At 33.0% G+C, this 72,089-nt stretch overlaps 2 protein-coding genes across 2 annotated transcripts; one reads left to right on the plus strand and one right to left on the minus strand.

Moving 5' to 3' along the window:
* Nucleotides 1–15,623: 15,623 nt before the first annotated feature.
* Nucleotides 15,624–41,530, plus strand: LOC140435826 (uncharacterized). Its single transcript, XM_072524543.1, has 3 exons — nucleotides 15,624–15,886; nucleotides 36,787–37,169; nucleotides 40,563–41,530. The coding sequence occupies exons 2-3, from the start codon at nucleotides 36,833–36,835 to the stop codon at nucleotides 40,808–40,810; spliced, it is 585 nt and encodes a 194-aa protein (XP_072380644.1). The 5' UTR covers nucleotides 15,624–15,886; nucleotides 36,787–36,832; the 3' UTR covers nucleotides 40,811–41,530.
* Nucleotides 41,531–46,800: 5,270 nt separating this feature from the next.
* Nucleotides 46,801–47,409, minus strand: LOC140435969 (uncharacterized). The gene has a single exon (XM_072524681.1). It carries the CDS (start codon nucleotides 47,407–47,409, stop codon nucleotides 46,801–46,803), a length of 609 nt encoding a protein of 202 aa, XP_072380782.1.
* Between the last annotated feature and the right edge of the window lie 24,680 nt (nucleotides 47,410–72,089).

Raw genomic sequence — 72,089 nt, forward strand, 5'->3', positions numbered from 1 at the left:
TTATTTTATAGCGAGGACAATAGTGGGGAAACACAAAAATCAAGGATTTTGAGTTAAGTCTATCAACCAACATCTAAATGTGCCCTCTTTCATGTATCGGCGAACAATTATTTCTTTTCCCTATTACTAGAGGGCACCTACATATCTTTGGAGTATAGTAAATTTATCAAATATTTTGGTGCATGCATAAATTTTCATATTTGCAACGAAACACTGCCGGATCTGTAATTACGTCGTGATTTCACGTGTTTGAACTTTTATCTTTAAAAATAGTGGTGCAATAGTGGCGAAAATGTGCACTTTTGTCTTCATGTTCTGAATTCTCTAAAGAAATCATGAAAGTTGTTCGTCATGAAAAAAATTCGAGTATTAAATCTGATTTAAATTAATAAAAGAACGACGAACCTGTAATTTCGCCAATTACGTTCTAGGTAAGTCAAACTTTTATTTATGTGTGGGTGGTTTATTTTGATTTTAGTCTTTATTGCATTACATATTTGTTTCATATTAAAATATTATTACGTCTTTCACTGGTGTTGCATAACAGAGACCGTTAACAATAATTTAAATCAGTATTACGCCTCTGTAGTATGAAATAAATACATCTGCGCTAAAGAATTTATTTTTCACCTATATATCTAAAAATATAATACGAATAAAATAAATCTAGATACACTCATTTAAAAGATAGTGCCGCAATGCCGAATAAAACTATTTTAAACTTAAATTTAAATTATGTTTATAATACATATTATTATTTTTAGGTCTTAAAGATCCAGAATCATGAGCGGACGTTCAGAAAAAATGCTGCTCTTGGAATACAGTAAGTTACACTGTAATTTAGATTTAAATTTTTGTATATTGTGCCCTTTTGCTTTTAGTGTAAACCGCGAAAAGCCAAATGCCAGTCAAGAATCTTTTAACCAAAATTTAATTAAAAGCAGTAACGACGAAGAAGGTAATTTAGAAGTATTAAAGCAAGCAGATAAAAAATCCAGGCTGTTCTGGAAGTAAAGTTGTTTATTGTATAAATATTGTGTAATGAAGTAGTTAACTTTTAAATTTATTTACATAAAACAGTTTTTTAATCTTTATTTTGTTTTGTTTTTATTATAAATTTGCCTAAAATCCGGCTAATTCACTAGTTCGAACAGAAACGTTGGAAGGACGCGAAAGAGGAAACGAAATCCAGAAGGCTGGAAAAGAACTATTGTAAAGGAAGTAAGAAACTGTGAAAAAGAATATCAATATCTTCATAATGGCCAGTTAATTTCAGCAAGGAAAATGCTTTTATCGTACAAAAATAATTGCAAGCTAAAATGTAGTGTTAAATTTACCCAGGAAAATAGGGAAATACTTTGTTATAGTTTTTGGAATTTGGAAACCTTGAGAAACAGAGAATGTTTGTTGTAAACCATATGCAATCTATTCAACCAAAATATAGACACGTTCTAATCAAAAGACAGAAAGAGCGAGGAATAAACAAAGCTTATTACTTTAAAAAACATAATCAATGCAAGCAAGTTTGCTTTTTATTTGTTAAAACTAAAATTAGAGGGTTAATTATAAACCGATTTGCGTGGAAAAGTTAGCACACAAATGTTTCGGAACAAATTAAAAATGATATGGGACACCGTCTTTCATCAATATCAACTGTGGAAAGCCATTATACCAGGGCTAAGACACAAAAAATATATCGACGGTGCAATGACAGTCAGTGGTTTATACAATGACTATGTAGAGTTATGTAAGGCACAAAACAAGAACTATGGCAAAATATCTATGTATCGATATCTGTTTAACTACAAATTCAACATGTCTTTCCAGATTCCAAAAACGTGCCTTACATGTAACACATACAAGAATTCAAATCCTGACGAAGAGCTTCAAATAGGAAAAAGCTATAAAACACGCATAACAGAAAAAGAATTATTGAGGGATGAAAAGAGTAAAAACAAGTTAAAGTTAGCCATTTATTTCAACTTGCCTGCTTTGATTTTCAGGCTGGTCTAGCTATTCCAAAAGGAATTGTATCATCTTGTTATTATAAGTCGTGGTTAAACTCCTACAACTTTACAATTTGTCAGCTGCAGCAAGAAGACTTGGGACAGGTTGACTGCTTTTTTTGGCATGGGGAAGAGGCCAAACGGGGAGTATCCGAAATTGGGACATGCCTTTTAGAATTAAAAAAAAAACAATCAGATCTTGCTAATTCAGTTGACTTAGAACTTGTTTTGTATTCGGACAATAGTGGAGGCCAGGACAAAAATAAATTCCTTAGCAGCATATTTATTTGCAAAATATAAAACTAAGAGTATTACTCAAAAATTGTTTGTGATAGGACATGATGAAAATGAGAGCGATGTTAGCCATTCGGTTATTGAAATAGCAGTTAAGAAATTTCTTAAAAGTGGACCAATTTACTTACCAGCATATTACTCAGCAATCATTAGTTCTCCAAAAAAGAAAGGAAGTAGATTTCAAGTGCCTGAAATGGCACACAAAGATTGTTATGACATTAATCATCTGACCCAAACCTTCAAACAAATTGTAATTGGTGTTACAGTATTGGTAACAATATGTTAATGGTTAAAGTTGAAAGGCTGCATTTAGATAGGTTTTTTTATATAAAGCTTACTTTAGATCAATATTCTTTGATACCACTCTATCGAGAACCAATTTCTTCTTATTATATTAAAAAAATATATATATTATGATAAATAATATGTTATATTAAAAAATGCTGGATTGATTATTTAAAATAAATGATTTTTTAATCTTCATTTTTTGTCCAAACTAAGCACTGGTTGTACATGTTGGTGATTTTGACCCGTCTGTATAGATCACAATATGGTCTGAATAGCCACTTATGATTTCTTTGTGGGTAGTGTAACAAAATTCGTTTTGGTATTTAGGAATAATATTATTTGTAGCTAGAACACTAGTTAGATGTGGTATATCCAACGATTCCCAGAGAAGATTACAAGGGGAATTTATTAACTTGAGTGCGTTGCAAGTTATAATTGCTCTTGCAAGTGGTGGAGAGTTTTTTTTAATGAGGTAGGTGGATGTTAAATCAGCTGTATTTAATTAATTAATTATTTTTGCATTATAAGTGCCACGATAATGTTGGTTTAGAAAATATTTGCTTGCCAGATATTCTCTGCGCAATGAGAGTGGGTTTTCAGATGCTAGAACTAGGGTGGCTTCATTTGGAGTACTTTTCATTAATCCTAACACAATTCATAGAGCTTTAAATTTAATTCTATTAAGTTTACGTAAATTGGTTATGCTAGCTGACCCATATACCAAACAGCAGTAATCTATAATAGATCTTATATAGGCTCGATAAAAATTCAATGCAATGTTTTGATCTGCACCCCACGATCTCTTACACACCATTTTAAGAAAATTAATACATTTTTCGCAGCGACCAATTGTATAATTAATATCTTGAGTCCAAAGCAATTTTCTGTCAAGTACGACACCAAGATAATATCTAAATTCCGAAACAATTTTAATATCATTGCCATGTAAGGTTACATATGAATCTTGAACAGGGTGTTTTCTTGAAAAAAATACTACGGCACATTTTTGGTACGAAATATTGAATCCATTTAAACAAGTCCAATTATCCAAGTTGTACATAATATGTTTGAGTTCAGTAGTGCTTTAACTGTACGTTTTCTTTTGTGTGTAGATGACAATATGATCAGCATATTGTAAGCAAACAATATTGCGAGACCATAATTTGTGCAAATCGTATGTGTACAAATTAAAAAGAAGTGGACTTAAAACAGCTCCCTGTGGAATACCTTTTGATGTAATCTTGGGTCCAATAATATTGTGACTTACATACTCTTATCGATACACTTCTGTCTTTGTATAGATTTGATAATAAATGTGATATCGATTTTGGAATGCCAAGAAACACAAGTTTATCACAGAGTATATTTAAATCAATATTGTCATAATATGCACTTTTTATGTCGATAAACAATGCACCTGTTGTCATGGAATTAGAAAAACCAATTTGAACATCTGTAGTCAGACGAACTACTGCATCCGTGGTTCCATAGCCATGTTTATATCCATATTGTGTTGCTGGTAGAATATTATGCCGCCTTAACCAAATTTCCATTCTCAATTTTAGAATTCTTTCAAATGTTTTAGAAATGCATGACAAGAATGTTATTGGTCTATATGATTCCGGATTATCTTTATCTTTTCCCGGTTTTAGAATTAATATAACAAAGCAATGAATAAATCTGTGAGTAGGTATTCCAGTTTGCAAAATACAGTTATAAATATGTAGTAGTAGCCACTACTACACTAGTCTTTTTGCCATTGGACCCATTTTTTGTAACATAATATAAGAAATCTGATCTATACCTGGAGCTGTGTTTTTGGATATCTTGATAGCATATTCCAGTTTGGATGATGTTATTTCTTTTAATAAATAATGTTCTTCTGAATATAAACCCATGTTAGGTATATGTTTGTCAACAAATGGTGGACATAGCTTCTGAAGAATATCTTCTGCAACTGCAAAAGGAGCATGTTTGATGTTTGCGTTTTTGTTGTTTAATTTGTTAGCCATCTCCCATATTTGAGTTGATGGGCAATTAGAGTTAAGAGTGGAGCAAAATTTAATCCATGTTGTTTTGGCTTTGTGTTTGAACATTTTTTAGTTGTAGCTTCTATCTTTTTATATACAAGAAACTTATTCAGTCTAAATGCGGTTTTGTATTTTTTAAGAGCATTCTTCTTAAGCTGTACCTGTGTAATACATTCATCATTCCACCAAATTGATTTTTGTCTATGTTTAGGACTGAAGAGTACGTTTTTGGGGATAGAAGCTTCGCTGCTCGTATTAATTGCTCTATTCAGATTAAATACCGGTTCATTACAGTTTTCAGAGTATAAAACATTCTTCAGTTTCATTTTAAGAGTGCTCTGAAACAATTCACAGTTAGCCTTCTCTAATTTCCATTTCCTTGTTAGATAGACAACAGAAGAGAGCAGATCAATATTCAACTTAATGGAAATAATATAATGATCAGATCCAAGAGTTCTATCCACTGTTTGCCAATAAGCTAGTGCAATTAGTCCAGGAGTTATTAGCATTAAGTCTACAGCTGATTTTGTAGAGCTTGGAGGGGTAATTCTAGTCGCCGAAGCATCAGTTAGAAATATTAAATCCATATCAGTTAATGCATCAATTATTCTATTGCCATCAATATCATTCTTTGGAGAACCCCATACCGCATGATGGGCGTTGAAGTCACCTCCTAGTACCATCTCTCCCCCTTCGAGTTAGAAACACCAATTAAAAAGCCGTTACCATTCTCGGGTGCTTATATTCTTGTCAGGTTTATATATTGAGATTATGTTAATTATTCTGCCATTAAAATCAATTTTTACACCACACATTTCCAATGTTCCAACATTTATACTATCCAATATCTTATACTTATTTATCCATAGACCTAAAATATAGCTACACCTCCAAATCTACGACCTTGGCGATCTTTTCTAATAATTTGGTATCCCTTATAAACAATGTTGTGTTTTGTTTTATAACATGTTTCAGGTAAAATTGCAATATCAATAGCATTCGAATATAGAAATTGTTTAAAAGATTGCGCATTAGATACAGTAGAACGACTATTCAACTTTTTCTAATTATTTAAAGAAAATCTAAACTGTTATAGCGTAGTAAAAGTAAAGTATAGATACGAAAAATAAAATTAAACTTCTTCGATAATGCAATAATGGCGTAACGCAGAAAAAAAATCAAGAATAAATACAATGTCCATATTACCTTCAAATAAAATTACTTCTACTAATTGGTTTAAATAATTAGAAGCAGATTATTGGAAAAATTCTGCAAAATGGTTATCTATTACTCAGTTATACTATTTCAATTCAGCAGTTCATGTATATTTTTTATAAATTAAAACAGCAAAATCTCTTATTTGTAAAAAGTGGATCACTAAGCCAGATTTTGTTTCTAAAATCGTTACTTATTATTTTCATTACGTCGGTAGTCAAGCTGCAGATGAATAAAAATGTAACCCCCTTTGTGAATCATTGGCACCTAGTTATTAAAATAGTCTGTCCAGGTAATATACAGGTGTAGCGGAAGAACTACTGTTTTCAGATTAAAATAAATATACATAATAGCCATTAAACATATTAATTTGATGGCAAGGTGTGCTTTTAGACATAATTTCCTTACATTATTTGCAAAATTATTAAGAATCGTTATTGTTATAACAAAAATTAGCTATCCTTAATTATTTATTATGTTAAATAGTTACGTAAGGAATATTAAACAAATTCTTATAATGACTTAAACTTTAAATACTTTTAATAAAGAAATATCGACAAATCTACAATAAAAAAATGTCCAAATCTCATTTTATAGATTTGAAATTCGAATTTGGTCCCAATGTACCAATTGGGTCATAGTAACTAGTAGGATTAGTCTAAAATATTAAAATAATAAGTAACTAACATGAAAATAGCAACAAATTAGTATATGAAAATACTAAACATACTGGGGATGCTTTATTTGTGTATAAATAATTCGTACATTGACTAGGTTAGTGTAAAGAGGTTTTTTCCTTATTATGACTTACAATTTAAAAACCTTAACCGAATTACTAATTTTATTGGAAATAAGCCACAATTTTCTTTAAAATAAGCTTATTTTGACGTTTCAAACGTTTTTTGACCTTTTTCTCTCTCATTTTCTTCTAGATATTAGTTTCCCCTTATTTTGGTTCCTCCACGTTTCCTCCTCTCAGCTAGTTTCCAATACCACGCTGCTTTCGGCACTCATGACTCCGATAATAATTGATGCTAATATCTTTTTAAGTACACAAAACCAAACTTATATCGAATCATATTTCGATATTTCTTATTATTTCAAGCGAATTTAAAAAAAAAAAACAACATACGAAGTCAATTAATATTTATTTTAAAGCAATTTAATCACCAATACATAAAAATTAAAGAAAATGTCAAACGAATAAAGTTTGAATTGCTTTTATTTATTTATGTTTTTTGTCAACAAATTGTCAACATTTTATTATGGTAGATGGTTCCATTCTTTAAGAATTTGTACTAGCTGTGCTGTATTTTGTGGATTATCTCGGTGAACTCTAATTCTTCTTTTAAGCATATCCCACCAATGCTCTATAGGGTTAAGGTCGGATGAGCAAGCAGGCCACTCCAAAATAGTGATACCTTCTGCCTCAAGGATGTCTGTAGTCACTCCGTAGGTATATAAAGGTGCTTTCTCATGCAGAAAATAAAATTTTCTTTCATTGCACCTCTTCAAAGCCTAACTACAGACTTTAGAATCAAATCAACATAGCGAGCTATTAAAGTTGATTGGATATAAATTAAAAGAGTTTTTTCACCGATCATAATTCCTCGGTAGAACTTGTCATTTTCTCTTTTTATATCTGTACATCTAAGTACACGAGTTCTTCGGTCATCTGATTTTACACAAATCTTGGTTTCGTCTGAAAATAGCACATTTTGTTCATTTGCAATGTTCCAGTTTTGGTGTTGAAGACACCAATGTAGGAAATAAAACATGTGCTGCCTGGATAACTTGGGAACCCGTAACTGTCTACTGTTGTATAGCTCTTGGGCTGAAGTCTTTTTTTTATGATTTCAACTAAAACACACCTTTAGCTTCCAAAAGTTGCCTTTGGAGCTGCAGGTGACAAATTGTTGGGTTTCTTCTAGCTACTTGGACAATAAACCGATCGTGACGAGCCATTGTTATTTTTTGGCGACTTTATCTTAGTCTACTTATAAGCGTTTCTAATTCCTGATACATAGCAAGGTTTGTGACAAACCCCGTGTTATGCCTACTACTGCATTTATGCCCCTCTGCCACATCCCTTAACCACATAACCAATAATATTTCCCCTTTGCAGATCCGTTAACCACACATGAGGTATATTTTCGTTTTTTAACGCAATAGTTAGTTGAATTATTTTCGTTCAATTTACACCTAAAGCAAATAATCTATAACGTCCCGAGCCGTGTTATTTGATTATTTTATTGGTTTTTGTTTATTTTCAATAAAAACCTTAATTCTTCGCGATATTAACAAGTTTTTTCAAAAGAAATAAAAATTGGCTTGAAATACATGATGATTCCGTATAAGTTTTATTGTGTATATATGACCACACCATTAGTTGTAATTGTGCTCCTAACTTAATTGTGGTATTAATTGTGTAAACCTGGAGGTTTCAACATTAACCTTTTTTGATTTAATTATTTAATAATGTTCTGTATAATTTTAGTTTATCAAAGATAACCCTCACTGGAGTCATAGATACCTAATAATTAGAGACTGGAATATATGCAAAATGCATTTTTGTATATCTGGCATATTTTGCATAAATTTCGTATTTTTACAAAAAATCGCATATATTTGCATATTTTTGTAAAAAAAATGTATCGTTCCAATATTTTATGAATGTGTCGACCTTTTCTCGAAATTGTTCATTCAAATTTCCCAAGTATTTAAACTGTTAAAAAATAATTAACAACCCTAATATACAAAAAAAAATTAAACATACATAAACACTTTAAGGGGGACGGGTTTTTCCGAAATCCAAAAGAGACGGAAATGTCGGCGAAGTTGTTACGAATAAGTAGCTGTATGAATCTCCGAAATTTACATTAGTTTCATTTATGGTTTTTGCGTCAAACAATGTAAACGTGTGTATTGCAGCAAATTTTAAAAGTGCATTTATAGTGTAATTTTATTACGTTTATTATATCGTTAATTTGTTTATATCGCGGTGTCAAAACTAAGTGCTTGGATTCAGACATATCCTGAATTAAAGTTGGATGGAGGAAAAGTATTTTATCGAGCTTGCTCTGAAATTAAGTAACTATTTTCATTTTAGGACAAGTGCAAGCCATTGTCAACTCATATTTCGGTAAAAAAACGTATGAATAAACTTTGGCTTTTTGTTTCAGATTTCTTCTGAAAATATGGTTCTCTATGTGAACGATTTTTCAGATTTATCTCCTCCGTTGGACACAAAGCAAAACAAATGTTCAATGGTGTAATAAATAATTGAATAATTTGGGCTGCCTACGACAATGCGTCAAATATGACTGGACGCTATAATGGCTTGCAAGCTAAGGAGCTTGCCCCTTTAGCGATGTTTGTACCGTGTACTGCTCATTTATTAAATTTTGTTGAGACATCAGTAGTAGAATCTTGTAGTAAAGCTTGTAATTTTTTATGATCCTTCAAGAATTATATGTGTTACAAGTACCAACTTCAAGTACAAGACAAGAGTCTTGTAGTGAAGCTTGTAATTTTTTTATGATCCTTCAAGAATTATATGTGTTACAAGTACCTAAAAGCTCAACAAAAAGATGGAAATGTTTGATATTCGAGGTCGATAAAGAAACCGGTGGTCGACAAGGTTCAATTCTTACCAAAGCCTTAGAGAGCCTTGTTTTTCTTCTTTTTTTTATGTAGAGATGACTTCTGTTTTTCAATGTGCCTCCAGTAACTTCCATCGTCGTCCCATCCCTTTCGTGGTCTTCCTACCGATCGTCTTTCTATTGGGGAACCGTCTGTTGCCGTATTTTCTACTCTATTTGTTGCCATTCGGCGTATATGATCATAACATTCTACTCTTCTCTTTCTTGCCCAGTCCTTGATGTTCTCCACCTTGCATCTACGTCGTATATCTATACTTCTAGCTCCGTCCTATAGTGTTTTACCATCAATTTTTGTAGGTGTTTTCATCCCCGTTGTTTCTATTATTGTTTTTGTCCTTTCTGTGTGAGGTCGTGTTTCCGCCAAGTATGTCATTATTGGTCTGATTTGTAAATTCTGCCTTTTGTGTCTTTCCTGATATTTTTATTTCTCCCTATTGTTTTATTCAGGTAACCTGCGTCTCTGTTTGCTCTATTCACTTGATCTTCCACTGCTATTTCGAGCTTTCCCTAGCTAGATAATGTGATGCCTAGATATTTAAACTCCATCACTTTTATTATCTGACCTTCCAGCTCCCAATTTACATCTTAGTAAATTGCTGTTATAACCATGCATTTTATCTTTTTTTCTTTTGGGAAATTAACATGTTACATTTTCTGGCGGTTATATTGAATTTGTGCAGCATACGTTGTAAATCGTATTCCACTTTAAGAAAGTTGTATTTTGTCGCCTGTTTAGCAGATTATTTTAAGTTGTTTTTCTCCCATTTGGTATCTTTTTTAAATTTTACTTTTTTATTATTTTATCCATAATCAGGTTGAATAACAGAGGACTCAGGGAACATCCCTGTCTTATCCCATTACCAGCTTCAATAGGGTCAGTTAGTTCTTCTTCTACTTTTACTTTTATTGTATTGTTTTGGTAGATGTTTTCGATCGTTCTGGTAATTCTTAAAACAGTATCTCTGTTGCGTACAATAAGTGCAAAACGTTCCTTAATTTGACCCCGTCAAATGTTTTCTTAAGATCCAAGAAAGATAGATATGCCGGTATGTTGAATATAACGTCGGTGCATGATCTTTCCAACTTAAAACCTTGTTGATCTTCTGCTAGTGTTATAATTGAATTCAGTTTATTTGTTATGGCTTTGGTTATTAATTTTAATATTGTGTTTAATAAATTAATTCCTTTGTAATTTTTCGGGTCCGATTTGTCTCCCTTTTTGAAGATAGGTATTAGGATGCTCGATCTTGATTCATGAGGAGTTCTGTTTTGTTCTATTATATTTTTAATTAGTTTTAGTAATTGTTTGGTTAGATCTGGTCCTCCGTACTTTAGGAGTTCGTTAGGTATCATGTTCTCTCTTAGTGATTTTTTGTTTTGTAATTTCCTAGATACTTCCTTTACCTCTTCCTCCTTAATATTTATTTCATCATTTGCCGTGCGCAGACTCCGTATTTCGTCCTTCGACTCTGATTAATGTTTGTGTTGGCGTCGCTCTCCTAGGTGTGTTTCATGATGATTCTTATTTTACATAATTCTTAATTCTAGGCTATGTTCGCTATATTCATCTGCTGAGTTGAGGCATCTGACGTCGATTATTTATGGTGGATGTATATCTCTGTTGGTTATAACGTAATTTATCATAGATATTTCTCTTTATCTTTATCATAGGGGTGTAAGGTTGTGTTATAGAGGTAGTACCTTTTATCGGAACGACCACATCGAGCGTCATAGACGGGAGATGGTTCTGGATAACTGGTCCTCATAAGACACCTAACTCTCACTTATGGCTCCATGTGCCACACCCCGGGCAACTGCATTGGTCTGCAGGCTAAACTAAGTGAGGGTAGCCAGATATGGCGAAAATTTCACCGAGTGATTACCGAGTGATACCCTGATGAAGGGCAGCAGCGATCATCAGTACCAGCTCAAGGCGCAAAGGAAATGATCCTGGATCGGCTTAAAACTGGACTACCACAAGCATGACTGGAGCAGTTTGAATGGTTGTGGTACTGCGATGGGGAAGGCAACGGAAAACCACCCCATAAGAATTTCCTAGAATAGTTATCATGGCAATACACTACGATAACAAAAACATTACTGATCATGGTGATCGGATCCCAAGACCCGGCAGGGGAGGATGCACACAAACAAATAGTAGGGCCTCCCTGGTCGTCAGCCAGCGAAATCCCTACGGCCTAAAAAAGGAAGCAAGTCCTCAACACCTAAGGATTGGAACTTGGAATGTACGAAGTATGTACGAGAGCGGCAAAACTCATAACATTGTAAAAGAGATGAAAAGATTAAAAATTGATATATTGGGAATTAGTGAAACACACTGGCAAAACTCTGGACAATGCGATATACTTGGATATAAAGTTTACTATGCTGGAAACGACACAACACATCACAGAAACGGCACCGCAATAATAGTTGCCCCACGTATTAATTCGGCAGTAAAATCTTTCACTCCCCATTCAGATAGAATAATGCTTTTACAAATTCAAGCAACACCGGTGAATATTAACATATTACAGGTATACGCGCCAACGGCAGATAAAGATGAGGTAACCAGCGAAGAATTCTATGAACAACTGGGAAGCCTGATGAAAATGACAAAAAAACATGAAGTAACAATAGTGATGGGAGATTTTAACGCAAAGGTTGGCAGAGGCAAGGTGAATGAGATCGTGGGTAACTTCGGCCTAGGAGAGAGAAACGATAGAGGTGATAGACTTATATGCTTCTGCCAGGAATATAACCTGCTATTAAGTAATACACTCTTCAAGCTCCCCAAACGTCGACTTTACACATGGAAATCCCCCGCTGACTCACCTGACAACATCATAAGGAATCAGATAGATTATATAGCAGTACCAACAAGATATAAAAACATGATAAAATCATCAAAAACGTACCCAGGTGCCGATGTTCCTACGGACCACAATCTGTTGGTATGCAGAATGGTCATGAGAGTAAAACGGCTCGAGAAAAGATCTAATTTAAACACAATTGATATTAAGAAACTCACTAACCCAAAAACCGAAATAAAAGTACGAGAACAACTAGGAAAGAAAATAAACGACATTAACGAGAACACGTCGGACATAATAGAGAGATGGGATAAATCGAGGGAAGCAATCCAAACAACATGCGCGACTCTATTAAAGCGTGACAGACGAAAGAAGAACGAATGGATGTCTGATGAGATAATGGATATGATGGATGAAAGACGTAAATTCAAGAATAAAAATGAAGAAAAATACCAGCAGATCCACAAAATCATAAGAACGAAAATTCGAGAAGCCAAAGAAAAATGGTTTTCCAACGAATGCAGGGAAATAGAACAATACGAACGAAAATACGACAGTTACAATATGCACAAAAAAATAAAATCAATGACAAACAAGAGGAAATTCAATAAGTCACCCAACAGCATAAAAGATGGCGATGGAAATCTTATCTCGGAGCCATCAGCGATCTTAGAAACATGGAAATCATACATAGAAAAATTATTTGCATCTGACAGGACTGATGATCACCTATATGGAGAAGGAGAAACAGGACCTTCAATCCTTAAATCGGAGATAGAAGATGCCATTGCAGCACTAAAAAACAATAAGTCAGCAGGTCCGGACAATGTACCCTGCGAAATATTAAAGATCCTATGTAAATCAGACAAACAGTTCCTTGATAATCTAGTTGAACTTTTTAACAACATATATAATAGCGGTAAAATCCCGGAGAACTGGCTGCAGTCAACATTTATTACAATCCCGAAGAAACCAAAGGCCCAGATCTGTGATGACTACCGGCTTATAAGCTTGATTAATCATGTCACTAAAGCGTTCACTAAGATCATTCATAGAAGAATATATGATAAATGTGAGTCAAATATTGATAGATCGCAGTTTGGCTTTCGGAAAGCACTTGGAACTAGAGAAGCAATTTTCGCTCTCCAGGTGCTTATACAGCGGTGTAGAGACGTTGATAAGGACGTGTATTTGTGCTTTGTGGATTTTAGAAAAGCATTTGACAATGTCAATCATGAACAATTGATAGATATTCTGCGAAAGACAGGTATTGACGACAAGGACATTCGAATTGTGGCAAACCTATACTGGGGTCAAACAGCAAGAGCAAAAATTGGCAACGAACTCACTAAAAGTGTGCAGATCAAAAGAGGTGTCCGTCAGGGTTGTATATTATCCCCACTCCTATTCAATATTTATTCCGAAGAAATATTTAATAAATGTATGGAAAATGCAAATGAGGGCATAAAAATAAACGGCGAGTTAACAAACAATATAAGATATGCCGACGACACGGTGATCCTTGCCAGTACCATAGACGAATTACAGCAGGTAATGGAAAGAGTTTATTCAGTTAGTGAGGAATACGGCCTGAGCCTCAACTTCAAGAAGACAAAGTGGATGCTGATAAGCAGGAAGCAACAGCCTGCTCGACAGTTACGGATAAGTAACATGCTAATTGACCATGTAGAATCTTATGTGTACCTTGGCACCAACGTAAATGCAAAATGGGAACAGGCCACAGAAATTAAGGCGAGAATAGAACGAGCTAGAGCAGCATTTAGCAATATGAAAAAGCTCCTCATAAGCAGGGATTTGTCTCTTCCCCTAAAACTACGTCTAGTTAAATGCTACATTTTTCCGATCTTACTGTATGGTGTGGAGGCCTGGACGCTGACGGAGACGCTCACGAGAAAACTAGAAGCATTCGAAATGTGGGTGTACCGACGCATTCTTCGTATATCCTGGACCGAACATGTCACCAACACAGAGGTAATCCAAAGAATCGGAAAGGAGAAAGAAATCGTGAATACAATTAAACAAAGAAAGCTTGAATATCTAGGCCACATATTGAGACACGATAAGTACCGTCTACTGCAATTGATTGTCCAGGGAAAAATAGACAGTAAGCGAGGGCCAGGCAGGAGAAGACACTCGTGGCTCCAAAATCTGAGGAAGTGGTTCGGGCTCACATCGGTCGAACTATTCAGAAGCGCCGCAAATAAGATCAGAATTGCCATGTTAATAGCCAACGTTCGCAACGGACAGGGCACTTGAAGAAGAAGAAGAAGATTTCTCCACGAGTGTTATTTAATGTATATTTGTGTTGGTCTTTGTGGTCAAAAAATCTGTTGTTTATTCTAAGTTTGTTATTTGTGTAGAAGTTTATTATCAGTATATCTTAGAGAGTCGTAGAATGAAATTTTATTCGTTTTATCTTCCATAGAAAATGACTCGCAAAAAAAACACCAACGCAAGATGCGAAACTGTAGGAATTCTTAAAAAGTTGAAATAACAGTTATACAGCCCTACGCAGAATTCAACCTAAAATTACCCGGCCAAGTCTTACTAACCTTACTCGCAACGAATCACGGATAATAAAAAGACTACGGATCGGCCATACAAGATTAACACATGCCTACTTAATGCCCACCGATGAACTTCCAACATGTCAACAGTCAATTATGCCCTTACCGTAAACCATATATTAACAAACTGCCAACAGTACACCATCCATACCCGGCAAAATAACTTCAACTTTCCTCGTTCCTAAAAGATACTAATCTTTTTAATAAAATTTAATACCTATTGTGTAATTTCTAAGAAAAAATCAACTGTACCGTACCAATGGCCTTAGTTGTCGAGGCACTTAAGCTAAATAAAAACAATAATAATTTGGATTTGTCTATAAGAATGGTTTTTATTATCTAGAGCGCAAAACAAATGTGTGTGTGGCTTGTAAAATAGGTTATTTTATTTTGCACTTTGACAAGTTTCAAATAAAAGCTTTGATTTGTATACAAAAATATTGTAAAACATATTTCCTTGTCGATAAACTTAGTTTTACAAAAGATTTCAAATATCCGTATAAAAGTCTAATTTTAAATATTTAAAATGTCCTACAAATAACGACAGTTGCATATTGTAAGCTCTCATTCCAACCCTGTTATCGGGTGTCGGATCAAAATAAGTGGTGGTGCAAGTCTCTCATCAGAAGCGGCATCGATGGCACGCGACTGACGTTGTGTCAGGTCAGCCCCATTGTGCCCCATTGTATCAGTAACCTCTCGAATGGTTCATGCTATAAACATAAACACTTCCGCATGGGTCATCGGACCAACAACAACCCTTCTTTGGTTTCTCTTTTTTTCGGTTTAGAATTTTCGGAGATTTTTTTCGCGGGTTTTTATGTTTTAACAGTTTGAATCTGCTTTATTTTTACGGACTTTTGATGTTGATCTAATATTGGATTTAACAATGTGAGACGTTTTAATCAAATATGTGGCTTTTTAACATACATGTACCTTCTTATTTCATGTGAATGAAAATGAAGATAGTAAAGTGAAAATATTTTTAATGTAAGTTTATTTTTATTTTATTTTGTATTTTAAAATATTTTATATTAAAACATTTGATATTTCTTGTCTACTGTTAATGGTTCTCTGGTTGCATCTATATGGTAAAATAGGGAATCTCACTTAATCCTCCAAGACTTTCTATCTTTCGATGTCACTTTATCCTGATATTTATTTGTATGTCTATATTCCTATATCTCGACAATGTTATCTACGATAATTCGTAGGTAACATTGTCGTTTTCCACACTTTTCCTCCTTTATTTTTAATGTTTTTTGTTATTTTTTTTTTTTAAGAAATTAATATTATATCTGCTTTGTTTCCTCTTGCCTATATTTCTTCTATATTTTATTTAATAGTTATTTCCGCATCTCGATATACATAAATCCCTTTTTTCTTTTATCCAAGTAGTAACTTTAGTTTCTTTTATTTTTGAAGTTTGTGGGCCATTCGTTATATTTATATTCTTGGAGCAAAAGATACTGCGGGGCATAAGTTAGGGATATGGACAAAATCGCTGTTCCAGAAGTATAATGAGACGATTGTAAAATTTGTAGAATACGTAGTTTTTTTCACAATATTGATATAAATGAAAAAAGTCTTTTTTTTTTGCTTAAATGTTATGTCGCAGTAAAAGTTTCGATAACCATAAGATAATATGCTTTTTTTATTGACTTCCCCCAGATATTCCAGTTAAACAATGGCGCCCGGTAATTTTTCGATTTTTCAAGTGATTTTTCGCCTTTGTTTCATGGGGTAATAAACTATAAATAACTTATAAATTTAATTAAATTTAATTATTTCTTTGAATAAAAAAAAAACAAAAAACTAGTGTTAACTGTTGATGTAGATACGTGACTTAATTGATTTATATAGATGTATAATTGTTGTATTATTGTTTATTATTTTATTTGGGGTGCTAATTAGGAGGTGATTTTGACGACGTTTTTACCAAAAAAAATGGACCAACTTTATTTTGAAATTAACTTGCTTAGTTTGGATGCTAGAAAACAAAAATAAAGATTTTTAAACCCTTTCAAAAAGTTTTGATGATTTTTTTCCGAAAAGTGCTTAATTTTTTTGGTTATTTCGGTATACAAGTACTTTTCGGAACACTTTTTTTGGTTTCACAGAACTTCGTATTTTTATATAGGTATCAATTTGAATATCTTTTAAAACTTCTAAAATCTAAAATATATTAGGGTGCGGATTGTAAAATACCGAATTAAATTTAGAATAGAAACTTCCATTGTGGCCCCTACGCCCATGTGATGAACTGTTTTCCGCCCACATCTCAGGAGGGAAGCCTACCTCTTCAGAAATATAATTGTCCACCAAGTAGTTAGCAAATTGTTGGACCGCTTAGTATTGTGCTAGTAATATCTCACTAAAGTCTAAACAAAGCACTCACCCTACATCTAATGGATATAGGAACGGTAGACCATATATATATATATATATATATATATATATATATATATATATATATATATATATATATATATATATATATATATATATATATATATATATATATATATATATATATATATCTAAGGTATTGCCCGACGTCATTGTCCTTTGAATACTCAGTAGCTAGTCCAACTTTTTGAATTTTTCTCCACCGTGATTGTCTGAGAAAAAATCTATATCACTTTATTTTCGCAGATGGAAACACTTCCCTTACAGCTGCATGGATGGCTTTTTCGAAATGGGCATATAATCTTGGGACTAAAATTTAGGTTCAATTTTTGACATTCCATCTTTAAACAATTTAAGAACAGTGACATACAAATTTGCCTTAGACAAACTTATTCGAAAGCAACAAGAATGCCAACGGCACATAGTGTCCTTTTTCGAGTCCTTGAACTGTAAATAGTTGAGTAAAAAATTGTGTGCAGTATTTAAAAGTTCCATCAACATAAATTGATTCTAATTTACTTAAAAATGTTGAAGTTGGATACACAAGAAAAAGCAACAAATTTTTGTATTACCGGATCATTTTTTAATAAAAATTGTTCTTTTCCTTCGACTTCACCATTACTTAATTTTTTCCTATTTAACAATGTTTTTGATAAACTTTCATGGTTGTGGTTATGACTACATTTAACTACACTGTTAGAAACAGATATTTATAGTTTTTACAAATGCTTCGCAACTTCTTTCTACACACAGCCAAGGTTTGATATTATTAGCAAGGATTTCATGAAACGTATACTTAGAATTGTCAATAACTAGCATAAACTTGCCCTTTTCGCTTAATATTTTACTGATTTTAAATTTCTCTACGATAACATTAAAACCGTAACTAAAGTAATAATATTGAAATATGCACCACCTATCTTTCTTATCATTTTTCTGACACGGAATAACCCAATCAAATATTGAACAAGGGAATATAAGCTCTAACATCGTAATACTTAAGTGATAATATCGTTATAAAATTTTAAATAAGATGTAGTTTTGTATTTAGGTAACTACAAAGTTTAAGAAATAGTTATTAAAAATTGTATTAATAAAATGTATCAAAGTACCTACTTTATGAAGACAATATTCTCTATTTACGCTGACCCTGGCTATTCATTATTATTCATTGTGTACCTACTAAAGGCATTTTTAAACTATTTTTTCCAAGATATATATGGCCGGAACAAATTTACATGTGACTGTTTTCTGTAGGGTAGGAAAGTAACTGTAATGAAAACATTAATTAATTAGAAAAGTTAAAGGGGTAAGAATTTCTTTCTTATTGTGTTTGATTGTTTCTGTCTTGATCTCATCCCAATCAAAAGTTTTTGTTTTTTAAATATTTTATTGCGTTTAACACTTCTTTTGGACCAACGAGATACAAGCATGCTGCTTTTCATCCTATCTATTTCTTCAATCTGATCATGATAAAGGGGTATTTTTTGTGCATATTTTTATAAAAATGTGACTGAATTATTTCTCCTATTTTGGTTTTAACCAATTCAATTTTGGTATTTCCTTTTATTTTTCCGCACAATGAATTAATTACATTCCAAAGTAACAAAGAAGTCGTTATATTTTTTTCAATTTGTTGCTTTTTCTAATTTTTTTTTTTTTTGAACTTTTAATTGACAATCTTAATTTTATTTTTATATTCTGTATATTGTTGTTTTATTAACTTATTTTGCAGTATTTTTGTTTCACCCCGTATATCATAAAACACCGAAAAAGATTCTTAATCTTTTTGCGTCTCTGAGATTGATAATCTAAACATTTTTGGAGTCTGTTTATAATAAACAAGTTGCTCTTTCGTTTGATCTCGATTCCGCCTAGATATTTGCACAGGAAATAAATAACAATCTTTCTGCTTAAGCGAACAAGAGAATTATTTTGGATGTAAGAGCCGTAAAAGAAAAAATTCAGAGTCTGGGCGGATAAGATTTGTTTTCGTAAGGTTTGAAAAAAACCGTCAAAGTTTTCTTTTAATTCAATGTGTGTAGTGAGAAGAAGGTGGTTTATGCTAAAAATGCAGTGTGGCAGTCTTTGTAATGTAAATTAATCACCGTTTGTTGTATGCTGTATCCTGTGACAGGGGATTTAATAACAGTGTCTGAGGGCTAAGTATGAAGACATTTTTTATGTGGAAAATAAACAGCCGAGTTTAAAGAATCACATATAGTTATCATCCAGGATAAACTGAAATCCAGTTTTGGTGTTTGATTTATCCCAGGCTTTGTCTAACTTCCATTTGTCTCTCCCATGGGTCGGATCTAGATCGTTTACAACTTGTAGGACAATGTTGTTTGTTCAAATGTAAGGTAACAAACTTTTTTAATAGTTTAAAAAGAAATAATTAGCCAGTGAAGCAAGTCGTTTTATTGAAAAATAGACAATTTTCGTTAATACACTAATATTTGCTCTCATATCAATTCAAAAAGTTTAGAAATAAATATAAGTTTTATGTATCAGCTAATTGTCATATTTTAGTTTTTTTAATAAAATTAAACTTTTATAATTAATTAATAATTCAGAAAAGTTTAGTAATCCATTTCGACATATGAGCTAGTACATATTTTTCTGCCATTTGAAAAGATTGAAATTTGATAGATTTAAATATTTTTTTGTAATAACTATTTATGTACAAAAAACATTGATATGTAATTTTTCTCTTCAAACTATGAGTTTAAAAAATTATTTCTTTTAAAAATAAATTCACCATTAAACAATTTTTTTAGGAAACAAAAACCCTAAACCTTTCTTTCTAAGCAGCAAGACGATTTTTTAAGACATCGTCCTAATTTTAAATAGTTTAGAAATCTTTTTGTTTAATGTTAACCTAGGACATTTCTGTAAGTTTTTCTTGATTTCTTTTTCGTAGTTAGTTCTCCCAGTCCTCCCAAAAAAGGGACCCGTTTCAATTTTTTTGCTTATTTTATCTCCAAGCCCAGTAATTGTTCAGCCTCACTTTTAGCCCCTTATAAGCAGATATAATTGTTACAATTTGCGGGATCTTGGATTAGCTGATCATACAATCTATATTTTTCATTTACAAAATTAAAAAGGCCCTCTGTCATTCACTCGTTTTTAAAAGTGGTTCTTAAATAATTTCGTTCTAAAATAATTGTATTTTTGTTTATTAGGTTTAAAAAAATTTCGGTGAAAAGTGTTAACGTTTCAATTTTATTTGTTTTATTGTAAATATCCAACTACCTTGCGTGTTTCAAATCGTTTTTTAGATTTTTCTAATTAATATACTTTATTATTTTTTTATTTTCTTTGGTTTTAGTTAGACTAAGTATGGAAACTGCGATTTGATAATGATCTGAAGTAATATTATTTTCAAATGCAAATGAAGTTATTTTAGAGTAATCAGCAGAACTTTTTATAAAGAAATGGTCTCTACAAGTTTTACTTCTAGGTCTAGTTATTTTATTTATATAAGAAAAAAATTTTTGTGAGGGTTGAATATTTTGGTATTTTTCAGTGTAATCCAGATCCTCAAAAGTTAATACATATTAATAACCCGAACATTATATATATGAAAACACATTCGTTTTTACTTGTGAGATATTAATGCAGATCCTGATTAAAATTATTTATGTTAACTATCAATTGATGTTCTTCTTTTGTTAGTTTAGATCTATATACACTAAATATATCGACATATGCGAACATGCACCGTATAATAAGACAAAAGTTTTCTAGTTTCTTAAAATAAAACAATAAATAATTATTACATGCCCGTAATTTGCATGTGTATTTTAGTTTTAGTTGAAGTTTTGCTATTGGTGGCTATTCTATTCGTGAAATTTATTGCTTTTCTTTGTCTTTAATAAGTAATGCCTTTGTATAATTATTATAAAACTCCAACGCATTAATCTCTGTCTCGGCATATTAATTATATAGCTATTTCTGGTTATTACTACTTTTAAACTTTTGAAATGCTTGTATGTTCTATTACGATTTACAAATTCTTGGAAGTTAACATCATTAATTTTTGTTTCTACATCTACTTCAAAACCCTAATCATGATAGATTTCTTTAATACTGAAGATGTTGCTTTTTGTATTAGCTTGTATTTCCACATTTTTAAATATAACTGTTTGATCAGGTTTCACTGCTACTTTTCATTGCGTGTATCATTTTTCCAACGGACTCATTGCATTTGGGGCAGAGTAAGTATTACTATCATTACTATGATTACGTAATTGTACATATTATACTATCATTACGTGGGGTAGTAAATTACTTTAGCTTTGCTCCAACATGGCGACTTGGATTTTCGTTAAGATAAGGTTAAAGTAAGTAAGTTAAAGAGATAACCATTTATTACATAGTTTCTACAAATAAATGTGAGAAGGTTATGACATGATACTCTGTTAAGAGCCCAATATAAAATTGGTCCCTACAGGGGATCATTAAATATAGGAAATCTGACGTGGCCGTATACGTGGTGCAAATGGGGATGTTTTTATAGAGGCTTTTGGCTTGATTGGTCCTGGATGCGAGAATGTAAGTGAATTGATTGAGGGTCTCAGTGCGGCATAGGAGTTGGCTTGTGTAAGATCAAATGGGAGGTATGAAAGGAAACAAACATACTGGTGGATGAGCGACTTGAACATTTGAGGAAAAATTGCATGAGAGTAAGAAGGGAGTGTAAGAGGTTAGGAAGAGTGCAAGCAGGAGATTTGAAAGAGAGAATTAATGTATTAAAACGAATATATAATAAATACAGGAATGAGATAAGAAGATCTAAGAAAGAAAGGTGGAGTAACCTACATCAGGATCTCGAAAAGGATATTCTGGAGGCAGGGCTTCAAGATTGTGTGTACTGAATTGAAGGGAAAGAAGACATCCTATTCCCTGCCTAAGGAGGAGAAACTCCGTTTAATGCGATAACTTTTTCCTCAGGTGGAGGATAGGCGTGAAAGGGTTACTGGTTTCTTAGAGGTGGAACCCCTTACCGAGTTGCAACTCTGCGAGGCTGTTGGAAGGATGACGATCCAAAAGGTACCTAGCATAGACGGAGGCAGTAAGAGTCGCTACACTAAGATGCCCGCAGGTTTTCCTGAGATTGCTAAACAAACTGCTTAAACAACAGTAGTTTCCAACACTGGTGAAAGACGCTAAGGCTGTCCTCATCCCAAAAGGTAGAGGTGACGAGGAAGAGGTACGCTGTCGGCTAATTTGCCTTCTTTGTTCGGTAGCTAAATTGTACGGGCAGCATGTGAAAGGCCGCCTTGAGAGAGAGCTAGAAGCTTTTAGGGTTAAAAGGTCTACCATAGGTGTTGTCACAGAAGTGACCTCTTTAGTCACGCAGGATACAAAGAAAGAGGCGGCTCTCATCCTACTTAACGTCAAGAATACCTGTGAGAGAATTAGGTGTTAGTGAGTACCTGGTCAATGTAGTTTAGAGATACTTTACTTTACTTTAGGTTTATAAGGAAAAAAGATACCAGCATCAGGTTGTTGCAGGGTGTTCCGTAGGTTTCAGTACTAGATCTAACCCTGTGGAATGTCGTGTACGACGGGGTGTTAAGGCTACAAATGCCAAGGAGATGCCCTCTTGTAGCTTATGCTGATGATCTCGCACTGGTTGCGAAGGCGAGTCAGAAAACGAACATGGCTAATGCGGCTAACACAGCCCTGCATTGTATTACTAGGTGAATCAGAGAGAACGATCTACAGCTAGCACCTCACGAAACTGAGGTTTGTGAGGTGCTATCTTCGCTTTATAGTAGAAAGTGTGGAGGTTGCACCGTTAAATCGATTAAGTATCTTGGAGTCTGTTGTCGAAAGGACTGAGATTTGGAGTACATATCTAAAAAACGGTAGGGACGGTAGGTAATAAGGAATAAGAGTATGGAAGGCGATAATTTGCTAGATTCGTTTATTGCCTTATTGTAGAATAACGATTAGGTGCAAGAAGTGGTATCACAAGGTATTTTTGCACTTTATTCATTATGGTTGTTCAAGCATGAGATTGCCATTCTTAAAAAATACCAAGAAAGATCTTGGCTGGAAAGATTTGGCTGATCCTCAGCATACGAGGAACAGCCAAAGAAATACCGTTCACCAGCACCCATTCCTTGCAAAGAAGTTAGAAAAGATCAGATGGGCCATTGTTCCATTTATTTTGAGTAAAAAGAAAGATGTGAATATCATAATTATAAAAGAACTCCCAAAAATCTCAAATGCCAAATGTAAAATATTTCTTTGTTTCACTACAACTTCTATTTGTTTTAAGAATTTTCATACAGAATAATGTTTTCACATGTTGAATTTTTAATATATTATATGCAGTTTTAATAATGTTGCCTGCGGTACATATTCCATATTTTCCAAAAAAGAGGGCAACTCAAATTTTTTTGATTTATCACTAAAGCTATGTCAAAACAAGAAATGATTTTTAGTGTCCATATTTAAAATTAAAGATAAAAGGGCGAGCTGCGAAGTACTATCTACGTTTACATTTACAAAAATGAACAATTAATGTACAATTAATAAACGCGTACTTTGTAAATTAGTAAGTGACAAAAAGTTATCGCTGATTTCTTCTGTTCAATATGACCTATCAGCATCGAATAAAGGGGCGGGTAAGCCGGGCCAGCTCGGTGACCACTCGGGGCGCCAAATTTTGAGAGGCGTCGATATAAAACTAAATTATCTTTTTAGATTCATTATTTTTTTAGATTTTATTAATTAAAATTGAACATTTTCCATGAGATTTTTTTTATTATACCAACAAGCTGAGGGTACTTTGTACTACAATCTGATCAATAAGATTAATGAGATATATATTCGAACCTAAATCGTTACAGTTGCCATTTTAAGAACTGTAGTTTCATTCAGTAATGTTTATATAGGTACTAACTTAGAGCAATATTTACAATTTACACAGGTTTATTAAGATCGAACAATGCTCTGCGTTTACAGTAACTATTTTCACTTACCTAACTCGAAGGGTTATGTCCTCTTAAGTCTTCATTCTATATCTGTATTGTCTAGGAGTTGGATGGACTCGATATTCATATGTTCAATTAGACCTTGTTTGTGTCTGTTGGCACATTTGGTAATTATTTGTTCTAGTGCTGTTTCTTACGTACCATGTAGCGTTAAGGCTGGTCCTTAGTACCCTATTTTAAAACCTCTCTATTACTTCAATGTTGTTTTTACTGGCGCCATCTCCAAAACTGTGTGCCATATGTCCATACTGGCCTTAGTATTTATTTGAAAATCAGTAGTTTGTTATCAATGCATAGTTTAGAATTGCTTCCAAGCATCCAGTTCATCTTTCTAAATTTTTTCTTTTGTCTTATTTTTAATGTGAACTTTTCAGCTCAGTCTCTTATCCAAATGTATCCCCAGGTATTTTGCAGAATCTGCATCAGTAAAATGAATATATCTATTCTAATAGACTGCTATCTCTTTTATAGATGAAGTTAACATCCCTCATAAATTTTAATTCTCAATTTTGTTTTTATTCAATGGTTGTTTTTATTCACTGAGATCTGCAGTATTCTTGCAACTTCTTCATGGTCTTTACAACTGATAGAATATCTTGATGTGCCTAGGCACGAAAATGCCTATGATATCTTCTTCAAAGTCTGGAATTTCATTAGTGTATAGTAGGTAGAGTAGCTCTCCCAGTACACTACCTTGCAGTACCCCAGCTTTGATTTCTTTTAGTCCAGAATAGGCCTCCTCCTGCTTGACTCTGAAGTATCCGTTTAAAATTTAAGATTAGAATAATTGACAGTATTGTTTTGGTAGTACTCTTTTTACTTTGTGATTGACGCCCTTATGTCATACTGTAGTGAAAGCTTGAGCAGCATCCAGAAAGACAACTGAAAAATTTTTATTTTCTTTCAGTGCACTTTCTGGTAAATTAGCGAATTCAGACGGTTTTCTAGGAATAATATTTCCATTTATATCCTTTTGAACTTCTTTAGGAGTAAATTTCTATTTTGTCTAAGTAAATATCAGTCAGTTCCTAAAGATCATCTACCTCGTTTGGTTGGAATGTATCTTTTAAATGTTCTGCAAGATGTTTAACTTTTATCCATTGTTTCTGGTCCAGCTACCATTTGTGCCAATGCATTTCTTATTGGAGGGTTATGCAGAATGGGTCTTTTCAGTTTCTTAGTAGCCTTCGACAATTAATAGTCTGTGCTTTTGTGATACGTCAATTCGCTAAGGTAAAGTCAATTGATTCATTTGTATGTTTTTGGTTTTATCTTCTGTTTTATGTTGATTTGTTGCCATTTTCTCTCTCTCTCGCCTTAGCTTCCTATTTACTGAGAATATACCTCTTATTTCTTTTGGGTACTTGTTTCCTTCTATTCGAGTTAAGTTGATTGGTGTATTGTTTCATGCTGCTTCTTGGATCTCTTTTGTAAATAGCTCTACTTTGGAGTCAAGTTGTTCGATTGTTCTTAACTTTATAGAAAGGTTAATCATTGCTTTCAGTTCTTGCTTAAAGTTTTTCCAATCAGTTGCTCTGTTTACTACTCTAGCCAAAAACTCTCGTTATGCTATTTTAGATATATTCACTTGTAAGTAAGTATATAACTGTTATATTATTTTTTAAATAAATAAATTTTTACACGGTTCTTTATTGTGTAATTTTGAGTTTTTCATTTTTTTACTTTTTTTTATTTGCTGTAAATTCTTGTATGAAAGGGAGCCAAAATCTTATTTTGCCTGGGCGCTCAAAACCCTAGAACCGGCCCTTTGACCTATGTGGCGCACTTTATAATACATATAGCTTAAATCTTGTACTGTATTCTTATTTGTCGCACAGAATCGAGTGTTTCCATCCCCTTTATTATTCAGTAAAATCTTTTATTTTTGTTTTCTGAGGCACACTTTGGCCCATTCGTTACAATTTACTCTACATTATGTTTGCCGCTAGTAATATTGTTTTTATATTCACTTGTTAATGGTAATAAATAGAAGTTAAAAAAAATCATATACAAATGTAGTAAAACTACATCGTCAACTGATATAGTTCAAGAACATGGCAATAAAAACCAACAAATTCCTGAAAGATGCTTTTTAGATAACCGAGCAAAAAATGACTAAAGTACAGTAAATCTAAATGAGACAAGTTTCTGTTTGTTGCTAGTTGGTAGAATACGTAAACTATAATCGTAAACACAAGATATAGCCCAGGCTGTGAGTGAAAAAGTTTGCATTAATTAGTAAAATTTTGAAACCTACTCTGTGATATAACGGGCAATGTCATGATAACTTCGCAGTCCCTGCAACAGCAAATTTGTATATTAATTATTAATATATTAGATTGAACATTGATTGTTTAATCTAAGACGAATAAAGTAAAATTTATAATTTTAAAAATTCGAAGAGACCTTATCTAAGGTGCAGTATCTTCTTCTTCTAAATGTGACTATCTTCTAGAGATGTTGGCGATCGCATTGACCCATCTTATTCTATTTACAGTAGTTCGAAATAAATGAGCTGACGTTAGACCAGTCCACTTCCTAAGATTGGCCAGCCAGGATATACGCCTACGTCCAGGGCCTCTCTTACTCTCAATCTTGCCTTGTACAGTCAACTGTATAGTCAATTTTCTGTTCTTTACGATGTTAATTATTTCTTTGTCTTTTCTAAGCCTCTGGAGAACAGTTATATTACTTGTGTAGTGTATATATATGAGACCCTTAATATACGTGGGTAGCACCACATTTCAAATGCCTCTAATCGTTTTATAGCATCTTCTGTAAGGCTCCAGCTTTCTACTCCATATAGGAGAACACTATTATCTTCTTAAAGACTTTAAAATATAAGTTTATAAAATATAAATATAATTAGTGTAAATATAAATGGTGATAAAATATATTTTATCTCTATAATGTAAAACTTTAACCTAAAAAACGTTGTTACTCCTTTTTTTATTACACTAAAACTATGGTTAATTTTTTTTATAAAAATTTACAGCTGGGACACCCCCTAAACATCGCAGCAGTTTGCAACTTAAGTATTGATTACACGTAACGAGTATTAAGGCAAGACAGTGTTCTTGGCCGAGTGCTCGTTAGGTATAAACATACTACCGAGTACTTGGCCGAGCACTCGACGCACTCAGATGGCTAGACAGTAACTCGGAACTTGTTCTATTTACTAGGTCGAGTCTTGGACATCCCTCCTCATCGTATACTAGCCAATCCACTGTATGTATGTCTGTCTGTTATAGGTATGTCTAAAATTCACTCGCTGTGCACATTACCACTTCGTCATGTGAGATGACTTGTGTTAAATCAGTGTTATTTGTGATTCTCAAAAATGGCTAACAAATGGAACTCAGATTATGACAATAAAGTTTATTTAATTGTAAGTAGTCATACCTGTGCTTATGGAATTTTTAATCTTCGGAGTATAAAAATAAACAAAAACGTGATGCATCATATGCATCGATTTTAGAAGAAATAAATATTGTTGGTTTTGGTACTCAAGAAGTTTCAGAAAAATTTTAAGAAAAAAAATCAATGAATCAAAGAAATCGGGAGCTGATGTGTATACATCGAATATAAAATAGCTTCAAGAAATGGAAGAGGTCGTCAAGAACGATCTCAACAGACAGAAAATGTAAGTGTTATACTACGTTTATTTTGCATGTATAATTAGTTTATGAATATTATATTTCACATTAATATTATGCAATCATTCTGTCCTGCCATGAAACAGAACCTGCTCCACTAAAAAATGAGCATATTTATCCCGAAACTCCCTTGCTATTCGTGCTGACTGATTAATATTATATTCAGTGATAGATGGTAGGGCACATATGACTTCTCTTCTTCACACGCCTTCGGTAATTGTTCCGGTATCAATGTAACCAATTATGGAGAACACATGAAGCTTGAATTATTTTAGTGGTTATTTTTACATCAGTTGGTATGGGTTTTCGAAAAATTCTGAACTTACTTGCCAGTATGCCGAATCCATTTTCAACGATTCTACGTGCTCTAGACAATCTAGAATTAAAAATTTTCTTTATTTTTGTAACATGCATTCCGCTATATGGTTTCAATAAATACGTTTTTAACGTAAATGGGTCGACTTCGACCCAAAAAGGCACCTTTTGGTAACATATCATTGTCTAAGTTGGTACGTAAAAAGCTGTTTCTAAGAATTCCACCATCAAAGTTTCTTCCATTCGCACCAGTATTCACATAGCGAAAGCAATAGTCATGATCAACAAGAGCCATCACAACAACGCTGTTCGAGCCTTTGTAATTGAAAAATTCACTCCCACAATTAGGAGGTGCTTAAATCATGTTTGCCATCAATAGCACCGTAACAATCAGAAAAATTCCACCTAGTTTTAAAGCCATGTTTTATTTTTTCCCATTCTTTAGTATTATCTGTTACCTGAAACAATAATTTTTATGTTATCGACGAATCAGCCTGCCAACGAAAATGATGATACTAAACAGAGTAGTTCTATTTTAGATTCCCAAATTATCGTAAATCAACAAGTGAATAAAGTCAAAGACACGAGTAGCACGCGCACAATTTTTCCATCGATCAGTAACAAGACTGACACTCCTTCGCGAAGGAGGAAGAGGAGTCAAAATATAGTGAATGCTATATTGGATCTAAAAACATTACATCAAGAGGTTAACTCTGTAGAGGAAACGCCATTTGACATGTTCGGAAAAGAGTTGCAACGCAACTCAAAACTTTTTTGACGGAGAATACTTTGCTAGCACAGGTCAAAATTCAGAGCATTCTGACCGAGAATGGGATACATGACTATCGGCCAAGGACCGGATCCCTTCCATTTATTTCAAATTTTAGTACTCCACTACCATCCCCTTCAGCTTCAAATAGCACTACTACAAATTTTGATAAACATATATCTAGTTCCACTTCAGAAATCACATCACTCGGGACCGATACAGCTAATATTATAACATTAGCTCTAAACAACGCTTACAACTTTTGATATGACAATGAAGTGAATTTATATAAAAATTTTGAAAGGTATGTTTTTCCTCTATTAAAAACTCAGTTATAAAGACCTGTTGTTGTTATTTATAAGTATCTCAAAAATCAATTATTTACAGTTAATAGAAAAACATATTCACCTTCAAAAATTTCTCCAAATAGATAGATATTGCAATCATTATTTCTGATATAAGTAATAATATTGAAGCGCGAAAAATCAGATAAAAAGGCTTGTAGATAACGATAGCTAAGCCCAGTTGCCAAATAGGTTAATGATATTTGTAGTTTAATCCTTGTTGGTATGGCTTCCCTCATTACAGTATCTTGCCTTTGTATCATTGGAATTATACCTTCCAACAACATATTGAAACGTTCTACATCCATCCCAAGAAGTGCTTTAAATTCATGGGGATCTTTAAACTGCAGGTCTGTATTTGTAGCACCGTCTTTTTAAAATCCATTCTCTAGTAACAGTTTACTGTTTCGCCATTGTACAAGTTACGTGTAATCAGACCATTACAGATAATGATTGATGACTTCAACACCTACAATTAAAAAAAAGTTTCCGCGACCAATAGGAGCTGAGATAGCCTCTTTAAAAAAATCGCTATCATAACAATTAAGAAACAAAATCGGCGGCATTCAATACTCAATTATCTATATTTTTAAGTAACGTTTAAAATGTTTAAAAACACGCTTTTTTCATCAAAAATTAGTAATAGAATGAACCTTCTACAAAGTAACAGCGTAGTCATGATGGTGGAGGAAATCAAGAAAAAAAATCGTAATTTTAAATCAACAGAGCTCGGAAAAATGTGTAATATATCGGTGAAAAATAAACCGATTTCGATATATTTTTTAATCTAATTAAAAAAACAATAATATCTATTACTTTAAGAGCTAGAAGAGAATTGAGTATGTACTTTTATTTCACCTCGGTACCTTGACCTTTTTTATGTTTTTTGACACGGAGATTCGATTTTTCGAGGGTACCAGGTATAAAACCCGTCAAATAATTTGTTATTAACAATTTAATTGTTTAAATGCTTTTGTCTCCTAAACTATTAGAGATATAGAAAACTTTGTAAAATTACTTTATCTTTATTAATAAAAAAAAGTTATAACAAGTAAACATCAAAAATTTCACTAAAAAGTTGCTAATTAATTTGGTTATAAAAGATTTAAACAAAACTAAGCTACAAACTTCGTAAAATCTGGCTAATGGATATTATAAAACAACTCAAAAGAAACATTTTAAGCTTTGATAAATGTTTCATGTTAATTTTTGACTAAGAAATGTAACTTTTAATAAGGCGCTCTGAGGCATTGGGTCAGCTCGCAGCGAATAAAAACCAATACATATGCAAAATGCATATAGATTCAGAAATGCGTATTACTTTATCATTGTAAATAAAAAAGTTATAGCAGTTTATAGTTAAAATTTACATTATAGAACAATTAAAAACTAACATTTTAAGCTTTGGTAAATGTTTCTATGTTATTTTTTGGGCGAGATATTGAAAATTGATTTACTCTCACGGTTTATGCGCGTCCACATTCGCTGCGATCTACCGAGCAGCTCAGAGCGAGGTATTTAAAGTTCCATATCTTAATCAAAAATTGACATAAAAACAATTACCAAAGCTTAAAATGTTAGTTTTGAGTTATTCTATAACTGCGATTAACCAGATTTTCGAAGTTTATAGCTTAATTTTTGTTTAAATCTCTTACAAACAATTTAATTCCCAACTTTTTACCGAAATTTTTAATGTTTAATTGTTATAACTTTTTTATTTTTAAAGATAAAGTAATTTGGCACAGTTTTTTTTTAAATCTAAAACAATTACCTTTAAAATTAGAGCTGAGAAAGCTGAGTTATACGTGGAAAAGTACCATGGCATATCTATTTTGCAATTTTATTTCATCATCCTGGCGGAACTCCATTCTCTGCATCACACACCGTGCATCGATAGAAGTGGAACTTGCGATGGAAGTGCGTGTGTACAGAGCAGTGGCAAGCTGGCGATGCACATCGCTACAACGGTAAAATTCTTCTTCTTCTTCCTTCTTGTATGTAAGCTTTAAAGCCTGTTTCTTTTTCAATATTAGCCTCCTAAATTGTTTAAATTATCGCATCATCTTTTTCTTGGTCTGCCAATACTTCTTGGTCCATTTGGTGACTTATCTCATGCTATTCGTACTATCCTATCCTCTGCCATTCTACTAATGTGTTCGTTCCAATCCTGTTTTCGTTTTGTCACCCATCTATTTATGTCTTCTATAGTGTATGCTGATATATATGCATGTTCTGGACTTATTATATCACTTTTGCCTGATATTCGTCGAATTATTTTCATCTCTGTTGTTTCTAGTAGTCGTCTCGTTCTACATGTGTCAGGTCTTGTCTTCACCGTGTATGTTAATATAGGTCTAATTGCTGCTTTATAGATTCTTGTTTTTGTGTCTTGTCTTAGGTGTTTGTTCTTTCAGATTTTGTCATTAAGAGACCCCGTCGCTTTACTTACTTTTAAGTAAATCCTACGGTAAAATTAAAGAACAGAAAACCAGTGGGCAGATTTAACAGCAGACCAATTGCTACACGTACGTCAATACCGAAATCAATATAAGAATATTATAAGCGTGGTAGTCGTCGGCATTCCCTAGGAATGTAGTACCCTAGGAGGAAGTATTTCTAACGTACTTCAAGTACTAACAAAATAGCGCAAGAATAACTAACTAGCTAACTTTATATTTGATATTTGTTTTTCAGATAAATGTTCTTTTTTTCTATAAACGGTACTTTAAATCAATACAATTGCCGTTATTGGGCTGATGAAAATCCTAGAGTTTTCTAGAAATGTCTACCCAACAGCCATTGAAATTACACGTTATGGGTAGGAATTTATGAGGATCGTGTTGTTGGGCCATTCTTTTTGCAACAAAATTTAAACGGAGAGAATATCTAAAATTTTCAGAGGACACAATTGATCTTATTTTGACAGATATAATTGAAAATGATAACAGGTACTCAGAAGATGATTTGTTTTCCATCAAGACGATGCACTTCCGCGTTATAGCATAAACGTAAAGCAATACCTTAATGAAAGGTTTCCTAGGCAATGAATTGGACGAAGAGGTTTTCTTGATTAGCCAGCAAGATCCTTCAATTTAACTCCCTTGGACGTTTTTCTATCGGGTTATTTAAAAAGTAATTTTTCTAATACCATTCCTACGTCATTGGAAGAACTAGGACGACAAATTATAGTGCATGAATGTAGTTTAGTAACCGCTGAAATGCTTCAAAATGTTCGCTGTAATTTCGATCAGTGACTTTTTAATTCTATGGATATTGATGATAATTATCAGCTATAATTAAATAATTATAGCTGATAAATAATCTGTTTTGAATTATGAATTTACTATCATAATTCAAAACGTTATCTAATAAAGTTTCCTTATATAATAACTAGACTTCGGCAAATATGCAAATAAAAATGTAGAAAATATGCGCATAAATATGCACGTGTTTACCCGAAAATATGCAAATATTTTACAAAATATGCATACAAATAAATAAAAAAATCGTAAAATAGTAACAATTTTATTTAAAAAAAAAAGTGTACATAACTAAATATTTCCTACTATTCATTAAGATTTACATTTATTTTAAGTAACTACATCATTTTTAAGTATGAATAAACTTATTTAGAATTATGGTAACAATAAATGACCAAGTGGTGTTCAAAATTTTCTAACAAAAACTTGTGGCTTCTGTCTGAGTACATATATTTATATATGGAAAAACTTCGTTCAACATCAACTGATGTAACGGGAGCATTTTTCAAACTAACCAAAACATTTGGTTCTAAATTAATTGTTTTCGAAATATTTCCAGCTAGACCACTGACTACTTCAGAAAGAATATGGTAACCTTTATTTTTTTTCCATAGTAGCTTCAAATTTTTTTAAAATATCTTTTCCAATATTACCTCTAACGTTCCGACAACATGACGCAAATTCTTTTATTAATGCTGTACTTTCGAACAATGACAGTTTTGGTGATTCTAACTGAGTAATTGTTTTTTGAACAAAACTAAAATTTGATTTTATAAATGAAAGTTCTTGTTGAAGCAAGTTACTCTGAAAAGTTTGTTTAGAATCCAAAAGAGATTGGGAACTTTCATCTGTTAACGTATCAATTATGTTCTTTATTTTAACAAAATGATCTGCATAAAAATTAGCTGCTTCTAACCATGTTCCCCATCGCGTTAAAATAGGTTGTGGTGGAAGAGCAATGTTAGGTAGCATTTCTTTATAAAGTTGAATTCTTATAGGAGATTTAAGAAATACTTTTTTCACACTGGATATCATGGTATTTACAAGAGGAAACTTTTTTCGTATTTCCTCTGCAACTCTGTTTAATCCATGCGCTACACAAGTAACATGTATTAAATCTGGGAAAAATATTTTTAAATTTTGTCCTGCTTTCACCATATAAGGAGCAGCATCCGATAAAATAAGCAGTAATTTATTAGAAGGAATAGTTGTCGGAAGAAAAAAAGTTGCTAATGTTTCTTGTATAAAACGCGAAATTGTTAAAGCATTTGTTTTCTCAAGTTGCTGGCATGAAATAAGATGAGATTTTGGTAAGGTATCTTCTTTAAGAACACCAATCAATAAATGAGCAATATACTTTCCTGAGGAATCAGTGGTTTCGTCTACAGATATGTAAAAATAATTATCTGCAATTTCTTCCTTAATATTAATTAACACCGACGAGTATAGCCCGTTCACATTATTTCTTCTTAGAGACCGATCACTTGGAACATTAAGTTTGCAATATTTTTTAGAAACGAACTAAAATTTACATTTGCTAATTTTGAAAGCGGTATGTTTGCAGACACTAATGCGCGACACAAGTCTTCATTAAAAGTTTCTTGCTCATCTAATTTTTTTGAAGTAGATTGGAAACATTTAGCCATTGAAGTTTGATGTTTTCCTCCTATTTTTCCTTTTTTGCAATGTGTGAAGCAGTTCTCACATGTTGGTCTATCTGAAATTTCTTCTCACATGCTATCTATAAATAAAAATAAAAACCTTTATTTTAACCCAACCTTTAAAATATAAAAATATACAAGGTGTTTTTGGTTAATCAAATAACTGGTTTGGAAAAAAAAAACACTCGCTAAGTGTTTTAAATGCAGTATTAATCCACAAATTAGTTTTTGTTACTAACCATTAGTACATCATATAACTTATTTTAAAATTCAACAAAAGTTTTTTTTTTGTTAATTCAATTACAATAAAAATAATTGTGTTTTAGAAAAGCTGACTTTATAAAAAAAAGTAAAGGTGAAAGATTTTTCTAAATACACACCATTGTATTGTACCATGGACAATTTTTTCTCACTAAAGGAAGCTATTTTTCATTTAAAAACAACCTACGAGTACTAAATTTCAAGTAAATACGTTTATTGGTTTTAAAGTTATTGTTGTTATTAACTAAAAGAATTTAATTTTTTTTAATTTTAACACCCTGTATCTCGAAAAGTAAATAAGTTTGACCCCTCATTAACTATATCGTTTTGTTCAATTTTTCGAGAAGTATCTACAGTCAAACGTTGTAAGTGTCATTTGGAAACACCCTGTATGTATGAAATATTAGATATTTAATAGAAAATATTAAATACTTACAATTTTGCCACAGACTGAACAGTAGATTTTTGCCATATCCATAGACAGCTCTTTATAAGGTTTAATCCAAGTTGAAGCACTGGTTGTTTTAGGCATTATAAAATCACAATCTTCCTTTTTGTTACGCACAACGAGTGTTTACGCTTTGAATATCAAAACAAAAATGATTTACAAATCTGAGCATCAAATTAGAAATGTTTAGGTACCTAATTCAATAAACTAGGAGATTTTGGAAAATCCCTAAATTAGGAACAAAACTATTAGCCGTTTACCTGCTGTTAAGATACAATAAATTGTAGATAGATTTGGGGATTAGATCATAAAATGCAAATGAGCGAACCCTTAGCGATTATCCAATAACTGAATGCCTCAGTGACCGAGACTTTCTAAGAATGTTGAGGGCTACTTAAATTGATCTTCTTTGAAATTGTAAATGTTTTGTACCTGTAGAGATTACGTACTTAGATCATTTTTTGATTAAAATGACTACAAAATTTTATACAAGAATTGAAATAAATTGGTATGTTTAAAAATTTTCAAATACAGTATAAAAAACTGAACTTTTATGCACTTTATGCAAACTTTTATACAAATATGCCAAAATATGAAATATTTGCATAAAATATGCACAATATGCAAAATATGCAATATGCATATTTGCCGAAGTCTAATAATAACATTTCCTATTAATGTTGCGAATTTCATTTTAATGTAAAATTTGACACTAGTAAAGCATCGGCGTTACGTTTAGTTTTTAATAGGTCTTCTTCTTAAAGTTCCATCTCCTATCGGAGGTTGGATATCATAACGGCTATGGTCACTTTGTTGGCTGCTGCTCTGAAAAGTTGTAGTGAACTACAGTTAAACCATTCTCTAAGGTTCTTCAACCAGGAGATGCGTCTTCTTCCTATGCTTCTTCTTCCTTGGATCCTTCCTTGCATAATAATTCTCAGCAGCTCATATTTTTCTCCTCTGGTTATGTGACCCAAATATTCTAGTTTTCTTCTTTTTATGCTGTTCATAATTTCTAACTCCTTATTTAGACGTCGTAGTACCTCAGCATTGGTAATCCTTTGAACCCACTGAATTTTTAATATTCTTCTGTAACACCACATTTCGAACGCTTCTATTTTCCTTATGTGTTGTTTCTTCAATGTCCAAGCTTCCATTCCGTATACTAAGATAGAAAATATGTAACATCTTAGAGCCCTCAATCTGAGATGCAACTGAAGGTCTCTGTTGGTAAGCATTGTCTTCATTTTCACAAATGCTTGCCTTGCAGTTTCAATTCGGACTTCTTTGCTTTGGTGCAATATTTTTTTTAATTTGGTGCAATAGGTGCAACACCTTAAATACTTTTTCACAAGAATAGAGTTAATATGAAAAAAAGCCTGAATTCTCCAGCGAAATACCTGTCTAATGGTGTGCAACACATAGTTAATTCCTGATTTAAAATTAATGTTTTGTAGTATTCGAAGGTAGGAGGTTGGGAGGACAGATATCTATATCTTTAAAAGATGTCTCCCTTAAAATAAAAATCGACTTCTTCTGGGTGGACTATTCTGAATGGCCACCCTGTATATTTATTTCTTAGAAATTAAATATCAAGCATAATTGCAACATAAAACTATGCAATTGGCAGATTCTTGCCGATTATTTAATAATATTATTTACATAATTGGTTACAACTGAAATACATTTAAAAAATATTTATATAAAACTTGTTGATAATTGAAAATGTTATTAACATATTTTATATCTTCTTTTAGAACTGATTGATCCACTCAGTCCTCATGATTGAACCAATAAACAAGAATGGACCTAATAAAATCTTATTACAACCGCTACCAGCCCTCTTGGTCCGACCAGTTCCCTACTACATCATTCTTCCCTCAAATAGAATCGGAAAAAATAGACGTACGCCAAGTAGTTACACATCGGCAAAAAGAAGTCGAAGAAATTTACGATATAAACACTTACGATAGTTTCGTATCCACCAACAGTGATTTTGTGGACCTGAGCTCGTTAACGGAAGAAGAAAAAGGCCATTATAGCAATTTTAACTTTTTCACATTGAAAAGAAGTGAGTTTAACAACCAGAATGAAAAAAGAACTACCGTGGTACTCAATCAGGATAGGAAGAGTTGCAGAGGTACGTGACTAGTAGTGAAGGTGGTGTCGAACTTGATTAGAGTTTGTTTAGTAAGATTTATAGATTAGTTATAAGTCGCCAACTGGTTACCTCTTCTTCATTATTCAGTATCAAATTATTGTTTAAAGCCATTGCTACAAGTTAGTATGTAAGCTAACTTGCTTAGGAAAAAAGATTGTGAAATCATTTTCATAAACCTAATTGAACGGCGACGATCAGAAATTTCGGATAATTCAAACATGACTAAAAACACAACATACAAATTTATTGAAAGGACAAAAATTTATTAGTCAGAATCAAGAGTTCTATTTATTTACAATGAAAATAAACATTTTAAGTAATTTATGGTACAGTACAGTATTTCTCCCTCTGGTGCACTCCATTACTAGTGATTTGCGATAACTTCATCAATGTGTGCTCTATTCTACGCCACTACGCCACTCTTGGTAATTGTTGAACGTTCATGTCCGTTCAAGTTCTGATATTGAGAAGTGTCGACATGACTGTTCTGCCTACTCCGCTTCGATCCTCTATTATCCATTCAATTATTATTTGTAACTGGATATATTTGTCATTTTTCATTATGTGACCTAGGTACGAGGTCTTTCTTTTCTTAATGGTTGTTATAAGTTTTAACTTTCTATTTATGGTGTTTAATACTGTTTGATTCGTAATGTGTTGTGTCCATGATATTCTCAGCATTCTGCGATAAAACCACATTGCAAAGGCTTCTAGCCGTCTTACAGTATTTAATTTTAATGTCCAGGCTTCAACTCTAGACAGAAGGACTGATCAAACGTAGCATTTAATAACTTTAATTCGAAGGTCTAAACTTAGTTTTCGGTTATAGATAATTTGCTTTCATTTCTTGTACATGTTCCTAGCCTGTTCCGTTCGTATTTTTATTTCTATATCACGATCCCACTTATCATTTAGTACTACTCATAAGTATCTGAATTTAAGAACTTGTTCTAATTGAGTGTTATTTAGTTTAATGCGACAATTTTTATCGGTTTTCCTAATCACCATTACTTTAGTTTTTTTGAAGATTTATTGTCAGTCCCATTGCTTCACTTGCATTATTAACTTGTAACCTCGGAAACCTTTTTTGGATGCTGCAAGAAAGGTCACCAATGGAGACACTGCGGACGGCAGCCAGATGGTTGGTGGAGAGCGAGTTGTGGGTGCGAAACCTGTTCCGTTCGTATTTTTATTTCTATATCACGATCCCACTTATGATTTAGTACTACTCATAAGTATCTAAATTTGAGAACTTGTTCTAATTGAGTCTTATTTAGTTTAATGCGACAATTTTTATCGGTTTGGCTAATCACCATTACTTTAGTTTGAAGATTTATTGTCAGTCCCATTGCTTCACTTGCATTATTAACTTGTAACCTCGGAAACCTTTTTTGGATGGTGGTAGAAAGGCCACCAATGGAGACACTGCGGACGGCAGCCAGATGGTTGGTGGAGAGCGAGTCGTGGGTTCGAAACTAGCTTTTGAAACCGGGAATGGTTCCAACGGACAAAATAAGTAAAGATAGGATAAGAGATATTGGAAAAGATACAGAAATAAACAAAAAGATAGATGGGTAAAATTACCAAAGATAAGATAAGATAGGGATCAGGGCGCCACTTAATTTTTTGGGGTTTAAGGAGAAAATTAAGAAACCTTAGAAAAGAAAGAGATAAAGAAAGATATTTGGTTCTGAGACCAAATCCATGGAAAGATACCAACAGTTAATTATTAAATAAATTTGGTCAACACACTATGTAAACAAATAATAAACATATTAGGTGGACTCCATCCATCTACTTACCTACGAAACTTAATCGGCCTGATCTTTCTACTGGTCAGAGGTATAGTAATATTTAAAGGTTAAAAGCAAATATTCAGAGTTATGGTTATATCAAGAAACTTTGTTAGGAGTCGACAAATAAAATACATACATAAAACAAAACAATATATTTAACAACACAATGATGTCGGTAGCTGAATGTACATACATGTAATAAAAATACACCATCAACTACGAAATGGTGGTGTACACATAAAAATAAGTAGTAATATGAATAATAAGTACCTTTACAAATACAACAATATAATAATGCACAGGTTCAATTATCAGCGAAGAGAGCCTGATAGTGAGTAAGAAAAAATTCAACCAAGATTGATTAAAGGTCTCTCTTTGCTGTTTAAGGGCATATCTCGAGACACTAGGTTAAAAATGCATAACAATTATAGCAAATAACAAAAATTAATCAAATATAAATTTACAAGAATACAAAAAGGTTACTGAAATAAAAATTTAACCAAACCGCACTTGGTTAGGTTGATTATCTATCTCGCACTGTTATTTAGTGATGGAGAACTAAATGTTCGTAATTATGTGTATTGAAATTTCTTAGTAGCTGATGGAAAGTTCGTAAGAAAATATTGAATGTAAAAATCAGTAGTTACTCTCAACTACAGGTAAAGACATGGATGAACTTAGATTCGCCCAGATGATTGAAAAAAATATGATAGACTACCATTATTCGCCCAGATAAGTGGAGATACTAAGATTATGATGAATGCTGCACTATTTCACTGAAGTTAATTCAATTTACTATAATACTTTACTTGTATCAAGCACTGAAGTTAATTAAAATTAAAGGTACTCTATACCAATAGTTAATCTAATATGATATTAGATCCAAAAAACTCAAATATACAAGTGTATATACACTTAGGAAGAAAATGCACAGATAAAGTGATACAGAGACGATAATGTGAGCGAAGCGTCTTTACTCGACGAATTCCCACTGGGAAGTAAATTGGTTCCTCTAAAATTTTACCAAACTACCCAAGAAAATAGGCCAGCCTAGATGGATTTCTAAGAAGGTAAAAAGATTCTAACGATCACCGAAACTAACGGTACCCTTCTAGCTAGGAACGTGATGAAATATAAAATCCCCGTAATTACGTTCTCTTCAGAAAAATTACGACAACGTGCCTTCGGCGATATTAAACAAATTTATCATAAAAGAACACGGCCTTAGAGCTGGAAGGAATTAACCGAGGATTACCTAAACAGTCGTTTTTAAATAAGTAGGTAGATTGTTCCATAATATTTCGGTAATTTTCAATAAAATTTCCTAATGGTCAACTGACTAAGCTTCTTTGATTTTTGAATCGATGGTTCTTTGGATTGTTTTATTCTGGGTAAAACGAAAATACTACAACATATTTAATAACTTGATGGGCATAATTATAAAGTTATAAAAATATATTTAATATAGCTCTGTGTTTTTTGTTGTCATTATTTAATGTAATGATTTTTAACAAAAACATTTTAATTTTCTACAAGTAACCATAGATATAAACCTAACCCGTTTTTTTTTGCCTAGGTCGCCGAAAAATTATAGTTCGAGATCGTCCCACCTCACCTACGGTAATGAAGAAAAGAAGACTGGCAGCAAACGCTAGAGAGAGAAGAAGAATGAATGGCTTGAATGAAGCTTTCGATAGATTAAGAGAAGTCATACCTAGTCTAGATGCCGAGCACAAACTTAGTAAATTCGAAACGTTGCAAATGGCACAAACCTATATATCTGCTTTAAGAGAGTTACTTGAAAGAAATAACATAGATAGATAACAGTTATTTTCTATTTATGTTTTAGTCATAATACTCCAGTCGTCCGAGACGAAAATGCCACTGCAACTCTAAAAATCATACAAACAAGCTGAATTTTGCTGAGAATGTCAATTTTGGGACCTCAAAAAATATGCAAAAAAGTTTATCACTTCTACCCCCTGGCTTCCTCCTAAAACTGAGGAGGAATCGATTTAACAAGAATCTCTATATCGTAAAAAAAACATTTCAAATAAAAATGTAGCTGAAATAATTTTTAACGCGCAGTTACGCGTGCAAAATTAATTTTAAATAAAATTTGTATCAACTGGACGGTAAAACTTGGATATCTTTTGATCTATCGACAAAAATCAAAATGCCTTCTAAAGGTGAAAAGTGTAGCTTTCGTAGGCAATGTTTGTATTTTGTCGCAAATGAAGTCAGTTTTTATAAAGGTGTTAAATAAATAAACGTTGCATAGTTTCTCATGAGATCAATAAAATGAATCACTTTTATTGACCGTTCACTATGAAATTTCCATTGTTATTGCCTAATCTTCAAAACATATAACATGAAATTACGATTTTGAGTTTTGGCAACAAACGTGCATTATTTGAAATATGCCTAAAACATGCTGAATTTAAACTTTCACATTACAAACGATGTACAATTTTAAAATTGCTTCTTCTCAGTTACTCAAGTACGTGTTGCGAAACTACATAAGTTCATTAATATTTAAATGGGAATAAGCCACAATTAAAGGTTAAAATACTGTATTTTGAGAACGATTTCCGAAGTGGAAATTGAAACGTCAATAAATGTATTTTAACCTTTAATTCTGGCTTATTCGTGGCTTATTCCCATTTAAATATTAATTAATTTAAAATGCCACAAGAAAATAGCTTCAGAACAATACATAAGTTCAGCTACAAATTCCACCCAATGCCGTCTTCGTGGAGACATTTCCTGTGGCGTGCGATCGTTTGTAATGTAAAAGTTTGAATTCAGCGTTTTTTAGGCATATTTAAAATGCTTCCAAACTCAAAATCGAAATTGCATGTTATAGGTTTTAAAGATTAGGCTCTAAAACTGGAAATTCCAGTACGACCGGTCAATAAAAGTGATTAATTTTATTGATCTCATGAGAATCGTAAGAAATGGCATCAATCGCCCAAAGTTTAATACAAAAATTGCATATAAAATCTACACTCTTCACCTTTAAAATGCATCTTGATGTTTGTAGATAGGATAGTTACGCTCGTAACTGACATTAAAAATCGCCTGTTGCTTCAAGCGTTGCTTCCGAGACAACTGCACAATAATAAACATTTTTGTTTAAAATTTTCTCAGCTACATTTTTAGTTAAAATATTTTTTTTCTACGGCGTACAATTTCATGTACGGAGGGCCGAGAGGTAGGAGTCATAAACTTTTATGTATGTTTTTGGAGCCCCAAAATTGACATTCTTAGCAAAATTCAGATTGTTCGTATGATTTTTAGATGCCAAATCTCTGACGACTGGACTATAATAGTGTATATCATATTATATCGTATTTCACGTACCTATGTACAATTATTTTTTGTTAATAAATTTATTAGTATCTGTAATGGTTAATTTTAATATTACTGTTATCGCAATATCAAAGAAAATTTAGGCAGTGACAAATTACAGCATATCATTAATTTGAACTGAGTCTAAACAAACAACCTAAAAATAATAATAATAATAATAATCAAAATAATACCCAAGATCCAGCCAAGTACCGGCCAATTACGTGTCTTCCAACTCTGTACAAATTCTTCACATCCTGTGTAGCCCAGCGTATCTACTAACACTGCGCACTAAACAATATCATAGAATCTCAACAGAAAGGATGCGCTAAGGGTTCCATGGGTTGCAAAGAACAACTTATTATCGACTCAGTTATTTCTAACCAGGCATACACCAAAAAAAAGAACCACTTCACTGCCTTTATTGACTATAAGAAAGCCTTTGACTCAGTGCCACATAAATAGCTGGTAGATATATTAAGAATATATAAAGTCGATGATAATATAGTGGCCTTTTTAAGACATATAATGACAGACTGGAATACTAAAATTCACCTCCAAATACCTGGTGAAAGCAATATCGAAACGGAAAATATCGCAATTAACCGCGGCCTATTTCAAGGAGACTCGCTGAGTCCATTGTGGTTCTGTCTAGAGATGAACCCATTATCCCAGCTATTGAACTCCACTGACTCAGGTTTTAGCATTAAAAACAACAATACTGTAGTGGCGAAGCTTAATCATCTTCTGTATATGGATGATTTGAAACTAATGGCTTCCACTCGAAATCACTTAGATCAAATGATAAAAACTGTAGAAATATTTTCAAATGATATCAGTATGCACTTTATGTTAGACAAATGTCGTGTACTAAATATAGTTAAGGGAAAGGTTCAGCCCGGGGGATTCGATATGCAAAATGGCCAAAACATCGAGGCTATGGGCGAAAATGATATGTATAAATATCTAGGAGTAAAGCAAGCGCGGAAAATTGACCATAAACAAATGAAAATCGAATTAACATCAGAGTTCATTAGAGGTAGAGAAGAACGACATTACCGCGGTATTTAGGAGGACGAGGACTTATTGATATAAGTGAGCAAGTGCAGTAGATGACACAACACCGATCAAACTGAGGGAACAAGAAATGCGCATAAACCATCTTACTAAGAACGAAAAATGTGCATCTGGATGGGTAAACCTCTGCACGGGCGATATCCGAATGAAGTCAGTCAAGACTATGTGGACAATATAGCGTCGAACTATTGGCTGACATCAGAAAAGATGTTCTTTGAAACAGAAGGTTCATTACTCGCCATTCAGGATCAGGTTATACCAACCAAAAATTACCTGAAATATATCGTCAAAGACCCTCAGGTCCAAAACGACAAATGCCGATATAGATGTCAAGCCCAAGAAACTATCCAACATCTTACCGGGGGCTGCCAGGCATTTGCTGCAACTGAATATAAGGAACGGCATGACTCAGTAGGGAAGATCCTCCATCAAGAGATAGCTTTTAAACTGGGACTTCTACAAACAAACCATCTCCCATATTATCAATACGTTTCTGAGAGTATGCTTGAAAATGACAACTACAAGCTATACTGGAATCGCACTGTTCTCACAGACCAAACTGTAGCACATAATAGACCAGATCTCGTGCCAATTAATAAACTAACAAGACAAACAACACTAATCGATGTGGCGGTACCTAACAACAATAATCTGCGTGTTAAGTATAACGAAAAATCGCCAAGTACAGAGATCTAGAAATACAAATAAGGAGACAATGGAGAATGGAAAGTACCCAGACGATACCTATTATTCTTTCTACCACTGGAGTCATCCCGAAGAACCTCCTAGAAAACATAAAAAAGCTGGGTCTAAATGAACATCTATATAAGATCATGCAGAAAGCTGTGCTACTTTCGACGTCCAGATGCGTGCGAAAATTTTTGGGAGATACACCGACGTACCAAGTCACCTAGGACTCGATAACATGGAAAGAGTCCCACCAGAGCTCAATCCTTTTGATACCGTAGGTATCTGGGAAGAGCGAATGTTCCCCTTATAGGGAGTGTGAGCCGTATGGCTAAATCTGGTAAATAATAATAATATATGGATGCACACTGGCCCAGAGGTACTGATGGCTTTAGGTGTCCTCCAAAATTATCATTTTTAAAAATGAAAATGCCGTTCTTGGTGCCGAGAATAGAATCGTGCGCTCTAGATTAGAAGGCCAGTATGGTGGCCATAGAGCTACGGCCTCCCCCACCAATACATAATATTAGGGATTATTAGAAAATTAAAAATGTTTTATAGAAAGATTATTTATGTTTTGTTCGAACTAAATGATTATATGTTTAAGCTCGTAAACGTCATATTCGAGACTTGCAGAAGTAAGAATGGCGATCTATTAACAACAAGGGAAGATGTATTGAATATACGGGTGGAATACTTTAACCAGGCACTTATTATAGAGGAAGAATAAAAAAAACCTGGAAGACGAAAGAGATGAGGTAAGGGGAACAGACGAGGGGGAAGTGAAACAACGATTCTTGAAGTTAAAGACGCCGTTAAAAAACTAGCCAGAAACAAATCACCCGGAATAGATAATCTCTCAGCCGAACTATATAAAAAAAGGTAGCCATGATACCATAATGGCATTACAGCAGCTTATAAAAGAAATATGGACACAGAAAACCCCTCCCAATATTCCAGAATATTGGAATACTTTGCACTATGCACAAAAAATGAGATATCTTTGAATACTCTAACCACAGAGGACTTACGCTTCTAAATGCAGCGAGGTGTTAAATCGACAATTCATCAGATTGCAACCCTGAAACAAATTGTGGAAAAAACACTGGAATATGGCATTGATGCTCACTGATATTTATAGACTACAGAGCAGCCTACGACTCTGAATAGAAGAGAAATTTTTAAAGCAATGAAAGAGCTAGGAATACCAAATCAGTTGTTAAATTTAACAAAACTAACTCTTAAAACAGTTGAATGTAGAGTAGGAATTCAGGGGAACTGTCTGAGCATTTTAAAACAAATAACGGACATCGCCAGAGAGACCCTCTTTTCTGTATATTATTCAATCTGGCTCTAGAAAAAGTAATACGTATGTCACAAATCACAACCACTGGTTCAGTATATAATAAATTAGTGCAAATCCTGGCCTATACTGATGATATCAATGTTGTTGGGAGAGCAGAAAACGTTGTACGAGAGGCGTATGTAGCATTAAAAGACTCAGCTACAAAAAAACACCAACAAAACTAAGTATATGAAAATAAGCACGCAACAACAAATCCTACGACCACTTGTTATAGAAAACGACGTCATCTAAGCAGTGAACAAATTTGTATATCTGGGAGTGCTCCTTTACACTAAAAACTGCAGAATTTTTACGGTCAAAAGATGCTGTTTTGGGCTCAACCTCCTCCTTAAATATACAATTATATCGAGAAATACAAAAATAAAACTCTACAAAACAATAATACGCCCAGTCCTAACATATGGTTTAGGGACCTGGACAAAAAATAGTGAAAGCGTATTTCGTCCTTTTAGGATTCATTTTAACGACTCAGTAAGAAGATAGGTTTCTCTGAAATAAACTTTTATAAAATAAAGGCAGATATCGAGCACAGTTTTAATAATTATACATAGGAGCCATTCTCTCTCCTGTTGCCGACCAGAATGTAGCTTCGCCTTTTTAAATAATTTTAAACTGTTTTTCCTTGTTTAGTGTAGTAATATGTTCAACTATATGTTTAATTTTATGTTTATGACATTCTGGGATTGTTGAATAGTCCAAAATTGACGAAATTCCCCTGAAGATGCTCTAGTGAGCGAAAGTACTTGGGCAAAGAATGCAAAATATTTTATAATGTGATATTAATGACCATGTAGGGGGGGCCCTATAAGTTATTAAGGCGGGAAATTAAAAATTCTTTCGTTTCGACTGCTACAATCGCCCGCGGAGAATTAAATAAAAATAACATTATTTCTAAAAAATTATTAAAAGTTTATGATATCTAACAGTTTCTGAAATGCAACATTAGTGTCTCAGGTTCATATTTCTGAATCATCTGACTCAGAATCAGAGTCCATCTCGTCATTTTCAGAATCACTGTCACTATCGACACCTACATTTACGATTATTTGATCCACCACGGTCTATTTTTTTAACATGTTCAGACCTCTTTTTCCATTGTTGGACTGAAAACGAATTAAAAAATTCATCACACAAACTTTCCACTAATTTAAAATCAAAACTGACATTTTTTGTAGCGACATATTGCTTCACAGAAGGATTCAAATCCGGATGATACGGGGCGGCCGTAAAACTGAATGTCCTTTATTCTCGAGTATTTTGCCAATTTCATACGTTTTAAATCTAGGTTTGTGTAATTTTATAATGTCGTAAGTATAGTTCAAATTTCAACACGTCATCTGTAAACGAAATATTTCAAGTTGTCAGCCACTACTGCATTTCTGGAAGACATAGTTGGACATTTCTCAGTCTGTACGTTGTGATACGGTGCATTATCAAACACTAAAACGCTGTTCGGGGGCAAATTTGGTATCAACTTATCCCGAAGCCACTTTTTGTAATTGTCATAGTTCATTGCATCATGATAATCTCCTGTGTTTATAGTAGGTTTGTAGCGCAGATAAGCGTTTTTAACAAAACCACTTTCACCTCCAGCATGCACTATCACAAACATCTGTCCTTTAGATACTGGTTTTTGTATGCCCTTGTTTGAACTATCAGACCAGCTCTTTTGGTAGGTATGAGATGAATGGACGTATGTTTCATCCATGTATATAATTGGGCGATTTGCGTTTCTGTTAGAGTTTCTGTCTCTAAGATGTTGAATATTGGGCTTTTGCATTAATAATTTTCTATTAGCTCTGGTTTTTCGCCAACGGAATCCCATCTTTCCAATTACTGTTCGTAAGCTTTCTATGGAACCTGAGTAGTTGTACTCCTCTGCAAATGTTCTGTGTATGCGTTTCACAGTTGGCACTTGTTTTCGTGTTATACAAAAATCCATTATATAACGTCGAAGATGCCCTGTATCAAAATCGTCCAAGCACGTTTTTGAAGCGCTTGTTTCCTCTTTTTCTTTGTAGTTACAAATAAGGAACATTCGCTGTCTTCAATTAATTGCATTTCCCGAGCAATTTTTTGAACGCTCCTTAAACTAACACCTGTTGCCAATACCACACGCTCCTGCACTTTTTTCAAATCTCTACACGATTTATTGTCTTTGGCTTCCTTTCTCATAAAGTGAATCACATTTGCTATCACTTCCCGTGTCTGATTATTTAAAACTTTTCCCTTCAGATTCGATTTAAACTCCATATTTAAATCGAAATCTGAGGCCCTCGATTTTACCTTTCATGGCAAGCTGTAGGATTTTGTTACGATCTAATTAAAGGATATGGCCTAGATATGAAATATTTCTTATTATAATAGTTTTAATAACTCTCGAGTGGCATAGATCTGTTTAACATAGTTTCATTGGTCTGCATCGCTATCCAGGGTGTTCGGGGCATTCTTCTATGCAATCACATCTCAAAAGCCTCTAGCTGGTTGATAGTATCAGCTTTCCCGTTCCCGAAACACATTTCAGTCATCTCAGAAACCGCAAAGAACACTGAAAGGAAGGTATTTTCGGTATGTTCTACCCGTACATCAATGTATCGGTATGTCGGTACACTTAAGTCGAGTCAATCGGCATTCGCAGACGATGTTTTATTGTAATGCACAATACGGAGAAGTTCATTTGTCCTTTTGAACCAAGTCTCTGTTCGATGCACTATTGTGGAATAGATCTTACTGCTTGCATATATGCTGTTCTTGAGGTGGTATAATAGTGATGGACAAAAGACATCACAAGGCACCTGATCACATTCTTTCGGCAGAGGCAACAGATCAACGGACAACCTCACAGGACCTGGTGAAAACTTGCATTATCCTTTATCTAACTGACTAGGTACTACGAGCTTCCTTGTGATTTGAAGTATTGGGCAGGCTGGCTGCAGGATATCTGGAAAGACCGATTTTAATGCACTCCTCGAGCGGCAACAGCATCATTCGTCGGCGCATTTAATTACTTGCAAGAAATATTGCGATTCATGGAAGTAAATGCGATACTTCCGTGAAGTGAGTATAACACTCACTTCATGCCAGATTAGGCTCTGCTTTATCCTGCAAGCTATCTTAAGGCTTTTTATATTTCGCGGAAATATCGTAGTTGTCATTTTTCACGTTTTTTTTTTTAAAATGTGATGGCATTATAGTATGAATTCAATTTAAAAAAACTGACTATAGAAACATGTATTTTTGTATTGCTGTCAAGGCAAACAAAATAAAAGTACGTACAATATATTCGAAGGATTCCCCGTAAAACATAAACGAAAAGGATTACCAATTTGGGAGATTTTATGAATGTTATGGAAAAAGGTCCTATACTCACAATCCGTTTTAAGTTGTTTTACTGTTTTAGGTATTTATTAAGACAAAGATTGGGCAACCGGTTTCGCTGTTTACAAGCTATACAGCATCATTAGGCCCACAAGAAACTAAAGATTGAAATAGATGATATATTTAAGCCAATGTGTATTCAACTAAAAAATCATTTAAAGTGGTACTGAGAATATATTGGACTAAGTTAATAGTCAGTTATATAAAAATATAAAAGGTTGTCAGCAATATACAATATCAATTAGAAAAAAGTAGCATAAAAGTCTAGAAATACAACAGTAGTTAGCTATATAACGTGAAGTGTGTTTCAAAATAACCAGTTTCAGTCTGATGTTAACTGTTGCATAGTTGCAAAATATAATGATACTTACATATCAGTACAATGAATTATATCAGTATGTCATCAGTTGGATAACATTTCTATTTATTTCAGAGCACACCCATGCGTTCAAGCTACTTGGACTGAGCTAATGTAATTAACCTCAGCTGTTTGTTGGAAGAGCTCAGTCTTAACAAATGTTGCCTATGCGTTCTATTGTATGCAACTTATGTATATCTTTTCAAAATAATTCTTTTGTAGACTTCCTTAAAATGCATTAAAATAGGTAATAAATTTGTTTAAAACTGGTTGTTTGTTCTTAGGACAAACACAAACACATATATCCATTAAATAATATCACATTTGAATGATCGTCGCCGCCTTTTTTAATTTTAATTCCATAGCTTTTTATTTAAGTGAAAAAACAATGTTAAGTAACGCCCAACGTTGTTCACCTTTCTATGTCTCACTTTTTTATTTTTATTAAAGTGTTGGTGAGTCTATTTTTCAGTAAGCTATAAAATGTATTAGCCAGTGTAATGACTTTTTAAACGGCATTTTCCCTTTTTATAGAGTAGAATTGTAACTGCTTTATTCTAGTCAATAGGATTTTTTCTCGACATTTTATTGAAAATGGTGTTTGTTATATATTACCATGAACATATAGGCAGTGTTGACATTTTAACATAGTAGAATTCTTAGTTAATGTCCAGATTAGAAACTGCAAGTGGTATTGTATCGGTTAACGTATTCTTTATGACAACGACAATAGTGCTTCAATGACTTAGTCACTAATTGCCTATACGTAAAGAATACCTATTATGTTAAACCTACAAAAAAATTTAAATACCACCTAGAAAGTTAGAAAATATTATATTAAATTTAGCGAACAACAAATAGTGTATGCTAACGAATTAAATAATGAAAAAGATATTAAATGGTATATTGAAAAAAGATGAAGAGATCAGATCTTTTATCATGATAACTTCCATGGCCATCAAGGCCGTTTGTATTACCAAAGTAGGAAATACTCGACAACTATAGTTTATTTTTATGAACGAGAGAGTAATTAGCATAATTTTAACTGGTAGCTCCGACCACTCCATGGGCGTGCTCAAGATTAATTGAAAAATTACTTTGAATAATTGTAAAAAATAAATGAATTATTTCAGTGTTATAAAGTGTTATGTGTATGTAAACAAAAGTGACCTCTTTTATCACACACTATATTAGAACTGACTGGCCTACATTAAAAAGGGTTTTAAAAAATTCACATTTTTTTTAATTTTTAAAAATTACAAAAGAGAAAAAAGTTTTTAAAACCGTCTAAGGTATGTTAAATAGATGAATAAAAATATTAATATAAAACTTACAGCTACTTGTTACAAATCCAAATCAGATTCAGAAGATGAACTTTCAGAACCAAGATTTATAATAACTGGCTCGATCATTTTATCAGTAATATTGTCCAGCTTCCTGGATTTACAGACATTTTTTCCTCTTCTTTAATAGTGTGATTTACTGCATTTTCCTAGTTTTCAGGTTTTACATTATTTACGGCCTCCAAAAACAACTGTTTAACATCATGAATTTTAAAAGTGGTATTTTTTCTTGAAACTTCACTCTTTATCTGTGCCCATACCAGTTCAATCGGGTTTAATTCACAATGATATGGTGGGGATCTAAGTACTGTCATTCCACGATTTTTGGCAATTTCATCAATTTCGTATTTTTTAAATTTTTCTTTATGAAGGGCACACAACGAATAAAGTTCCTTTCTTATAGATCCGGGATGGTACGTAATATTTTTTGAACTCAGCCAATTCTGCAAGTCTTTTTTTAACCACTTGGTTGTGGGCAGTCCTTCTATAAGTCTGGAGTGATAACTTGCATTATCCATTACTATTACACAGTTCTTAGGAAGAAGATCTATTATTTGTTCGAACCATTCTTGAAAGACATCAGCGTTCATGTCTTCATGGTAGTCACCGGTACGAGTTGATTCAAAAGTTAATAAACCACCTTCAACAAAACCGTCTGAACTGCCAATGTGTACTATTATCAGCCTGCGTCCCTCTCCTGATGGTAGGTTTAAACCAGTAGATAAGTTATTTACAAAAGCGTGCCTTTGACTTGTATATGACCCTCGTTGATCCATGTTTCATCAAGATAAAATATTTTTCTTTTTTGGTTTCTCATTTTCTTTATGGTTCTTAGAAAATGTCTTCTCCATATGACAATATCGCTTCTTTCTAATAAAATAGACTTTCTGGGATTCTTTTTCCAGCGGAAGCCTATTTCTTTTAAAAGTTTCCATAACGTACTTCGACTCATTTCTGGGTAATCCTTATCATCTCGATTGAGATGATAAGGATGAGACAAGAACTTTATCCAATGTTGGAAATTCTTGTCTAAAGAAGAATTCATGCACTTTCCGTCGAAGTCCTTCTTTAAAATGATATTCTATTTGAAATTTTGGTTTCCCTGGAGCATTACGTGGCATTTGAAAACTACCACATTTCTCTTCTTTAATAACACTGTAAATCGTAGATTTCCCAACACCAAGTGTACTGCTAACTAACTCAACGGTCTCATCAACACTTTCACATAAAGGTTTGTCTGTAAATGATTTAAAACAATTAAATATTAATGTTTTTTCATTAACTGTTAGAGGACCAATTTTTCGGCGTTTACACGGCACTTCCAAATTTTCCATAACACTAGTATATACAATAAACTGCACCTTGCAACTGAAGTACCTACTTTTAGTGAACTGTTAAGAATTTTGAATACGCCACTTGGACCTTCCTACAAAATGGAAAAACCCACTATCACATTTTCTGTGGAATAAGTTTAGAAGGTAATTATCTAGTCAATTACTGTCGTAGATTCCTGGAATTAAAGAATTAAATGTTTGATTGTTGAAACCCTTACTTCGTGGAATGCACTCATTTCAGATAAAATAAAACGTTTTATTTTATCTAAAGAATTAAACTTTATTTTGCAAATAGGTAGGTACTTATTAAACTTTTATTGGTTATATATAACCAATAAAATAAACATCTTACATTTCTTGCAAATTCATAAGTACCTGTTAACCTCCATCACTCCGACACTGGCAACCTTATTTAGGGATTAGTAATCCTCACAACTATTGTATTCTATTCTGCTCCAACCTTTATACCTGGTGGTCATACTCAATTTAAAATTGTTTTCCTATATACTTCTGTAAACTTGTTGACAAATATCTGTTTTTCATTGAGTCACCCGTATCAACAGTTTAGGGATTTGCATACATAATTTATTGTTTTATTACTCTCTCATACATAAAAATACACTATAGTACGACTACTACTCGTCTCAAACGTCTCAGTAATAAGTTTGGTGTAATTAAAGGTAAAGAAAAAATTAAAATAACAGAAAATGAGATCAGAAAAAAGTTATATTAGGTGAATACAATAAAATGTATGGGTTTCAATATAAAAAGAAATACCAAAAATTAGCTTAATAAAATCGAAAACAATCTCGTCGGTTATTAAAAAAAGTAAAAAGAATTATATAGGAAATAAATTTTAAATAATAAGAAATCGATAAAGCGTTTTTGAAGAAAAATATGCAATTGTTTCATGTAGAAGAAGGTTTTTAGATACAATAATTGAACAAGGCAGGGAAATAAGAAAAGTGTAGAACACTCAGGAATATTGATCAAATCAAGGACACATGTGGCTAAAAGCATAACAGAACATGAATATTAAAAGTTCAAAACAAACGTTTTTGGAAAGTTTAAAAGTATATTCTGCCAAGGAGATTTCTTGCGTCCTCATCCACATCACCATCTCGTCGCTTTCTCGGTATCCCAATACTCTTCCCTTACCTTGCATGCAATTCGTGCATTCAAAAGTTTATTTGTTTATTTTATTTGTTTATTTTAGAAATAAAAACGAAACACATTTAGAAGGAAACATGGGTAGACTACTTTCAATCTCTATTTGCTAAAGGTGACGATAATGAACCAACACCAGAGGTGACGACAAACGAAGAAATAAATATATAAGGAGGAAGAGGTAAAAGAAGTATTAAAGAAATTATAAAATAGAAAATCACCAGGAGATGACAGAATACCGAACGAACTCCTAAAGTACGGAGGACCAGATCTGACCAAACAAGTATTAAAACTAATCCAAAAAATAATAGAACAAAACAAAATGGAGATCAAGCATCCTAATACCTCTCTTCAAAAAGGGAGACAATTCAATTTTATTGAAGCCGATTATTTCTATAATCCATATTGGGATTTAAAGGATGTTGTATTCTCTCTTGATCACGCATGGAGCTCTGTTTCACCTGGCTTAATTCAATCATCATGGAAGAAGCTGTGGCATACAATGAATGCTGTATCACAAGAAACAGAAAAATATTATTACCTAATATTACCTAATACAAAAATTAATCAGAAAGTGAATTCGACTCAAGTAAAGAAGATTTAAATTTGTGGTTTGAAGGGTCTGAAGAAACAGAGCAAATTATGACAGATATAGAAATATGTGAAGCAGTAGAAAACGAAGAAGAAGAAAGCTTAGTAGAAATATTAGAGCAACCGACTATTACTACAACTGTAAATATCAAACCAGATACAGCATTTAATTTTTTTTAATACCTCCATAACATTTTTGTTGAAGAAAATGGCGTTTGTGCTAAAGATATTATAATTCTTTGAAACATTCAGGAAACGGTTTTTAAACAAGTACTACAAGTTGCACAAAAACAAACTTATTTAAGGATTATTTTAAACTATGTTAACTATGTACTTAATTAATTAAATGTGAGAAATACTTTATTTTATTTATTCTGAATTTTTTTATGCAAGCTGAACATTCCTTTAATCCGACATCTTCTGGTTTTTAATAGTGCCGTATTAGTGAGATTCTACTATATTTAAAAATGAATGCAAATAGTTTAACTTCTACTATTACTGCCGGCGTCTGTTGGCTACCTATTTAATTTTTAAGATTATTTATGGATTTGTAATACTGCAAATTTAAAATATGTCATTTGTAAAAAAATTAATATTTAAACTTAACCTTAATCGATGCTAACCCCATTAATACTAAAATTTAAAAAAAAATTAGCGCCATCTTCCAAAGAACTGTTAAAGTCTCGGTAAGGAAATTCCGGAAATTCCCACAGAATTCTATTACAGAACCTGTATAGAGGTCGAACTCCCCATGATCGTATTAAGACAGAATTGACACCGACTAGAGGGCGCTATTTTTCAGCGGAAAGAAAATAAGGGGGCAAGAATTTGAAAATTACACTTGAGTGTATACTAAGACAATTTTATAACATTGATTAGATTTTTATCATGGAATAATGAAGTTTGGGACTTCTTTTACTTAAAAACTTAAAACTTGTGAGCAAACAAAGCGATTGGTGTATGGCAAAACAATTACAATTGTGTTATGTCAAAACAATTACAAAACAAAATACCTATCCCTAATATACATATTTAGTAAATAAATTTTAAGAAAAAAATTTGTTGATTATTGAATTTGTATATTTATTATTTGTATTTTATTTTATAATGATGTAGGTATATCGAGGATAGGATTCGTGTGTTTGCCATTTTAAGTGAGTTATTTCGTCCCGGTGAAATTTTTTAGAACCTACATATAATCTTTAGTGAAAATCGACCTAAATTAAATCAATCCAGTGTTATTTTGACAGACTATCAAAACACAGTGATACCCGCCCTGGATGAGTGCGAAGTGGAGATCACGAGAGGTCAACGATCAGTGACACTTCCTCTTATATTCACGGTAGGCAACCGCGCCAGTCTACTGGGCAGAAACTGATTTTATAGTTTAGGTTTAATCATAGCTAAGGTAAGTCAGATTGTATCCATGATTAATTATTCAGAAGAATGCCCAGATGTATTTAATACAGATTTGGGATCTTACCGGGGTCCGCCATTAAGTTTTTCTTTAGACAAAAATGTAAAGCCAATTATGCTTAAAGCGTGTAGAGTTCCATTTGCGCTAAAAGACAAAATCGAAGTTGAACTGGACATATTTATTGGACAAGGATAACGGGGAGGTTAGGGTCTGTGGTGACTGCAAATCCACATTGAATTTAGCGTTAAACCCGGAACCTTAGTGCCATCGGTACTGAGTATCTGATCCACACTTGCGGGCGGTAAAGTTTTTGCAAAACTAGACATGGCGTATGCTTATCTGCAGTTAAGTGTCAACCGTGAAGCTGCTGAAGCACAAACAATAATTACGCATAAAGGGGCTTTTAAATGCAATCGTTTTTCTCTCTCTCTCTCTCGTCTTTTCCTCATTGCTGAGGATCGTGATTTCCTACAATGCGGGCTGTCAATTCTCTCCATCTCTTGCGATTTTGGGCTGCTCTCATGGACTCGGAAAACGTCTCTCCAGTGGCTTTCTGTACTTGATCTGACCATCGGATAGGTGAGCGTCCGCTGCCTCTACGTCCTACTACGTTTCCGCACAGAATTAGTCTTTCTAAGTTGTCATTGTCTCTTCTCGCAATGTGGCCAAAAAACTTTAAAACATTTGCAAGACACTGAGAGGAGAGTCTGGTCTGAATGTTTAGCTCTTCGAGAATCGACTGATTGGATCTGTGCTCCGTCCACGAGACGCGTAGCATTCGTCTCCAGCACCACATTTCGAATGCGTCAATCCTTTTCCTATCCTCTGATTTTATTGTCCATGTTTCGGCACCGTAACTGAAGATTGAAAAAATGAGTGTCCGTACCAGTCTCATTTTGAGTTTTTTGGATAAAGAGCGGTCCTTCCATATTTTTGACAGTCGACTCATCGCGTTCTTGGCCATCCCTATTCTTCTGCGAATTTCCGTATGGGAGGAGGCTGCATTGCTTAAGGAAGATCCTAGATACGTGAACTCGTCTACTTTCTCGAATTGATTTAGGGCGCCTGTTGTTTGGAGGATATTCGCGTGGTCCACAATTATGATTTTTGTTTTCTGATTATTAATCTTGAGCCCACACTTGTTGCTTTCGGTTTCTACTCTCTTTATCAGTCTCGACATCTCCTCTTCAGATGTTGCTATCAGTGTTGTATCGTCTGCGAATCTTAAGTTTGAGATCTTTTTTCCTGCAATGGAGATGCCGCCTCTCCATCCATCGAGTGCGTTCCTCATTATGTATTCTCCATATAAATTGAACAGGTCTGGAGATAGTATGCACCCTTGTCGTACACCTCTGCTGGTTTTGAAGGTATCAGATTGCTGGTTTTCAATTCTTATTTTAACTGAGTTATCTTCGTATAAGTTTTTAATTAATATTGCCAAATGATCTGGAACTCCCATCTCATGAAGAACTGTCCAGAGAACTTCCCACTTCACACAATCAAATGCCTTTTGGTAGTCTAGAAAACAGATTATTATTGGAATTTTAAATTCGCGGGCCTTTTCTATGAGCTGCCGCATATTAAGGATTTGCTCTCTCGTACCCTTCCCTTTGTTTACAGTTCGGTATATCCGTATGTCCACAAATTTTTCAAAAATTCATAGACACTAGATTAACGGGTATTCTGGGTGTACTACCTTATTACGATGGCGTTTTAATAGTCGCTAGCTAGAAATAGACTTAGATTCAATAGTGCACGCGGTATTATCGCGTTTCCAGGAAGAAATTTCTGAAAAAAAATTTTCAAGAATATTTTCCAAACTGCATTTGCGCAAAGAAAAGATTTTCGAACAAAAACCATAGAGTTTCTTGGTTTTCAAATTAGTGAAGACGGTTTATGCCCCACTAGAGACCTAATCGCGGCCATTACTAATGCACCTGCGCCACCAATAAAAACGAGTGGCCAGCTTTTCTTGGACTTATATATTTTTATCATGTTTTTCTAAAAGACAACGCAGTAATTGCGAATCCGTTACATGCACTGCTCCGAAAGGACATTCCCTGATAGTGGCGTTTAAAAGAACCAAAAGCTTTTGATTTATTAAAAGACATTTTAGCGAAAGAATCAGTGTTAGGACATTACAGTAAACAAAAAAGCTTTATTTTTAACGAATGATGCCACCCCTTACAGGGTAGGTTGTGTTCTTAGTCAACATGATGATAAGGGACGTGAATATCCAGTGGCGTACCATAGCCGTACTCTATCATCTGCTGAACAAAATTTCGCCCAAATCGATAAAAGAGCACTGGCCATAATATCGGGTTTTAAAAAATTCCATGAATATTTATATGGTAGAAAAATAAACATAATAACGGACCATAAACCATTTCTGTGTATTTTTAATCCGAAAAAAGATGTTCCAGAGATACTGTCACCCAGAATGCTGAAATGGACTCTTATCTCATCTGCTTATGATTATGAATTATATTACGTACCAGCTCAAAAATTTAGAATGCAGATGCTCTAAGCAGATTGCCACAAAAGGTATATGCGTCAAAAGCACCAAGCTCAGATGGCGTTGTTATACTTGCGAACATCCCAGAAAAACTAATATGTACCAAAGACATTGCAAATGAGACTAAGAAAGACCCAGTGTTATCAAAAGTGTTTTTCAGTGGACATGTAAAGGTTGGCCTGATGAGAAAATTAAATTTTCAGACAAATATACTCCTTATCTACAACGTAAAAACGAAATTAGCTGTTATCAAGACTACTTTTTGTTGGGCAAAAGAGCAATAGTTCCACTTATAAGGAGGAAAAAAATATTGAATTTGCTACACTCAGCACACCCAGGAATGCCAAGAAAGGCTCCAATCGATCCTTAGGAGGGGGCCAGAGCTCCATGGGCAAGAATACACCTCGATTTTGCCGGTCCATTTAAAGACAAGATGTTTCTGAATATCATAGACTCGTTATCGAAGTGGTTGGAGGTTAAAATCGTTCCAAATAGCTCTAGTGTTGTGACCATAGATGTATTACGTGGTCTATTTGCCACTCATGACATTCCAGATGTTGTCGTACCAGATAACGGTAGTTCCGTTTTACGTCAGCTGAGTTCCAATATTTTTTAAAGAAAAACCTTATTAGATAAGCATTGGTTGCACCGTACCATCCATATAGTAATAGGCAAGCGGAACGCATGGTACAAAATGTAAAAAATGCTCTTAAAAAATGACAGATAGTAAGGAACAAACTAACATACAATAGCATTGCACAGATATCTCCTTACTCAGCATATTACACCCCATTGTACAACAGGGAGCAAATATTAATGGGGCGAAATTAGGTTCGTTATTTGATCGTTTACAAGCCCGACTTTCGAAAACAGATGTTATCTAAGCATGAGATCAAATATCCTGACAAAGCAGTACCCAGATGTTTTCAAGAAAACGAGATCATTTACAAGATCATTTACTCTAGGTTAAAAGTAGCATCCTTCTAAAATAATTTAAACCACTGGACAGTTAAGCCATAGAATAAATAACAATCAGAATGCCCACTCTCAGATGCCGCCTTTGAAGTGTGTCAGCACGCAATTGGCGATCGCCATATTTTAAATGGAAACATAGACTCGGATTGAGAAATCTGTGACAAGCTACAACAGAATTGTAATTTAAATTTTTAAAGATTAATAATTTAGTAAATTTGAAATAATTTAATCTATTCTTCAACTACAAGTACGCACAAAATGGTGATTATGTCCATGGTTGCCGTAAACAAATTAAACCGGGTTAATTTTTCTATGCACACCAAATAAAATTTCACTTAACAGCACTGGTTCCGTTTAAAACATGGCTAATTCCGTCTGCGCAAACGAGATGCGCGTACTTATCTTGAAAACCAGAGTGGGCATTCTGATTGTTTATTATTCTGTGGTTAAGCTACAAAGTTCAAGCTATAGATAAAAAAACGGGTGTGGTAGTCCAGTGGGACTGCCGGTAGAAGTTATACTTATATACACGCGTTCGCCGTTACAAATTTATATGGTAGTCAAGCTGCACAATCATTACATATGTAATGCTATAGGTAAGAGAGAACAGAAAGAGAAACAGAATTAGGTATATATGTAGGTATATAGTGCTTCGTTTGCTGTAAATAAACAACATTTAACTTGTAATATAATAATATTTTGATCAAAATGTATATTTTTATTTTCATATGTATGAAAGGGGTTGAATGCAAAAAAATATTTTTATACATACTCTGCAGTAAAATTCATTGTTTATTTTGTTATTAATATAAAAATACAATACAATACACTGCAACATAATTCAATATAATAATACAATACAAATTAAAATGAAATATTCATAAGTATTTAAAAATGACAAAATGACACGCATATGTTTAATATGTGCATATATCTTCAAAAACTGAGCAATGAATCGCTGTTGTAAAATTTTTATTCCAAACTCCATTAAAAACTTATGAAATCGTTATTGAAGTTATACTTCTATACGCGCGCTCCACGTTGGAAATTTGTACGGGAGTGAATTGGTGAAATCATTACATATGTAAGATAATGAGTAAGAGAGAGACAGAAGATATATTTTCTCCCTCTTCCTCTCTCTAGAATAAAAATGTTCCTTTTGTATATATATTTAATATTATATATATATATATATATATATATATATATATATATATATATATATATATATATATATAAATATATATATATATATATATATATATATATATAGAAATGTAGCCATAAGCTCCCTTACTATTAAGAATCAGCAGATTCCGATATCCGACGTTATAAATAGGAAGAAATCAATATTTTTATTATTATTGTAATTATTATGTTTCAATAGTCAAGTTTAAAATCATTAAATGTAGTAGTTTGTAGAATTTCTCAAAATTGTAACTTTTATTTTCGAAATAAAGATTTTTTTTGGGAAACTCAACGTTGAAGAAACATTTCTGGCGCTGTGAACCACAGGATATTTCATACAGAAACATAGGAAATCAAACACGATCATCCTTGCGTAAGTTTTTCCTTTCTTTACCATTTTTTATGAGCATTTATTATTTTAATTGAATTCTTAAACATTTACATTGAATTTATTATTTATTGTTTATTGAATTTACATTATTTATAACATTTTCCTTAACGAATTTTTTATATATATTTGCATTTATATTTTTACATGTTTGCATATATTTTATGAGTACATTGAATGATATTTCCCAAAATAGTATCGAAAACTTAAGTTTACTATTCGACAATTTAAATTTAAAAATAAAAAGAAATCTACAAACCCCTAAACCTAAGCCTGCATCTAAATTACGTTCCAAAATGCCGATGACCAATAGCGATATTGCTAGTCTTTGCTCAACTCTGCCCGAATTCTCTTCTGGAGACAACCTCTCCACCTTTATCAAAGCAGTAGATAATTTAATAGTTTTCTTAGGCACCCAAGATTTAAATCCGTCCCAAGAATTTATCTTAAATTCCCATATCGTATCTCGAATTAAAGGAGACTAATTTCTTAAACTATTAATTTCTTAAACTATTCTAATAAAACCAATTGGACAGAAATTCGTCCAGCGTTATTAATTAAATACGGAGACAGACGTTCCGAAGACATATTAGTAACACAACTATCCACCACCGTCCAAAAACATAGTGAATCCTACGACAATTATCATCAGAGAATAACTACAAATCTGAACGATTTACTCCAACACATCACCTTTAACGATAATCCCGCGACAGTCACTTTTAAAACTCCATACTTCAAAACCATTGCCCTCAAAACTTTCTGTAGCGGAATCAACGAGCCTTATTGCGAATACTTATCGCATTTTGAATTAAATTCCCTAGAAGAAGCTCTTCAAAAGTGTATTGCCTACGATAACCACAAAAATCAACAACAATACATGAACTTCCTTAAGAGCCAACAAAACAAAGAGCCCCCAATCAAAAATAAACCCTATCAATCTTCGAATAATCAAAGATCCACAAACTTCCAGCCCACACACTCAAACTTCCAACCCACGCATTCAAATTATGTGATACCTTCAACTGACAACACAGAGCCCAATTTTAATTTCACTCCACAACAGAACTATAATTTTCCTCAGAGACAAAATTTCAGTTCTCACGAACAAAATCAATCCTTCCAACGAAACAATGTTCCGAAAAACAACCAACAAAGATTAAATAAATATAAAGCTCCTCGACCCCAACCAAATTTTGCTACTCCGATGAGCGGTGTTCAAACTACCACAACCAGAAACCATCAGCCCATGACAATTACAACCAATAGAAGCCACAATTTTCACATAGACTCAAATGATACCCAATATTTCGAAAATGATTTCGAAAATTACGGATCCGAACAAGAGCCCGATTTGCATGATGAAAATCATCAGGATTTTCAAGCCATCCCGTTAGACGATCATCCACCCCCTGTATAAACCTACATAATATCGAAAGTTCCCCTGGGTTACCCTGCTTCGTTACACCCAAAACACATCTACGCGTTTTAATCGATACCGGCGGTTCCCATTCAATTTTAAATCCGCGAGCTCTCAAACTATTTAATAAAAATCACATTTATCGAAAACCTTTTTCGCTAACGTCAATGAAAATTACTTCCAAGCACGACTTAAATATTAAGACGCCACTATTCCTAGAATATGGAATTCCACAAACATTCGACGTAAAAATCGCCGACTTTAGTCAGCACTTTGATATCCTCCTTGAAAACTACGATCTGAAAAGATTCCACGCCACAATTAATTACGCAACTCATATTTTAACCTTTGAGAATCCTCATGTTAGCATTCCATTTGAAACTTTATATAAAAAAATTCCAGTAAGCGTTCATAATGGTGACATTTTATTGCGCGAAAGACACTTTCAAAGTATCAAAATTCCCCATTCTATTCACGTTGCAAAAAACGGTTTTATAGACACTATCGACTTACCTATGCCTATGAAATTTAATAAGAGAATTGAAGTTGAGAACTTCTGTAATTATAATATAGTAAAAATTCCGACAACGAATTTTAATGAAAATAAAATCCGTACTTCGCACTTAAATAACGAAGAAAAGTATAAAATTATAAAGCTTTGCAAGAAATATAAAGATGTATTTTACAATGAAAACAAAAATTTAACTTTCACGTCAGCAGTTAGACACGAAATTAAAACGAAGGATGAAAATCCGATTTATGTAAAGGGATTTCGGCATCCCAAAGCAATGCAGGAAGAAATAAAAAAACAAATAAATAATTTATTAGATAATAAGATAATTCGACCGTCAATTTCACCATACTCAGCTCCAGTTTGGATAGTACCAAAAAAAGCTGATGCCTCAGTTAAAAAAAAATTTAGATTAGTAATTGATTACAGCAAGCTCAATGATTATACTGAAAGTGATCGCTACCCACTTCCTCAGATAGATGAAATACTGGATAACTTAGGAAAAGTCAGTTATTTCACAACATTAGATTTAGCTCAAGGTTACCATCAGATTGAGGTTCATCCAGATTCTATTCGGAAAACAGCTTTTTCAGTTCCGCATGGTCACTTTGAATTTTTACGTATGCCCTTTGGTTTAAAGAATAGCCCAGCAACATTCGAAAGGTTAATGGACAATATTCTTAGGCCCTTTATTCATAAATTTTGCTTCGTCTACATAGACGATGTCATTATTTTTTCCAAGTCACTGTAAGAACACTTAGTTCATATTGCGACTATTTTTGAAACTTTCAGGAAAAATAATTTAAAAATTCAGTTAGACAAATCTGAGTTTCTCACGAAAGAAGTTTCTTTCTTAGGTCACGTAGTGACAACCGAAGGAATCAAACCTAACCCAGCAAAAATCGAAGCTATACAAAAATATCCTCTACCAAAAACAGTAAAAGAAATTAAATCATTTCTTGGTTTAATCGGTTACTACCGAAGATTCATACCCAACTTTGCAAAAATAAGATCCCCATTTTCGAGATGTACTCGAAAAGGAGCAACTATTGACCCTACCAATCCAAATTATTTAGAATGTTTTGCAAAATGCAAACAATTGTTAACTAATTCCCCAGTTTTACAATACCCAGACTTCGAAAAGCCTTTTGTACTGACTACAGACGCTTCTAATATAGCTATAGGATCAGTATTATCTCAAAATAATCACCCTATTGCCTACTATTCTCGAACTCTAAATTCCGCAGAACAAAACTACTCCACTATTGAAAAAGAACTTTTAGCCATACTAGATTCTTGTAAACACTTCCGTATGTATTTATACAACCAAAAATTCACTGTAGAAACAGATCACAATCCTCTCGTATGGATCTACAAAATTAAAGACCCCACTTCTAGATTAGCCCGATGGAGACTTAAACTAGAAGAATATGATTTTGAAGTTAAATATAAAAAAGGCAAAGAGAATCAAGTTGCTGATGCTCTTAGCCGAGTCCAAATAAATGCCCTAAGCTCGAGTTCAGAATGTGCTGAACCCCCGAATTCAGAATGTGCTGAACCACCCGACAATTTCGACATAGACGATTTCCTTGCCGATTTTGACAACTTACAAAACAGTACTAACACACAACATACATCAGTTGAGAACCCTATCACTGGAATAGAGATTTCACCTGAACCAATTAATTTATCCTCAAACCAAATTATTTTTAAACCAGAGTCAAATAATTTTGAAATTAAATACAAAAGAATTTTTAACAAACACCGTTACACTGTCACTTTGACAAATAATTGAAAAACAGAAATAGCAAATACCTTCCAAAATATCCTTAGACCAAATCAAAAATGTGCAATAACAATCCCTCACGAATTTAGACCTTTTATCTGTAACTATTTTAAAGAAAAAATAAATTCCACAGTCAAAGCAATATTTTGCAATATACTACTTCAGGACATAGAAGAAGAAAACCAACAAATAGAATGCATAAAGAAATATCACGTAGAAAATCACAACGGAATAATTGAAACTTACAAACACTTAAAACAAAAATTTTATTGGCCCTCAATGCAGACAACTATTTCTAATTTTATCAATAAATGCGAAATTTGCCTAAAAAATAAATACGAACGACGTCCTTATAAACTTCCCCAATTAGGACTGTTGTTAGGTCAAAAACCTTTTGATATATTACATATCGATCTATTCTACTGCAATAAAAACCTGGATCTCACAATAATAGATTCTTTTTCCAAATACGGTCAATGCTATAAGCTCACCGACAAAACTTCCATTTCCATACTAAATAAATTAAGACACTACTTTTCGCACCACAATTATCCAAAAAAGATTGTATGCGACAGCGGCACCGAATTTAATTCCGCAGTCATTAAAGAATTCCTAAATATCCACAAAATCGAAATACATTTTACAACAGTAAACAATTCTTCCTCAAACTCTCCAGTAGAGCGCTTTCATTCAACTCTTATTGAAAAACTTAGGATCTTACAAGCCCAAAATCCAAATGATTCGTTAGATGACATTCTAACACACGCCATTCTTATTTACAACCAATCAATCCACAGTTCCACAGATTATTCCCCTTTCTCAATTCTGTACGGAACCTATGCAGAAGAAATACATTTCGACTTTGATCTTCCGATATACGAAACATATAATTAAAGACATAAAGAAGAACTCCAACTCTTTATTGCAGAACTATATAATAAACAAAAACAAAAAAGACAACAACTTTTAGATAGACAAAACGAAAATGCCGAAGATATTCCGGAAATAGACCTTACAAAATCCCTATATGTTTCTAAGAAAAAACATAAGTCCAAATTACAAGCCCCTTTCTCCACTATTCATCCAGAAACACAAGACAAAACAAAAATAATCGGTAAAACAGATAAACAAAATTTAACAAGCACTCACCTTAAATATGTAAAACGAATACGAAAACATGTAGACAAACCTACTCAAGACCCAAATTTTTCACAGGACAATCCTCGCCCTGGTCCATCCACTCAGTATTCAGGAGATTCCGAATAATGGTTACTATGTTGAAGAGATAGGCAAATCAAGAGAAATCTCCCACTATCACAGACATTTTCTTCACATTCCACTAGACAAATTATCCGACAGTATTGACGCTAGTCCGACAAGCTATTTCAAAGATCACTTCAAAAATGCACCTATCTCGCTACTGTATTCCCAATACACCCACATACAAGAACAAACAAAAGACGATCTACACAAGATTACGCGAAAACAGAAACGCGGACTTTTTAATTTTCTAGGTACAGCCATCAAATACGTGACTGGAAATCCAGACGACTCTGACTTAGACTTATTAAAATCACACATAATCGTAACGAACACCCTTATGAACTTATAGTCAACAAAAAATAATTAAAATCCCTATACTCCATGAAATTCCTTACACTATCTATAAAATCTATCCCATTCCAAACAAAGATCATGTTATGATTCTGCCACCTGCAAGCTACTATACAAATAATAAATGGTTCGACACTTGTATAGGACAAGGCGATAACATAGTTTGTTCCAAATATGTACAATCCAAATGTAACATACCCAATGTAGATAATTGCACAAAAACATTAATCACAGAGAACTTTTTCCAAGAAACCAGCAAAGTCATATTGCTAGGAATAGTTCACCCAATGAGAATCCAGCAGATAGAAATTAATTCAACCAGCGTCTTGACGACAGATGTACCAATAATTATTGAAGGTATCCAATTTAATAAAAAGGCGTCTCAAGACATTTCCATTCCAAAAATTGTTCCAATAAAATTAATACCAAACCATGAGATGAAAATTGAAAAATTAACAATCCCAGAGACACATGGCCAAATTCAACCAATAGATACCATAGAAGTACTACCGCGATAATATTTTTAACTATTTTAGCTTTCCTAATAATCTTCCTAATTAGGAAAAGAAAACGAATTTCCAAAATCCTATTTGGAGAAAAATTGCATCCTGCCCAGATCCAGATATTGTTGCCGAGAGGGGGCATTTGGGCCTGTAGGACCCATCGCCGGCTGTTCGGGCTTCTTCCTACCACGGAATTGGATCGGGTATTCACCATCTTTGGTTTGTCGCTGGTAGAAAGGTTAAATACCACCGCTGTTATAAATAACATGTAACAGTGACAAATATCTGTTATAGGTAACGGTTCCAAGGAACAGTTACAAAGTAACAGAGCAAAAATGGAAAACAGATAGGTAAAAATGATCTAAGTATTCCTTGACTTACGGAAGGAATAACTTAGTAAACAAGTAAATTAAATGGTATAAAAATATAATGCAAAGAAAAAAATGTTTCTAAGTGTTTCTTGACTTACGGGAGAAACAACTTAGGACAGAAATATAGATAAATGAAATATGTAAATGTGAGAGTAAAATATGGAAATATTTCTAAGTGTTTCTTGACTTACGGAAGAAACGACTTAGAGTGGAAAAATAAAATACTCAAAATATAAAACGAGAAATGCAAAAATGAAACAGATTATAGAAATATGTCTAAGTGTTTCTTGACTTACGGAAGAAACAACTTAGAACAGAAAATAAACAAGAAAATCAAATATAGTAAAATAAATGCACAAATATTTATAAGTGTTTCTTGACTTACGGAAGAAACGACTTATAATAGAAAATAAGAAAAATCAAATATAGAAAAGATGTGAAAATATTGCTAAGTGTTTCTTGACTTACGGAAGAAACAACTTAGCATAAAATAGAAAATGAAAAAAACAAATGTATTAAGTATTTTCTTAACTTAAGAAAGAAAATATCTTAGATAAAATATCGCAAATAATAATGCAACAATGATTATGAAAATATTTCTAAGAGTTCTTTGACTTACCGGAAAGAACTACTTAGACAAAGTACAAATCAAAATATAAAATTGAAAAAGCAAGATAAATATTTCTAAGTATTCTTAACTTACGGAAGAACAACTTAGACACAAAATACAAGAAAAATAAACAATCAGTACATGAACAAATATAGATCAATGTAATATTCTAACCTGAAAAGGTCTGAATATACAATAATTCTAAAATAAAAAGGTATACAGAAAATCAGAAATAAAACAATAACTTAGTTGGAACAATAATAGCACCGACTAGGTCTACAGTAGAAGAGGCAAGCTCGACTGATCGATGAGAGAAAATCTACCTGCTTTTATGTAAAACAAATCCTTTGTTTTACGTAGCAAAAGTGGAATTTCCCTGCATCGAATCAATTAGAAATTTGGATTTGGCCAAACTTGGAATTCCCAAGTATTTTGACCGATATCCAAATTCCTTGATGCGTCCGGCACGGCTGTCAGCTCCCGGCTGACACGCCTCCGGAGGACAATATTAGACGAGCTGATAGCCGAAGTATCCAAAACTTCGAGGACGAAGTCCCAACCAATGGAGGGAGGAGAAATGTAGCCATAAGCTCCCTTACTATTAAGAATCAGCAGATTCCGATATCCGACGTTATAAATAGGAAGAAATCAATATTTTTATTATTATTGTAATTATTATGTTTCAATAGTCAAGTTTAAAATCATTAAATGTAGTAGTTTGTAGAATTTCTCAAAATTGTAACTTTTATTTTCGAAATAAAGATTTTTTTTTTGGGAAACTCAACGTTGAAGAAACATTTCTATATATATATATATATATATATATATATATATATATATATATATATATATATATATATATATATATATACATATAGGGTGTTTATCGCGGTTTAAAAGAATTAGTTTGTAAGCACTTTTTAAAATTATCTTTATTATATCTATTATGAAACACACATATATGTATATCTAATATAGACAATGTTAATTTAAAACAACTATCTTTAAATTGAAATTCTTATGATACTAATTAAATTATATAGACAATGTAAATTTAAAACAAACTATCTTTAACTTGAAATTCTTATGACACTAAATAAATTATATTAACAAAATTTGGTACCTTTCTGTCACTGAATGCCTAAATGAAACTGTTTTCCACAATAAAGATTTTAATCACCACTCAATGTCTTCGTTGTCAGCCTCGGTTATCTTTCTTTTGTAAACTTGTCTTGCCAAATACATCACAATGTTTTAATTATCTGCTTCAACCATTTTAGAATATTTTTCTTCTTAATAGTATTTATAAATCGGTAAAATATTGTTCTTTCTTCTTTTCTATTTATTCTTCCTTCTAATAATCTTTATTTCTCTTCCAATCACTATATATATATATATATATATATATATATATATATATATATATATATATATATTACACAATTTTAATTTTCAATTAATACTCTCTTCCATTATCCAATCACCATTTATACATAACATAATTTTTAATCTTCAATAATATTCTCTTTATTCTGTTTCTTAATCTTCATTGAACTTACTATATTGAACATCTCACCAACTGACTGACTGTATTCTATCTTGAACTTACTGAACAACTGTCCCCATTGAAAATCTGATCTTACTGACTGACTTTCTCAACATTTTGAATCCAAGTCACATCATATTTATATCATTTTTTCTGTTCACGAATGTTCTTGAAAAAATATATGTTCGAATGTTTCTATTTCATAGACATAACCATGTTCGCGATGATTCTACTGCGAACAAAGGTTAAATTCTGTCTATTAACATTTCTTTTGAGAATCTGAGAGTCGCAAATTTTTAAAATAAGTCATAAATAGTCTGTACCAAAAACCAAAAAAAAAAATTTTTTTAAAAAGACAAGGTTTTTTTAACTTGGCTCAAGTGCTAATCTGACCCAAGAACCTTCCTCCTTTTTCCGGGCTTAGGACCGGCAACAAGATCATTGAGTTACTATGTCAATGATCCTGTAGGCGGAGTTAAAAAACCTGGACTTACCGAGATACAAAACTACTTCGCTAAAATTAAAATTTTCAAAAAAAAATAAAATATTGCCTTTTAAAAATTAACAAAAATTAACAGAGTTTTATAAATCTGTCTATATGTTTAATTTATTAAATATAACTATTTAATTGGTATCATTTGAAAGATATCATCCTTATACTAAAACAGACAAACTCCGCAGTACTTTCTCAACACGCCAACGTATTAAGATTATAAAGACTGATTTACAATATAAAAGATCTAAGTAAAATTAAACGCCTCTATAAAAAAAGAAGAAAAAAAGTGTTGAAATGGCTAATTTGCTGCTCAATTAACTTCCAATATTTTATATTAAACGAACGAACTTGACTTAAACACAACGAATGATAGCACAAAAGACATATCAAAGATATAAGGTAAAAGTAGAACTGACAATTCACAAACAAGAAAAGAAATTCACATATTTAGAAGACTTAGAACAAATTGGTATACATTCTAGAAAACTTTCTTTTTCTCGAAAATGAAGAAGAAACTACACAACGAGCCGAGATAACTGATATTTCAAAAGAAAGACGTTTGTGTTTTCACCCCGAAAGTGTTTTCACCAGTCTTAGGTTTCTACTGAAACATTTAGGCGTCGGATGTCGCTGTGGACCGAGCGCCGGCGACTGGCTACTAACTGAAGGTTTTTTCTAGAATACCATTTACCAGCTGTCTGTAAGCATCTATAGGGCAAGATTTTTAATTTAGGAAGAAGGACAAATTGAAACTTGTTTTATTTAATATTATTAATGACGAAATAATAAGAAAATGCCTAAAATTAATTTATACAAAATCAGAGAGGTATTTTTAGAAACAAGAAACAATATCGTTATGCACTAGTTCTAACACCACTTTAATTAAACCACCAAATACTTCATCATAATAATTTCTAATATTCAAGCATAACTCGGTAAGAAATAGATGAGTAGTATGAAACGATTATATAAGCCGAATGACAACAAATAGAGTAGTAAAGACGGCAGGAGACGGTTCCCCAATAGGAAGACGATCAGTAGAAAGACCACAAAAACAATGGAATGACAACTTACTGGAGGCACATTGAAAAACGTACAGAGTCATGTCTATATAAAAAGAAAAAATAGAGAGTAAGGGCAAAACACAAAACAGTTTAATTTCCATGTAATATTTTTAACTTTATCTTGAGATAGAAGATTTTATTTTTCTCGAAAATGAAAAAGACACTACACAAAGAGCCGAGATAACTGATATTCCAAAAGAAAGATTCAGTGCTTTCACCAGTCTTAGGTTTCTACTGAAACATTTAGGCGTCGAATGTCGCTGTGGACCGAGCGCCGGCGACTGGCTACTCACTGAAGGTTTTTTCTAGAATACCATTTACCAGCTGTCTGTAAGCATCTGTAGGGCCAGATTTTTAATTTAGAAAGAAGGACAAATTGAAACTTGTTTTATTTAATATTATTAATGACGAAATAATAAGAAAACGCTTTAAATAAGTTTATACAAAATCAGAGAGGTATGTTTTAGAAACAAGAAACAATATCGTTATGCACTAGTTCTAACACCACTTTAATTAAACCACCAAATACTTCATCATAATAATTTCTAATATTCAAGCATAACTAGGTAAGAAATAGATGAGTAGTATGAAACGATTATATAAGCCGAATGACAACAAATAGAGTAGTAAAGACGGCAGGAGACGGTTCCCCAATAGAAAGACGATCAGTAGAAAGACCACAAAAACAATAAAATGACAACTTACTGGAGGCACATTGAAAAACGTACAGAGTCATGTCTATATAAAAAGAAAAAATAGAGAAGAAGAGCAAAACACAAAACCGTTTAATTTCCATGTAATATTTTTAACTTTATCTTAAGATAGAAGATTTTATTTTTCTCGAAAATGAAAAAGACACTACACAAAGAGCCGAGATAACTGATATTCCAAAAGAAAGATTCAGTGCTTTCACCAGTCTTAGGTTTCTTCTGAAACATTTAGGCGTCGAATGTCGCTGTGGACCGAGCGCCGGCGACTGGCTACTCACTGAAGGTTTTTTCTAGAATACCATTTACCAGCTGTCTGTAAGCATCTGTAGGGCCAGATTTTTAATTTAGAAAGAAGGACAAATTGAAACTTGTTTTATTTAATATTATTAATGACGAAATAATAAGAAAACGCTTTAAATAAGTTTATACAAAATCAGAGAGGTATGTTTTAGAAACAAGAAACAATATCGTTATGCACTAGTTCTAACACCACTTTAATTAAACCACCAAATACTTCATCATAATAATTTCTTATTCAAGCATAACTAGGTAAGAAATAGATGAGTAGTATGAAACGATTATATAAGCCGAATGACAACAAATAGAGTAGTAAAGACGGCAGGAGACGGTTCCCCAATAGAAAGACGATCAGTAGAAAGACCACAAAAACAATAAAATGACAACTTACTGGAGGCACATTGAAAAACGTACAGAGTCATGTCTATATAAAAAGAAAAAATAGAGAAGAAGAGCAAAACACAAAACCGTTTAATTTCCATGTAATATTTTTAACTTTATCTTAAGATAGAAGATTTTATTTTTCTCGAAAATGAAAAAGACACTACACAAAGAGCCGAGATAACTGATATTCCAAAAGAAAGATTCAGTGCTTTCACCAGTCTTAGGTTTCTTCTGAAACATTTAGGCGTCGAATGTCGCTGTGGACCGAGCGCCGGCGACTGGCTACTCACTGAAGGTTTTTTCTAGAATACCATTTACCAGCTGTCTGTAAGCATTTGTAGGGCTAGATTTTTAATTTAGAAAGAAGGACAAATTGAAACTTGTTTTATTTAATATTATTAATGACGAAATAATAAGAAAACGCTTTAAATAAGTTTATACAAAATCAGAGAGGTATGTTTTAGAAACAAGAAACAATATCGTTATGCACTAGTTCTAACACCACTTTAATTAAACCACCAAATACTTCATCATAATAATTTCTAATATTCAAGCATAACTAGGTAAGAAATAGATGAGTAGTATGAAACGATTATATAAGCCGAATGACAACAAATAGAGTAGTAAAGACGGCAGGAGACGGTTCCCCAATAAAA

Source organism: Diabrotica undecimpunctata, chromosome 3 (genome assembly GCF_040954645.1).
Source record: "Diabrotica undecimpunctata isolate CICGRU chromosome 3, icDiaUnde3, whole genome shotgun sequence".
NCBI lineage: Eukaryota > Metazoa > Arthropoda > Insecta > Coleoptera > Chrysomelidae > Diabrotica > Diabrotica undecimpunctata.

What these genes read in the sequence shown, in the direction of transcription:
- LOC140435826 (XM_072524543.1), top strand. Translation starts at nt 36,833, where the DNA reads ATGGACCTAATAAAATCTTATTACAACCGCTACCAGCCCTCTTGGTCC. An exon ending in GGATAGGAAGAGTTGCAGAG is followed by an intron (nt 37,170 to 40,562) that starts GTACGTGACTAG and finishes TTTTTTGCCTAG; the next exon opens with GTCGCCGAAAAATTATAGTT.
- LOC140435969 (XM_072524681.1), bottom strand. Translation starts at nt 47,409, where the DNA reads ATGGATTTTTGTATAACACGAAAACAAGTGCCAACTGTGAAACGCATA.